The following is a 72,089-nucleotide window of genomic DNA, read 5'->3' on the forward strand; positions in this document are numbered from 1 at the left end:
GAAGCAAGCGCGCCATCTAGCGTTCACGATGAACACGACCAACGATTTTGAAGAAAAAAAAAACCATACACACACACAACAACAACAACAACGACAACGACAACAACAACAAAACCTTCAGGAAACCGAACCTTTACATTTTATCATCTGTTCTTTGTGTCATCATCAACTTTTTTTTAAAGAGTCATCCAAATCCGTTACTAACTTTATTATCATTATTATCATAATCATGATGATGATGATGATGATGATGATTATCATTATTATTATTAATATTATTATTGTTATTATTATTTCATTATCATTACATTTCTTATAGTTATGATGGAAACAGACGGACAAATAAACAAACCAACGCCTGCAAAAACACGGGATTTCATGCAACCACGGACTGCATTGACTGAACAATGAATTTCTTTGAACAATATTAGTTCAAACAGATAAAAATAGTAATGCCTTTAAAGAGTGTGTACAGTTCTAGGTGAGGATTTAGCTTTTAACGTTTTGCGAGATATTCAGAAACCACTCTATGAGATGTCAAAGAGCATACAATTCTAAGGGGTATCAAAAGTTTATTTGATGAAAATCGGTTTTGAAATGGCTGAGATATCCCAAAACAAGGTGACACAAAGAGATCCTAATAAAAGGCGTGGCCTGTCACCTTTTGTTATTATCACTTTTTGGGATATCTCGGCCATTTAAAAACCAATTTTCATCAAATCAACGCTGAATCCTTCTTAAAATTACATGCTCTTTCATATTTCGTAAGAGGTTTCTCATTATCTCACCTAGGAATGTTCAAAACATGAATCCCCACCTCAACCAGTACTGTACAGTCCCTTTAAGCCAGGTAAAGGCCCCTCTGGTGTGCATATAACATTTTCTTTTTCACTGAAAGAAATCTTCAAGACGCGTTTTTGTTGTGAATAAATATAATGAATTACGTTGTTCGGGATTATTCGGGATCTGTTTACTGTGCCGGTGAGTTCCTCGCGGTGTAATGTACAAAAGTCAGTCAATGAGTGGAACGCTCCTTGATCAACAGCGCCCCCTTGTGTTTCCAATACACCAGGCACAGTGAGTCTGACACTGACTTACAGAGTTTGATCGTGAAACGAGTTACTGTATTTTTTTTTTTAATGTGAGACATTTGCTATCAATGCTGCTAAAAAAAAATTATAATGAAATATCATGGGATATTTTTTACTCATAACGTAAACAATGTTCCTTGCGATATAAAAAGTGAGATGGAATGGAAAAGTTTTTTGTCTATGGATTATGATGATGGATATACTTTGGAATTTGAAATTTGAAAATGAAAATAAATAAATGAAATGTTTAAAAATGGTGCTGAACTCATTTTGCGATCGAACTGTTGTTATTTTTGCTTTTATTTGTTTGTTTTTCCTTTGTTCTTGATTTGTTTTGTTATCATCATTAGCATAATAATGATAATCTTAATATTATCATTACGAATATGGCTACTGTTATTGTCATGACTACTAGTTTTATTACCATTATTTCAATTTTCATCATTATATTCATCATTCAGTTGGTTATTTCTTTTTTCTTTTACTTTTGTTTCTTCATATATTTTTTGTTAAAATTTGAAATTCACTTTCCCTCTTACTTCAAAGGTATCGTATAGTTTTGACTTTGGTTGAGACCTAATTTCAGATGTCTAACATTTTTTGTCGAGATAATGAGAGACCTCTTATGAAATATGAAAGAGCATGTAATTTCATGAGGAATTCAATGTTTATTTGATGAAATATTGGTTTTGAAATGGCTGAGATATCCAAAACAGAGCGATGCTAATAAAGTGTGGGACCCCCACTTTTTTACGATCGCTTTGTTTTACTTTTTTTTTGATGTTTTGTTTCAGCCATTCCAAACCCGATTTTCATCAAATAAACTTTGAATTCCTCTTAGAATGGTATAATTTGTACTATTTCATAAGTGTTTTCTTGGCATCTCGCAAAAAGTCAAAAGCCAAATCTCATCTCCACCAATACTGTACCATCCCTGTAACTTCATTTCAATCTTTTAAGTTTGTATATCTGTCATAATGTTAGGCTCGAATCCGACGACATGACAAGCGTAGTAATTGTGATGTCAGTCAATTAGTGTCTGCAAGGATTCCGAGTGGAATTCCACATTCCAGTCGCAGATGTAGAAAAAAAAAGTAGTTTAATCAATATAATAAGTTGAGCTGCATAATGGTCCTCGATTCAATATGTATCTTCATGTTCCCCCTTCGTTCAATTCAATCTAGTTAGATTCAATTCAGATTTAATGAAATTAGGTACGTATGTATAATGTATGTTTGTTTGAATAAAATACGTATACATAAGATATATAGATACAGTCATATTACACATACACACACAGACACACACAGACACACACACACACAGACACACACATATATACATATATATAATTATATATATATATGTTATGTGATACAATTCGAACGGAGAGACCCACTTTTGTGAAACTTCACTGATGTGCTATTCTCATATTTCTGCAAAGTGGAACAAACATCATATAAAATATGCACGTGTTTTGTTTGTTTTTTCAGGTAAATTCCACTTCAGTTGTGGACTTTTATAGCATTGTATACTGAACCACGTGACATCTGTCTGTGCAGTGTCTCTCTCTCTCTCTCTCTCTCTCTCTCTCCCTTTTTGTCTTTCTCTCTCTTTCTCCCCCTTTGGTTAATGAAACTTACACTTTATATAGAACAAAATGAAGATGAAAGGCAATAGGGATAATTCATGTGCATATTATGGTGTTTATTTACACACTTTATTAGACGTGACTGCAAATGAACCATCATTACACAAATTTAATTGTTCTGCTGTTGATTATTCAGGCAGCAAGCAAAGCAACAGCGGAACATTTACATCGAGATCAGAGTAAACAATGACTGTTTATAGTCAAGGTTTATTCCGGGTCTTTTTCTCTAAAACAGAAGACAGACCAGTCAGTCCGCAGCACGTATGCTAATAAGCCGATCCGGCAAGATTTATTCAGCACTCTCGTTGACGATCTTTACGTTCCGAAGGTGTCTCTTGAGTGCGAGATTTTGCGAGAGTTTGACAGGGCTTTGGTTTTCACAGTGCAGCGACTTTTACATGCATTCATTATGGTTACAAGTCACGATAAGTTGTTCCCCAGACTTTGATTTTTATTTTGATACCAAATTTGCGTATAATATCGGTTCTTGTCATGACGTTATAATCAGTTGAATTTACGTAAATTTCACTTGCTTTTCACGGAAGATTTTTTTATCTAAAGTTCGTTTTTGGTTCCTGACCGGATTAAGAAACCGTTACGCTATGATATTTTTCATTTACAATAATTTGAGTAACATGTGACGATAGCTTACATATTTTCCTTGGATTTGATACCAAATTTGTGAATATAAGGTGTATTTTTGTTGCCAAAAGCCCAAGTACAAAATCCCCTTCCGCAGCTCATTACGTATGCAAGCCTAGAGCGGGCTTGCATACGAGTTGAATAAATACGAGCCAATTATCGGGTGCTGCGGTCTGACTGAGACGACGAATGACATACATTTACCACACGACACAATCAAGCTTTCAAATGAAATGACGCAACATGCAAGGATGGCGGGATTACGAACAAGAGATATTCAAACATCACATTATTTGTTTATAATTATTTTTTCCAAGACAATGACAAGCCTCAAATTGATATGAAGTGATACCGTGTGTACAAGGTATGAGGTAACTCTCGCTTCATTACTTTTAATTCACCTGAAATCAGAGAAAGCTCATGAGGAATGTAACCACAGTTATTAAAACGGATTGTCATTGAGTTGACAATCGTGCGACTATAGAGGGCGCCATTACTATCTCATCTCCGTGGTTGTTCTAGGCATTAAAAGATAGAAAGCACCAAAACCTGAGGGGTTGGGACTAGGTGGCGCCCGTTGCATCCTCTTCGGAAGTTTCGATTCCCTGCTGACATTTAGTACATGACATTGACCAATCCATGCAACCTACGGAAACTGTTTGCTTCGATCTTTATCTGTGTAAGCCGGGCATAAATAGATAATCGTATTCATTGGAAGTGCTTCACCCTGTGTGACATCCATTTACGTTTTAGAAAGAGGCAGCGCATTGCAAGTCCACTGAAAGGATGTGGCCAAAGTTTTTTTGTGGAAGGCGATCATTTCAAAAAAAGAAGAATCCACTTTCGAGAGGCAATAAAATACAAGTTCAAGGCGTTAAGCTGTGGCAGCTGCAGTCCGTTTGGACTTTTGTGCAACACTTGTGCCGCTTTGAGCATTTTTTTTTAAAATCTTAATAATACTGCTTCTTCATGGATCATCACCACGCAACGCTAACATTACCTATACAGTACTGCAATCGAGAGAGGTCTAACGATGCTCTTACCAATTGCTTACAGCGTATAAACAGGCCAGTTGTTCGATGAGCACTGGAATACGATATACATTTTTCCCATAAAAAAAAACAAACAAACTGCCGTGGTCTGGCCTAAGACATCACTACAATAACACACACGCACAATTAAAAAGACACGATAAGCTGCATATCAAAAGCTCATGCGATTGTCACTATCAAAATGATGTTGCCGTGGTTAACACTCTGCTCATAGAAATAATTTCTGCAGCATCGTGACTTACTTACTAAGTAATCTTCGCATTCATGTTACTTATTAAACTGACAAGTCACATTTCTAATTCACTCCATGTATCTAGTCATTCATTAATTCATTCATATCTCTGTTTATCTACTTACGTATTTATTTGTTCATTTATTCATTCATTTTTGAGACTCGAGTGTTGTAGCTAGTGCCACCAAATCATGCTCAAGCGGCTTGTAAGCGCAAGTCTGGGCTGATGAGACCCAATACAATGTCACGTTGAAGGCATGGGATGCTTTGTGACACTTTGTGCAAAAAACTATCACAATAAAGTTTTGCCGTCCCCATTGTCAGTGGGTCACGTGACTCGGTTCAACGCTCGTTAATCTGGAAGCCCTCGTACAATCAGCAAAGAACACCATAAGACACGTAAATTCGTGGCCGGGTATAATGGAAGTACTGCGTGGGCGCGTTTCCCGTTCCACCCAACATCGGATGTCAACAGTGAATATTATCGGGGGTATACTGTAGTTCAATATTCTACCGGAGTATTTGCATCACACAATTTGAACGCTTGATTACTGAATACAATATAAGTTGTTGTGGTTGTTGTTGTTTGTTCTGTCTATCACTGTAAATCGCATCTGCACTGACATAGGCCCTACCATTATAGTTCAGTCAATAACAGCATGATTTCAAAACAAAGTAACACACAATTTACAATCACTTTCATTTTGCAGCGACGAATGACAAATATCCTACGCACAAAAAAGAATTTACTTCACATCAACTTACGTCACCTTAAGTATCGTTGTGCATGTCACTTTTTCAAATTTTGCATCACTTCTACGAATATTAAAAGAAAGGAATAAAAAGACAACAGTAATGCGAATATCAAAAAATTGTACAACGCTTTATACAGACACGCGGGAGAACGAGACACGAATGCTTTGGTCCTCAAATGGAAAATAAATATAATTACTGTACCAATGCTCACGAACAAAACAGAGTTGAGAAAACCACGAACTCACTCCCATACACACCACACATGCTCACGGCGAGATTTACATGACCGTTGGAAAAGACATACGGCGAATTTAGACGTTTATACGCATGGAAATTTTGGAGATTTTCCTCATGAGGAGACAAGCAAACATTGGCCTGTTTGAACGCTTAACAAAGTTCACTTTTTGATGCACGTGTATCAATTTAGGCAGGTGTATTACGTGGGCTTGAATCAATTCAATTCACATCAACTCAATTCTAATATCACTATCATTTAACTACGAGATAAACTCAATCAACTAGCGTTTCTATGGCATGTCATATCGTATGGGACTATAAAACTCGGAAGTAGAACTATGTCAGTATGTTGTGTTAATCATTAACTAATCATAACCGTCATACTTATCAGAATGCAGTTGTCATGACGAAGTTCTATCTACCACAGATCATGGAAGATACGCCAAGGAAAGAACAACAGGTAATCAATTTCGCAGTGATGACGACTGGAAGACATTTAAAAACAAAACTTATCAAGGTATAACATTAATGACATATACTATTTCAACAATTTCGATGGCTTTACAACGAGGTAGGATGGGATCATTATTCGTAAGGAAGAATATTAGTCCCCTGATCGGGAGGAGCTCAGTGTCAATTCTTTAATGGCATTTCTAAACGAGACTTGATGACAGGTGTTCTGTGTTTGAAAAATCGAATTTGTGCATACGATGGGATTATTCGCAAAGTTGAGGTGGCAAAGTCGAAGCCGGGATAAACTAAGATGTCAAATTCTAATACATTGTTTTCTTTCTTTTTAAACAAGAATGTATCATTGCACGATTATTTTACGGTATTCTCAAAAGTAGGACCCTTCCTGATCCTTTTTAGGGATATAAACTTTAAAAACCACCAAAGGGGCTCTTCACAACGTATTGCATTCGGGACCAGGGTATACCATGCATCACATTGGTGTGGAATCAATACATGTTGGAAACACCCGGGCTTTTTTTATGTGAAATGGATGGGAGAATAGAATTGAACTGTAAAACCTTGACTTCGAAATAGGTGTCAGCTGTCAAAATTGAAACACGTTCGGTAAACATCCGCTCCAGTCTAGATCGACATTACCTCACCCCCCCCCCCCATACATACGAGTATACTAAAAGAGTGAGGCGTTCGTCGCATCACACAGTCACACACACGTACACATACCATCGTACCCAACTCACGCGGGCACACACATTTATACATTACAAAATCCAGACCTCAAGTCGGAATACGAAACAACCAAAAAAGAGATATTTCATTACGATTCTGAAGCATGTATAAATAAAGACAATATTAAAAACACTCGAGTACAAAAAGAGAGGCAAGTTTTGTGGAAGGGAAAGTGAAGATGAATAATGGCGCTCATTTTAAAAAATGACAAAGTTGCAATAAAATCTGGCACTTTTACTATTCAGCCTTTTTACTTTCTCGTCTTAATCTTATACTAGTAGGCCCTATATGAGGAAATATAATTCGTACTCAATTGTCCGTATGTCCGCATTTTCCCGTTATCAAAACATTATTCCGGCTTGTCTGTTGTTGTTCTTGTTGTTGGTGTGGTTTTTCAGAGGTCCCACTGGTCATAAAGAAGACTCGGAGAGTGTTTTCAAAATACACTTGTACTCTGGTGTTTTTTCTGTGAACAACAGCTCACCACTCTGCCCTCACAAGAACGCGTGAATGTGGTGCCAACGATTTCCTGTAGATTCAAGCTCTAGTGGACCTCGGCAACCGTTTCTGCGATTTAAGTACACATTGAAAAACGTAGCGAAATTCACATCAAAGTTCACACGAATGTCTGACTCTTTAGTCCATACATCGATCCATGGGCCAATCTTTCCCTGACTGATCGAAAGGCCGACAAATTAAGAGGGTCTTCTAGGAAAGACATCGAAGTTTTCGTTCTTACGTTCTGTTATAACTTGACATTGAGTGATGGTGTAAGTCACTTTGAACGAATTCATCCGGCTGGTGCCTATTCTGGTTTGGTTTAATTTGGTCGTGTAGCCGTTGTAGTCTCTGCATGGCCGAGTCTCGGGCTAGGTCGAGGACAAACATAGCGTTAAACGCCGACCTTCATTTTGTCGATTGCTTCAATCGATGTCGGATTAGAATGATTATGTCGCTGTTCAGATTATTTCGCGCATTGTTCTCATGTTTTTCGGCTCCTCCGTATTTCACTGCTTCTACAGGAGTTGATTATTCAGTACAGCGACTGCCGACTTTGCAGTGTGCTAGGTGCATATTATTGTGGGCTTACTGCAATGCTGACGTTTTAACACCTGCACATTTTCATTGTACGTTTAATACTCGCATTCCCAGCGTCAATCATTGGTCTTTCTGGCCAGCGTCCTGTCAAAGAATATTGCTTCTTGCGAGGAAGAGTAGAACACTCGATTTTTAGGACGAGATCTGCTGCTCGCAGTAATTTGGATGATTAATTTTACTGTAACTCCATCCTTTAAAAAAAAGAAGAAGATCAACGGATGAAGGTGATCTCACACTGCGTAGGACGTCGATCTGCAGGTGTTGCACGGTTTCACAACCTTCTGAGACGCGCGCTTGACGAACTCTGAGGCCTCCGGAATGTCCGCGCACCGGCACGACAGAATGCAGCGGAAGACGCGCTTGAAGTACGGGTGCTTGGTGGCGTAGATGATGGGGTTGATACAAGAGTTGCAGAAGACGATGGCCGCCGCGTAGGGCACGAAAGGGTCGCTATCGTCGTAGAGCAAGCAGACACTGTACGGTGTGAGACAGAGCAAGAACGCGCAGACGACGTAGAAGAGATTCTTGGTGATCTCCACCTGTCGCCGGAGCTGGCGCCCTTTCAGTGTTGTCGCCCGACTCGAGCCCACACGCTGCGGATTGTTGTTGCTTCCGTTTCCCTTCGTCGACGGGCTTTTACAGGAGTTTCTGGAAGGGGAGAACCGGAAGAAAATAAAGCGATGTTTGATACTCAAGAGAAAAAATAAACGATGCAGGCATTATATGAGTGCATGGACTAAATTGCACTAATAAAATCACTTCGCTGACCTTCCAGCGACCCAACATACACATTCCTAGGCCAATTTTATAGACCGTGTAACAAAGATCACTCAGTGTTCGTGGAGAAATTGATATTCGTTATGCGCTCTTTATGGTATGCGTATCAGTCAACACGGTGATATTAAAAGAATCGGACAAGTCCCTCTGATTTTCAATAAATCTGCGTCGTGCTCAGCAGACGAGTCAGGGTATTTCTATCATTATTATTATCATCATTGGGAAAACTGAGCCACTTTTTCTTTATTAGAAAGAAAAAACGAGATCGCATAATGAAAACCATGAAAGGAACAATTATGTCAGGTCGAATAACTGGACGTGATGTCATCGTGATTCGTCCACTATTTGTGTCCTCGTCAAGTCGTAGCCCCCATCTGGGAGATTTTTCATTGCCTAAACGGCCCCCAAAGCTAAAGAGCATCATGGATCGTTGATTACATACTGCCTTCCGCATTTCATCACCATCAAATATCAATGAACCCCGAGGCAAAATAATGGCGCACGTTGCACAGGGAGGAAGGGGGATGCTGCTATTTTGGTGAGGCACGAAAGAAATGAAGAGTTTGTTCACAAAAACCGATAAGTCCATATTTGCCAAATGGAGGTATTTGCGATTAAAGGTCAAGAAAAATACAGAGAATGATAAGAAAATGTTTGCTTCTTTCGACCATAACTTCAAAAATGTACCTTTATATGTAGTGACCAATATATCATTTAAAAGGTATTATTTTGCACTTTATGACAGAGACCGTACTTCAAAATCTTCAAAAATGGAGTTATGGGTTTTTGCGAACAAATTCTCTTCAAATAGAAATGGGAAAGTATGGAACAAACACAAGCAAACAAGCAACCCAAATCGGCAAGGTGATAAGCACTGAATGACCGGATAGATAACCGAGAGCTTTATTACAGCATTTCGATATTTCTTCTTATATAATGCCTTAGCGATAATGTCCACTACACAGCAGGTAAAAAGGTTGCGAAGTTCAAGAAGGGCATTTGCTGAAATGAATTATCTCGAGGCTGAATGTTGACATATTATTATTGTCGCGCGAGGCTGTCTAATTGAATCAAAGATAAGTGAGCACAGAACGCACGCGACGTATTATGTCATCCTTCACAAAGCATCTAGCGCTAAAGCAGAAGGAATAGCGCAATTATCACTTCGAAGGAACACTTGAGATAAGTTGGAGGCGATAACGCGGCAGTGTGACCTATTTTGGGGGCTGCTTCCGGCAATGTTTGACCCTTGGTGTTTCAGCAAAGCTCTTCAGCTCGGAAGTCATTTTACTTTGGCGTCAAATAGTGATTTGAAAGCTCCTCATCCGCCCCTTCCTTCCCATATGGAAGTTGCAAGAGGATGCCTACAAAATGCAAAGAGAAATTAGTATTAAGTAACCTTGAACCAGCATTTGAGAATATTGTTTGTTTCCCCTCCCCCCCCCCCCCCCCCCCAATTGTCCTCCCGCTCCGTTGCATCAAAACTACGGTTATGGTACATTTACTATTACCACAGAGCTACAACGCGTTATAGCTCCGTGATACTACATTATATCTGTATCTACATAACACAGTTATCTACCGATGCCGGCCATATGCACGGTATATAGATGGCATCTTATATGGCATCTCGGCATCACGCAACCGACGGCTGACTCTCTATCACGCACTATGAATGATTAACTTCAAACGCTCACCACTTGGCACAAGATATTAAAAAAAAATTATGAAAAAAAATGGTTTGATTACATATGTACAAATCCTTAAACAGGTTGCCAAGTTGTCACCTTCAGGAAAACCACAGACTTGTGTACATACCCCTTTCCCTGTCTCTCAAAACAAGAAAAAAAAAATGTGTCTTTCGGTGGCAGCATTACTGAAAAGAACTTCAAACTGGATTTCCCCCTTTCAAGGATAAAATAATTAATACTCACATAATAATAATATGCTAAAATACTGTACATCGAAACTAGGGGCACAGCCAACTCGATTTCCAGAACGCTATTTGAGCTCTACGGGTATGAAAGACATTATTAATTGTCAACAAAATGTTTTGTTACTTGCCAAAAGTACAAGGACGGACACACATTGACGGCAAGATGTGGTACCTGGTCATTTTGGTACAATCACGACAACACGTACGTGATGAATTTCACTCAATGCATTACCAAACGCGGATGTAGACATCTGTGGAATATCACAATATCTTGGAAAAGTAGGGGGAACTCTCGAACCACGTCCCAAGTGAAATCGGGTTACGCCACTATATTATTAACACACCAATATTTCATAATCACAAAAAGAGCGCATTCAATCTTAATACGCCATTTTTTTATATATATAGTGGCATAGGCTTACTGCGAGAAGCCCCAAGGAGGGGAAAAATATCGTCGAGTTTACTATAGAAATGAATCATCTCAAGCAGACAACCATTTACATTGGTAAACGACTGGAGGTAAGGCAATGACTAGCGCACGTCGGGGACAGTGAGATGAGCTCAAGCATTTATCTTGTCACATTGTATCGTCAGTCGCATTGTGACGTTGATAATGCGACAAGTCTCACTCAAAGTCGCTCCTACGGTGTGCCTTCTGGATGTCAAGTTAGTCGTATTAAAAGCTACAGAACCAGAAGGGATCATGAACGAGACAGAGCACAGCCATACACAGACAGGGGAGCAAGACTAGCACCATATTCGCAACAAAGCCGGTGTTGTTCGAGGACTGTTAACACTTAGCCCCTGCGAGGGAAAAGGTTCGAGTTCAGCATAACTTTTTATTCTCCACAACCCCCCCCCCCCAAAAAAAAAAAAACCAACAACAACAAACAAACAACAACAACAACAACACACACACACACACACACACACACACACACACACACACACACGCACGTACGTACATCAGGAGCAATGCACATCATTTCATGTGCACGGTGTTCAATGCTGTTGGCAGACGGTAACTTCGGCATTATACTGGGCGCAATCAGCCATTTACCAATATCCCTGGCAATACACGCCTCCGTAATTTTCGCAATTATTCAGGAGACACACCTTCAAATCACTTAATAAAGGACAAAGAGAGTTTGGAGCTTGAATAATAAAGTAAAAACGACAGAGACACAGCGGAGAGAAACATTAATAAAGATGAAAGTGACAGGGGAACACAAATATGGAAGAGCGACAGATTGCATTTGAAAAAACAAGGTGATGAAACTGGAACTAAAAAGCTAACGGTTGTGGGAGGAGCGTATCCATAATAAATCCTCTTTTCGTTGCTATAGTAACTGAAAAAAACAGACAGCCGGAGGAGAGATGAGAAATAAATGGACATTGTGGATGAAGCGACAGACAGAGCAGGCGAAACACAAAAGTGATCTGTAAATAGAATCATACAAAGGCCACAGAAAGAGAGAGGGAGAGAAAGAGAAGGAGGGGTGAGAGATGTATGAGACACTCAATGGAAACATAGACGGGAAAAAACACATAAGTTGTAAAACTGTACTATTGCAAACAATGCATACTGCACGCGCAATTAAGCGATCACTGTCTTCCAACGTTATTTTTCATTCCCCGCCCCCCCCCCAAAAAAAAAGTGATTTGCAGTGCGTTTCTGACTTTTCCTATGGAATGTAAGTGCAGAGTTGTACAACCAGGGAGGTGGTTTCCACCTCCTTCCTGGGGTTGTCTGTGTACCGCGGGACGGGAATGTAACAAAATGTCCTTCTACCAGCACCATACAAGTATTATGACGTGTCTCATCGGATGTGCAAGTGTTGTATATCGTATTCAGGAAGGATTGACTGATAATCAATCCCACGGTACAGTTTCAGCTATTTTCAGCAGTCAAGATTACGGCAATGTCAAGGGCTCCAATCAGGCATGTGGTCTAAATACATTGTGCAATCGCCTCTGAAACTGAGGTGTTCAGGTTCACATCCATATATGATAAATTACGCACTGAACATAACAATATAACGAAAATATAAAGAAAATTCCACAAAAAAAAAACATTTTTCTAGCATAATGAAAGATCACTGGACTAACCGCTTTCAGAAAGCACGGGGAATAATTGTCACCCTTAACATTTCTGTCAGTATCAAGTTGATGGAATGTGTAATTTTAATGAAAAATGTTTTTTTTTTTGGAATTCCCTTTATATTTTCTTTATACACATACGTCATAATCTCTAGTAGTCTCCTCATCAAGTGGTTTCAACAAAAAAGCTTTAAAATTCATAACTTTGTCCGACTTTCCTCAAACTTTCACATATGTTCTCCTAGTCCTAATGTTACGGCTTTCCCTCAATCCACATTTCTCTTTGGGTTTGGGTTTCCTTTAATACTTCAAATCCGAATTCCCCATCTCAACCACAACCAAATCATCCCTTTCACGTACTTTTACCTCAAGACATGTGCTGTATGTGCATGTTCCAGATGTCGGGTCTCCTATGTCATTCAAGAACAGACTGAGAACATTAACCAGGTGTACTTTTTTTCTGGCAGTTTTCCAACACCTGCGATGACCTTTGGTCATTTTTACCTGGACACGCAAGAAACAGGATCTACCTATTCGCGTGACCTTCAATCTTATAATGATTAATTAAGTTATTCAGAACATGCAATACCGCACGTATATGGTACTTCAGCGAATGATACTTGTTTCGACAACTTGGCACTGATTGACTCTCGAATAGTGAAATAGAATGATTGAGTACTTGGAAAGTGGAAACATTGATGGCTCCAACATGGGTTTGATCCTTGTGGTCATGCAACTGCAGGGGAACGATAATGCTGTCTGTTCTTTGCGTGTTCAGTTTTAGTTTTACGCCATTCGAGATGAAAATCAACACATGATAATAGCGGAACTCGGAAACAAACAATCAGCAACAAGTTACAGGTCATCCAAGCTATCTTTTTCTCAGTTCGCAGACACGTTCAGGCTGGACCTGCAGCAGTAATTGCACTACTGTAAACCAGGGAGGTTCCTGACAGTGCTTTTTCAAACAGGAAGCCATTACCCGTAGAAAAATATAGCAGATATTAATCTCACCATGGAGTGTAATACAGTAATTCTACTTCCATGGTCCTCAAAGAAAGGTGCTACATAAGCGCTTGACCGATTGCACGAGGGAAGTGAAAATCAAGTCGAGCAAGTGTTTTTTGACAATAAGAAAAAAAAATGATTGCCTAAATTGGGCAAGCAAAAGGTTATTTCACCCCCCCCCCCCCCGCCCACAAATGTCAACCATACAAAAGCCAAAACATAACGATTGTTTAGTGATGCAATACACTTTCATTTCATTTTAGCAACTTTCCAACACTTACATGAAGAAGCTCATAATGCAATGCAACACAAACACTTGATCGAAACAGGGCACCTCCCTGAATGAACCAAATTTTTTACTTCGTTCAATGTGTTTAAGCGTGGGAATGAGCGTGTGCTGTTTACAAGTGATTTTCTAAGTAATTTCTTATATTTTTTTACTTTCTTTTCAGGCAAGCGTTAAAAGAAAGAAATTTTTTTATGTAGCACCTTGCAGTATTATAATATAAGCATGGCAAATGACAGAAAATATATCTGATAGTTTGCTGTGTCCCCAGGTCTGTGTTTCCGATTTTCCTCTCTACGCTGAAAGTCAAGGGCATATAATCCATGGGAAAATATACCGATGCGGTTGATAAAATAATATAGGCGATTATTCTCAGACTGTGGTAGGGCAATTGAAGCCTTGGTTCGTTAAAAATAACGCTGTTAATGAGGTGGTTATGCCATGGTTATGGAGAAGTTACAAACTCACAGCAATAAACTTATCTCCATACATACCAACTTATACCTGTACACAGCTGTAGTTGCTTTGGTCGCGTCAATGTCTATAGTCCTTTTTACACTTGTGTTTCTTAACCCACTTACTTTCTCTGACCCAGGACTATCGTTAGTCCCGTACCAATTTTTTCAGCTTTTTACACTCGCCAATAAATCCCGTACTAAGCTCTTGTCCTGGGCTAAGGAGAAAACTGACCATTTCTTAGCCCCGTACTTTCCAAACCACATGAATATTCACGATTACGCTGTGCACTGTACAAGTACACGCACGCAACGAAAGCACTTGATTACCTCGATTCTGATTGGTCAGTGGGGGGTCGGACTTCGTCTCCGTCGCTTAGCCCCGGTTTATTTTTTCGTTCTGTTTACACTCGCTTGCTTGGCACCGCAATTGCGATGCTAACCCTGCTATTTTGCAGGGCCAGATAGTACGGGATTGTCGGTGGGGCTAGCCCACTTTCGCAAAACAAGTGTAAACAGAAAGTGGGCTAAGGAAAGTCCGGTACCAATGGTGGGGCTAAGTATTGCAAGTGTAAAAAGCCCTTATGACTATAACACTATTCCGCCCTCCCCTTCAAATTACTCTATGTGCAGATCATGTGTCATGTTTGTCCTTGCCCAAAGATAATTCCATTTCATAAAAATGTTTCCTTTTAACACAAACAAAAAGTTCCAATTGACAGCCAAGGTTTACATTTCGCACGTAAGAATATGCAAATGTTATATTTATCTTATTGTATTTCATACTTTTGTTTGAAATGAAATAAGATGAAATGAAATGAGAAGGTTCGAGCCTCGGCTAGCATCGTTTACTATACGTCAAAACCTACCTATGAGCCCTGTGGTAATCAGAAAATTACTCATCTAATTATGTTATTTTAACTCATAAAACAGTTCTGAGAAGATAACAAGTACTAGGCAACAAGATTACTACCCCCCCCCCCATGATTTAGAAAAATAGTCACACGCTTACACCATTTTAAATCGATAACATATGGGTAATAAGACACAAATTATTATATATTCACAACACACAAAAAGTCGTGGTTGATGTAGCCGGTCTCTTTAATTTCAATTAGTAATATTTGATACGGCCGCTCTATTTTAATATGGAGGAAAATCTGAAATAGAGAGAGAGAAAAAAATGAGGAAATTTCTTATTTTATGTACAGTTCGCCTCCGACAGACTAAAAATCGTAAATCAACATGTCTTGAACAAATAGAACATGAATGGAAAAAGAAAAATATCCCAAATGGCTGCCATTTTTTCCTTCTTAAAGAATACGCTTTTTATACAAAGCATCGGGAAGGAGTCTTTCACAACAAAAATGAAAGGAAGAAAAGAACGGAACTGTGCCGCAATCAGGATAATATGGACGCAACATATTAATTGCCATTGATCAATATTTGATCATAATATTTTTATCATTGCTCGCGGTGTGACGTACAAGCCGCACTACAGACCCGTTCATGGAACAGTGCGTTTACTCTGAGAGAAATTGGAAATTTTAGCGCCCACTGCCCGACTGATCGTGGGAATTTTGACGACAACTGAGTCGTAAATTTGTGCTGAAAAGGACGGCATAAATTACTAACATTTCTGCAAACATAACACAGACAATAAGTGCCAAAAGCAAGACTAAACACACACACACACATACACACACCTACCGACAAAAAATTGGGAAGATGGAGAAGACAGCATATCATTGAAGGGGTTATTTTGAGTAATTCATTCTTCTTCTTTTTTGCGGTGATTTAAAAAAAAAACAAAAACATGTATCGTCGGTTCAGAGAAAATTTAATAATCATCATTATCCAATTTTGAGATATTTCTCGAAAGTTCACTTGGGTCAGTGGGTCTTGGGTTACTGGGTCAGCCTCTCTAGTCATTAGTCTTCCCATAGACAGGGAAACGCTAATCCATATTCAATTAAATAAACAGAATGACAGCGGTTTAATCTTAAGTCGGACATAAGATCTAGAAGTTATGGCAGTTTCCCACGTCATCACGCAACAGCGAAACTGGTTACAACCATTTACAACCGCGTGTGCAATTTAAGACGCCGTAATGACGATATCAACGTTGACAGGGGAAAAAGAAAATGTGTTTCGTCCTAAGATTCTGCAACCATTTCCTTCCCTCTCATTATTTCACCATAATCACTCCGTCGACCTTTAAAGCGATTGCTACAAATCAATTCTTTACCGTTCAAATTGTTTCATGAACAAGAATACAATCCTAAAGACCTTACAATTAGCATTTTATAGATACGAATGTATAGTTTTGACTGATAACCTATAAGTTCAAGTAAATAACATGCGAAAAACGTTGATAATCTGTAAATATTTTACTCCATCCATCGTGTTAGATTTCACTGATCCGTTGGTTTCATTTTTACACTTTTGATGAAAGCCAATTTAACGTGTAGTGAAGTAACAGATTTCGCTGGAATATCATGTTTGGTATACATCTTGGTCCCGTTGCATAAAACTTTTTTAGCAACCTTAAAAAATTCAGGTTGGGATTTGCCCAACCTGAATTTTTTAAGGTTGCTAACCTAAGAATGTAAAATCCGTTGCATAAAAACTCTGGTTGAGAGCCTCCAACCGGAATTTTGTGATTTCAACCGGAAAAAAGTCCGGTTGGAGTTTTATGCAACAGGCCCCTGGAGGTGAAAGACCCCGTTCTGTGCCAATGGGTCAAAATGTCCATAGATTTTACTAAAATACCTATACATGAACAAGAAATCGATGTGGCACGCTACGGAGAATTGCTAACGTTTGACAGATCTCGAAGTGAAAGGTTGCGGCAGGTCACTGTTACAATTTGGTCAGACTCTCTACATATCCTGAGGTTTTGCGGAGTCTAAAGGACTTGCAAGGAGATGCAATGCAGCTTCTTACCTCACGTAATTGTTTTTTGTGTGTTTTTTACTTCTCGAAAGGGGGCTTAGTCTTGGCTCTTGTTGATGAACCTCGTCACGGTGCTTTGTTTTTTCGTCATTATGAACTTCAAGGCCCCTTGGCTCATCTCGAGGTGTTACCTTCTTGCAGCACGTACCTGTGTCTGAGGGTTGGTCCGGTCCGCCCACAACGCGGCATCGCCTTCAATAATTCGCATCGGCGAATCCGGATTCGGTCTGCTTTCGTAGCGTGTGAAAACCGCGAAAAGCAAATACGAAACCTCCCTGTTTGCTCCCCGACACGCGGGGATGAGCATGCTCCCGTCATTAATTATCATCTGGGTTTAGCATGGCTAACCTTGCACGTTCACACTTACACCATTCCTCCCCCCCCCCCCCCCCCGCCATTCCAATAAAATCCATTTATCTTTATCTCTAACTGTGTCTCTCTGTTCTTCTTTTCTTTTCATCCACTACGCACTTTTATGAATCTATGAATCCACCTGTCTAATCTACCCTTCGATCTATCTTTCTGTCTATCCATCAATCCATCTTTCCATCTATAGCAGTCATCTCCGTCTTTCACCTTTTCTATCCCGTCGTCTCTTTTTTCTTCCATGTTGGTGTATAATAATGATATGTACGGAGTCGATGTATCCAATATATGTCTATCTGCCTACTCTTCAGTTCAACCTATTTATCGAATATTCCCAATGACAGGTAATTTCATAGACTAATACGAAGTACATGATTTTGTATTTAATCTGGCTTCATCAAAAACAATTACTGTCAATTTAAAGCTCTCATTAAAAAGGCAACAACAACAACGACAACAACAATTAAATGCTGGTTTCTGATTAGCTGTTAATTACGAAAGTTACATTTGAAATATAATGCGCTAATTCTATTTTCAATTTGCTCGACGTACACTATCGACACACGTTTATATCAGTCCGACATAACCAGTTTTATTTTTTTGTTTGGCTGGTGTTTTTTTTTTTTTTTCGAATTGTGCAAGTCCGGCTTATAGGAGAGTTTGAATGTAGTAGAGAAGAAAGAATAAATCGCATAATTCACATCAGAGTTTTGTCAAGATTTAGGAAAGGTCTGCATTGGTGACATTTCTTTTTTTTCATGAGGAAGGGACTTAAATTTGACAAACAGTCAACCAAAATCACGGCTTTCAAACTATTTCAGACAAAGGGATTACATCATATCGCTCCATTTGATGTGCATGTGTGATCGCGACTGATACCATTTTTGTAACTATGTATTGTGCAACCTATTTAGTATTCTCCAAACATTCTATCCGTTTGGCGGAATTTACCTTTTTAGTCTAATTTCATTTCACGTCGCTTTATAAACATCAACAGAGAAGTTTTTCGAGTTAAGCATTTACCGAAGGAAATCTTTTTTTGGTTGTTTGTTGTCCGTTATAGATTGTCACCTATTTGTTGTTGCTGTTGACTTTTTGCATGCAGATATCAGATTTAATCAAATTTTCCAACGCAATCTGGGATTGAGATTCTATTTCTTTCTCGCTCCTCTTTTTGATGACGAGAGTTGTTTTAAGTTGAGTCGAGAAGGACAACGATTTGTGTCTAGATTAAACTCAAAGACATTGTACGAGCAGAACTGGACTCATTTGTTGCTCCAATTTCACTTATTTAATTTGTTCTCTGAATTTCAAGACTGCATTGACCCTCCATCACAATTCAAACAAGAATGTCATGCAAAAAAAAAAGAAAGATTGCCATAATAACCTCTTATTACATCATGAATCCGATACGTTTCATAAACGCTGCCGATTACGGCGAATCTTAGTTATACGTCACTGCTAAAATAGCTCTTCATTTCCTGCAAATTGGTGGCCAAAGGTTAAAAAAATAACAAGATTGTTATTGTGACGCATTGGCTTAGAATAACAGAAACCTGGACTTTATTTTAACGTTTTCTTCCTTATTTGACGCGTTTACTGCATTATGGTATATATATTTGGACAATTAGAGACTATTTGGGTAGCAGTTCATTGTTACGTGTGGTTTTGCTGTGTTCCAATTCACAATGCAGTTGATATGTCAGTGGGTAACTAAAGTATCTCTATGAAAATTCGAGACTCAGTTTACAACAAGCTCAACAAGCGAACTTATACAAGCTCATATTTCTTTCTTCTTCTTTTTTTCATAATTGCCGGTCTTCCACGTAAGTTTATGATTATACACATTGATTTGTGGAAAACTATTGTTTTCACCTGTACCCTGTTTACTTCTGTATCAAACTTTTCTCCTGTCGCATTTTATAGCCCACAAGCATGGCGAAATCAAAATGGGCAATGTACTCCTTCGTTCCAGTCTATGAAATCAAACGACCGCGCGCGCGGGCGCGCGCACACACACACACACACACGCACACACACATTAAACACGCTCATGTACATATAAATATTCATCGCATGATCCCTAGCACATGCCTACCCAGTACTCAAAATGGCAGCATACTCAAATAATGGAAGAACTTTGATTCATTTCACAAAACTCGTGAGCGAGATTCAACTAAAGAGCAGGTCTTCGGCTGGTTTTAATTCTCGACAAACATTAAAACCTCGTTACTTGTACCAAATCCTTTGTCCACAATCACTGTCCAGTCTGACCCAGGTTGTTACACATTCACTTTCATTTATCAAGTGAGGTCTTGGAATTCCCGGGGTAATGATATTTACAGAGCTCTGTGGTTTAGTATTATAGTAGCAAGCAAAAGGCTACCCTGGGCAAAGACGGTAATTGCTGGTTCACGGAACTGTATAGAGTTTTCAGAGTTATTTACTTTGATCTTAATATCGAGCGTTGCTTTACGACGCAATATTTACCCTCATTGACGCCTCGTCAACTACAACGATTTGTTCACAATTAGGACTTTAGTCAGATGACAATAGCATATGATAAGAAAATAACAATGATAATGATGATGATAATGATAATAATGTGATCATGATAATGACAACTTTGAACCCTTAGGGGGCATTTCTTTTCAAGAGCTTTGCGCCATCTGAACGACCATTGCCCATCTGGGTCGAGAAGGACATAAATTAGAGCTAGCAACTTCTCTAATGGTGTTTTTGTTTTTGTTTTGTTTTGTTTTTGTTATTGTTTTTTGGTTTGTACAACTTGCCTGAGACTCGACTCCACGGTCTCCTTCCTAAGAGCCCCAATAAACCTACTTCACTCTACCACTTATCATCATTATTTACATTATCACTCATTGCATTAATGATCCAGACGGAATAACAAGATGATCAATATGAAATGTACAGCAGTCAAATCGATTCGCAAGAGTGAATGTAACAAAAACAATTCTCATGAGAGAAAAAAAATAAAATCAGCGAAGAAAGAAGTATTTCAAAAATTCCTGCTATTTACAACAATACGATATATGTAAACAGAACTGAAGCGTGGACTTGTCAATCATTCCGACAATACACGATGTGGGTGTGTGGTGAGATCAATAACCTTCAAAATTGGCACCGAATCATTTTCGACACTTGCCTTAGTTTATTGGCAACAAGACGCACGAACAATAATGAAATGTTAGTCTTGACTATTCAAGATAAAGTACTGCAATATGCCAGCCTTCCAGTACTTAGTAGTTTCGCGTCCAGTCCAGAGTATAAAGGCATATAGAGGAACAAAACGAAAAGTAAAACTGTCAACAATTTCTTCTCATTGATTTGGTTAATAATCGAGAGTAGTGAAATGCATTGAACACATTGAAGAACAATGCACCATTCAACTTTCTCCAGGTATCAATTGTAGTCGTAGGTCGATGTCCTTCATTTATTACTATCATTTTTTTAATATCTTTTTTTTTCAAGATTTCACGACGACATTTAATAGGCATTGCAAACCCTTGTGAATTTGAGCTTTGAATCTTAAGCTGAACGAAATCTTAAGCTGAAATGAACGTACTCGTAATATACATAGACATACAAGTAGATGAAAGAAAACAACGTATTATTATACGTGTAATCATGTACATAATTATTTCGAGGTAGGCCTGTAAAGTAGAGGAGACCACGGAGACCGTCATCGATATAAAAGCAGTGCGCTTGACTGGGATCACGGCCTCGCAGTATATCCAGAGTGTATATAAGGAAATTCGAAATTCTAATCGCATCTGAAGCAGCAACGGCAGGGGAAAAAATCTATTCAGCTTTTACTTATTAACCTCAAGGTTAATGGAAGATCATAATGAGACATGAAATAACACTGCACAGTCTGTAAGTTTCGACAGCAAGTACTCTCACTAATAACTCTATAAAATTAAAAAAAGAAAAGGATGAAGCAATGGCTGTATACTTTTTGTCCCACTAACAACAACAAATGAAATCAAATCTAAACCACATCAAAACTTAGCATGATAAATCACAAAAACAAATTAATCAAACAAACAAAGAAACCAAAACCTGGTCGCTACTATAGGATGCACCTGGACTGCACTTCAGAAAAAGTTGTCAATATAGCAATTCTGGCTGCAATGACCATTTGTCATTGTAATGACAAGAATCCAGCTTCCTGACTGGCTGTTGCTACAAAAGAATAGAGAAAAAATCTTCACATCTTTTATGAAATGGGACCCAGAAGTACCACTATTGATCGTTTTAAGTTTCGCAAGGGTTCTCAAACAGTTGCTATCATGTTCGCAAACAGTTGCAATCAAGTTCGCAAGCAGTTTTCATTGTCGCAAACAGTTTTTCTTGTCACAACTTTTCACACTTTTCTTGTCGCAACTTGTCGCTATTTATTATAGGCCACACATTTTTGAAGATGTTCAAGAATGTTCAATGAAATCCATAGGCGAATATATGATTGCAGCTGTTTACAAATTTAATGGCAACTGTTCGTGAACCCTGACGAGACCAAAAATTCGGTAAAAAAATTGCTAGGTTTGCAAACATTCGCAGCTCAGAGGAATATACGCCCTTAAAGGAGACCTCCGGATGATTTTCAGATTTTTACATTTGAACAACTATAAATCAGTAATACTGAGGACAGAGTTTCAGAATTTGTGATAATTGGGATGAAGAATAAGAATATTTTCAAAATTTAGAACAAATTGCAATGAACAAGGATGATGACATGGCAGAGTCACCATAAGAATGCATGAGTTGAGGATCAAGGAAGCAGAACAAAAGAAGAAGGCATGCATAGATTATTCACAGGTGAACTCGCAAGCGAGCGGTATTGTAAAGGAATTACACTGCTACATTTCTGAAATATGTGAACCTCCTATGTCATCATCCTTGTTCAGTGTAATTTGTTTAAGGTTTTTCAAAGTATTGTTTCTTTGCTCAAGAACCACAATAAATTTAACAAATATATACATAGAGTAGTCGATTTATGTACTACAAGATGTGAAATTATGAAAATTGTCTGTAATGTCCTTTTAAGTGTATAATCCAGACGCAGTTTGACGTGTAGTCGTCGTAAGCAATCGTACACTGATGAGACGATGTCACTATAGTGCGATTACTCCAACAGTTTAGACTCCCCTCCCATTGATCGGTATGATCGATAATGATCGCTAACCGACAATCGCGCTCGTCATTATCGTCAGAACAGGTGATGTGAGAGAGTCGTATAATAAGGAAGAGCGCGCGCCGAAGAGGTCGAGCAGCTGGAGAAGAAAAGGAAAAGGGTAACAACAACCAACAAACAGAAATAACGGTGTTGGACAACTGTGACGAGAAGTAATTAAGAGCGGGGATCGTTAGGAGGAAGAGGGTCCGAAGACATTTTGGTTCGTCAAAATGTCCATGCAATGTAGTAGATTGAGAAGGAACATCCCGCAATGCATTTCGTCCTGTTTATGTTGGCAGTTACTGTAGTTGGTGTCATTTCAATTGCTAAGGGAAAGTCGACGAAGTCTCCTGAAATGTCTTCAGTTAGTTGCCAGGCAGCACAGCGATGGTGCTGTGAGTCTGATAATGTGAGCACAAGGCATTGCTAAAGGATAATATATGGAATCCTTCCTTCCGTCCCCCTGTTCTCACCCCTTCTTCTCCTCCGGACGCAAACTCATATCCTGCCAGGGTGGTTTTTTTTTTTTCGTACCCTTTCGCAGATGACAGAGAAATGTCTACCAAATGACGCAGTTGCTGGTAATTTGGAGAACTTTTCATAGTCATTTATACTAAGGACAGCACTCTCAGAAGAAAGAAAAAGATTTCACACGACTGGGAAGAAATAATACAAAGGAAGTGTAGAAGTGTTAATCTGAATTCGTAAAGCACCGTTAATATGAGCCCCTTCCTGTTCAACAGATCCATGCATTCCCACAAAATTTCAGCCAAACGAAAAACAAAACTTTCGCGATTTTTTTTTTCTTATTTTCCCCTGGCATTCCATTACTGTATTACTAACTATTGTCACATACCAGAAGAACGGTCGACAAAGGGCAATGTGTTTCCGCCGTTTAATTGAGTGACGTAATTCAATTAAACTAATCTGGACGTTGATGTGTCTTTTTGAGTGGCAGGCAGAGATAGTTGAGCATCTTCCGGTATCACCAGAATAATTATTAGAACGCGCGGAGAGAGGCAGTGCGCACTCAATTCAGAAGAGATTTTGGCGCGAATGGAAGCAGATGCCTGTAGTTTGGAATTATGGTGTATAGAAACTATGATGAAACAAACCCCCCCCCCCCAAAAAAAAAAAAAAAAGAAAAAAAAATAAAACAAGTAAATAAATAAATAAATAAATAAACAAACAAACAAACAAACAAACGCGCTACCACGCTTTCCTCATGCATTGTCAATGTACAATGTATTTCATTCTTGCAGTTTTTCTTTGTTGTCATAATTTCCTTCGGTATTTAAAACACATAATTCATGTCTCTTCATAAAGTTGCGTTTTCATCCTTCGTGTAATCATCATACAGAGTATAGTGTGTGTTGTTGTGTGTATAATGTGTATAATGTGTATAGTTTGCGTTTGAGTATTAGCTGATTATGAGTATTTGTGTGACTATGTACGTGTACAAAAAAAATCCACAATGGCATCTTCTTTCAATCCCTCTTCAGTGCAATTTACCCAATAATACCTAGCAAAATGATAACTATAACCGCATAACGTTTGACAAACTCCCTAGTTCTTATTAGTTTACTGCCGCCGACATATTCATTATGGCGACGTCTCATGTAGGAGGTACTTCTTTCTGCGCTCGAAAATCTCATTTTTAAATGAAAGCAAGAGATTATTCAACAGAGGGGTGAAGATATGAGTACGAAAGGCAGACAAATTGAAGAAAACTCATACCTCAATTTCATTTTTTTTTCTTTTACGTGAAATGTTATTGTTACTGAGGATATATGCATAAAGCGGGGGGGGGGGGGTTAGAAATAAAAGATAAACAGGAAGTAGACAGATATGCCAATTTCAGAAAGTGCACAAGTTAAAAAGTACAAAATAATAATAATGATAACAAAATAAGGAGATTCGACGACGGAAGTGACAGTTTGAGGGAAGGATAACATTGACAGTGGTGGCATCTTGGATTGATTACACGGAAATCAAAGATCATGGTCATCTACGATTCCACAGACTGGACCGGATTTAATTCATTCACATGTATTCGCTGTTGTGTCCTTATTAATATCACAGTCTCAATGAAATGGGACGAACAGAGAAGAATAGGGGTACCAGCCTTTTTTTGTGAGCAGAGAGTCCGCTGAAGCGACATGAACTTGTGAACATTTTTTTATAGTTCCTCAGCGTGTGTTTGGACAGTGGCGATGTAGGGGGTAACGAATATACCATGATCACGAGGACGCGCATTCCATAATGTGTGGGAAGGTATAGTACACGTTAAAAAGGTCATTTATATCCACAGCAAAGTATTGGTCTATTTGATTGAGCGCCTTTCAATATTTGTTGGCAAAAACCTCACAGAAGTGAGCTCACTCATGCTAGCAGGCAAGAAATCGTTGTGGCTATAGGCGAAATATTTATGGACATATAGAAACCCAATCAACGTCCGTTATTTCTCATAGCGAAACCCAGTATTCAGTTTCATCGATGGTTTCCCACGTGTTCGCCAATGTCTATTGCTCTATCGCAATGTCATAGGGTTTGCAGCACATGTGGAAAACAAGGTTGTCATTTAATAAATTCTGTATACGAGTACAGCGTGCGGCTGATGGTCAGAGCAGGCCCACCTCCCTGTGATGGTCAGAGCAAGAAGGTACCAGGGGAACCCACCTCCCTGAAGGTACTATATACGAGAACACGCCTACAGAGTACCTCCTAATTGGTCAGAGCAAGAAAGGATTGACGGGGAAAGACCTCATCTCCATGGATACAGAGAGATTGCAGAGGGGACAACATCCACCACCACACTTGGGCAGGGTATGTGACATGCGATATGAATAATTCATGAACTTCCGTCACACAAAAAGGTTCACATTTCAAGGTAACCTTTTTCAAAGTGCTACCGGATGAACGAACAACAAACACTGCCGTATACCCTCGTTTTATCATCGCATCCGTATACGTATATACACAAACGGGTATCAATGTTAGATCCTTCCTTCAACAAGTAGGCCTATAATACAGCAAATCGTAATTATGTGAACAAAAATAAAACGACAATGGTAGAGTGCACCGGAAGAATTACAACGTAATTTTGCTGAGTTTCCGGGGTAACTCTGATGCAGAACGAGGGAGGTGTGAACCGACTCTCAAATCCGCGGGAGGAGATATCCTCGGTGGTACCAAGGAGTAACTCCCTGTGGCAAGGGCCTACACACTTCTTCTTCGGAACAAGTACATGCGTGGGACTTGGCAGACCGTATTGGCAGACCATGTACATATACTATCTTGACTTTGTGATTGTGTTCTACATGAGAAGATGCCGTACTCTTTAGGTGTAACTCCATTATATCGCCAGATTGTGGTTAACATCCCCCCCCCCCACGTCGGAAAACATCAATGGTTTTGCACACTTATAATATGCACATTGCAGAAAGATAGGTAATTGATTTGTATACTTCATCGAATACGTATCCTAAATATATAAATAAATTTACATATACCCCAAAAATAATATATAGGCTATATCATAGATGCCAACACTGACTGCGAAAACGAGTTTTAGACCCTATATTACAAAACTATTATCAGAAAAGATATGTGGGCAAGCCAACGAGATAGACATGTCATCGTCCCCACGTCTTTTATTTGCTGAAGTGGTTGTCGGCTGTGATTATTCAAGTATAACACTGTTTAGCGAAAACTTGCAAATAATAATCTTCTTCTTCTTCTTCTTCTTCTTCTTCTTCTTCTTCTTCTTCTTCTTCTTCTTCTTCGGGGGTGAGGGGGAAAGGGGTTATACTGCAAAACCGTTTTAAAGGAAACCCAAACCCAAATGTAAATGTGGGTTGAGTGAAAGCAGCAATATTAGTGGAAATCATCAGTGAAAGTTTGAAGAAAAATGGACGTTCCGTTCAAGAATTGTGAATTTTTAAAGTTTCTGTGCCGTCATCGCTGGACAAGAAGACAGCTACAGTTCATGACGTCATTATGGACAACAATATATAGAAAATATGAAGAAAATGTAACATATTTCAACTTTTCCAGCATTATGAAAGAATACTTTGCTTACCTCTTTCAGAAAGTAGAGGGAAAATATTACCCTTAACGTGTGTCAGTGGCATGTCAATGATATGCGTACTTTCCATGAAAAATGAAATTTTGTGGAATACTCCATTATATTTTCTATATATATTTTTTTCTACTATGAGTGTAAATTTATATTTTGATTTTGGTTTCCTTTAAATGAAACTGTCACAGTCACATTCGTTGCTGTCATTCTGTCTATCAAATTCACCTTGAACACAGACCTTCTCACATAGTCATTCCCTCGATGGAGATCATTATGTGTCGAGCGCTAGCAAGCATGCCCCGCTGTGACCTCACAATTCGATTAACCCCCGTCACCTGAACAACATGATCACTATAAATCCGCGGATTCACGGGCGCATCTTCTTCTTTTTTTTTTTTCGGGTACGATTAGGGTAACAGATTTATGACCGAATTGATTCACATTGTACGGGAATTTGAGACTATCCTGCATTGTATAATACAGAACATGGTCGCTTCTGACTTCGGAGACAGGTGTAGCGCGTAAACTTGACACAAACCGTTTTGATTTTCCATCTTGTTTCCAAGGAGATTCTATAAATCTGAAGGATGGATTGGCATGCGAATCATTTATGACAATCGGGGGGGGGGGGTGATGCGAGGAAAGCTTCTGTCATCTGGAATAGGTATTTGGCAACATTTTGAAACGGATTTCCAGTAATTGCCCGAGGAAATTGAGACAAACACAGCAGAACGTGAGAAGTGACAATGTGGATGCAACCGTCCAAACGATAAGAGACAAATCATCACTGTGTATTGCGGGTAAGCACATACCCCGCTCTCGAACGTAACTGCTAAATTTGCTGTACACATACAGAACAACGTTAGCAATTTAAGGCTATGAACTTCTCACAAAATGCACAGAAGAAAAAAAAAACTTGCCACATCATGAAAAACACAGAAAGATGTTTCATCTCATTAGCGTTCTGCTTATATTCATTCCTATAAATATACTATCGTTCTTACTACTTTAACCATGCTTCTCATTTTTATAGAATCATCACTTTTAGAAGTAATGACACTTATAATACATTGATATTCTAAGCAAAGTCGATGAAACTTCAGTAACTGTGATGATTCATGTCCAAGACAAATCAAGAATCCCTCAGACGCAACGACATGAAGTTCTTAAAAGTATTTTTTCTTCATTTCCTGTATCGTTATGGATGTTCGGCAGTTTGTGACGACGAACTTGGGGCGTTACCTTCATTTTCGGCAGAGGCGATTATTTCATGCTCACCCACCCATGACCTGCCTGTGCAAACTTTCCTCCATAGCTGGCAAAACCAGCTGGATTTCCTTCGCTTGAAATGTAAAGCATGCAACTACAGATTGTATCCCTTTTGAGGTAACCTGTTAAACCATGGAGGTGCAAAAATTCTTTGTACCTCCATGGTTAAACGCAGGCGCTTGCTCTTGAGTGCAACTGTCTCTGCATCCAAGAGCGGCCACTTGGTCTCAGAAAGGAAGAAAGAACTAACGACAGAGAGAGGGAAAAGTGGCTAGAATACAATATAATGGCCATTATTCGGCCAGATGAGTTTCACATTGCTTTCTTCCTACCAATAAACACGAGCAAAAATTTGTCGCAGCTCTGGAGGAGAGTGGATCGCAAGTTCTCACGGCTCTCTGGCCCAAAGTTCTATGGGGAGTGAAATTTGAAACGAAGAATTGTGTTCACATGTCTGGGTCGAAAGGGTGCACGCAAACACGCCAGAGGCCTGTTTACCCAAAAAACATAAGGGGAGAAAGCGTTGCTTTTTTTCGCCGTTTACAGCGCCGCTGAATCATGCGCGCCCAACTTCTTCGCTCAGCAACGGCAGAAATAGTTATACGATGGTGGAAAAAAAAGAGTTGTACCCCCTGCAACAAAATACAGTATCAAAAGAGGCATTACAAAGTATACGGAAAAGATTTACAAAACACACACACACACATCTACACATGCATACACACGAGCAAGTCTGCGTGACGTGAAATTTACAGCATTCACGTATTTCATACAACAACTTTGTCAAAAGAAAATTCGTTCTACAAAAATCACCTGTTTTTTTTTTTCTTACGCGTGCGTTGATTAGGGTCTATCACTAACTAATATAGATCAAGTTGTGACGTTGATTGTTTACAGACACAAGTACACACCAAAATGGATGACGGAAATATCAACCTTTTTAATTTATCCGATGTGTTGAGAGACTTTTTTCTTGGTCCCCACTCGTCATAATAGGAGGAGGTGGGGTATCTTGTCCATTTTCTATTAGCTCCCAGGAGGGATGCAAGGCTGGGGATCAAGTGTTACTGCAAAGTAAGACATTTTCGCGGCATGAAATTTTGCAAATTGCTCCTGGCATTCAATGCTTATATAGTGTTAAAAGAACTTTAGCGTGTATCTTAATTTCGCGAATCTAATTGGCTCTCGCGAAATTCGTGAAATCAAAATACACGCGAACATTTTGGGTCTGAAGATTAACGATACACAGCCCTGTCGCTGTATCGCACGGTCGGGCTAGCCTGATGAGAAAGAGTGAAATTGTACAAGCAAAGCAAAGAAAATTTGATCAAAATCGGATAAAAATTAGGACATTTACGAAATTGTGAAGTTTCGTCTTTTTGCACGAGAACAGTTCCCGAACAGTAAATGCTTATGGTAAGTTTGTGATGTCATCGTCTCACAACTTGCCATAATATAGTTTACACATAAAGTCTTGAAATTTTTAGGTTTATTGTTTTGTCTGTTGTTGTTGTTCAAACGCGATTAGGTCACAGTCTCAAATCCTAATGTATGTCTGACTGATCATTATTTTAAAGTTTGATTTTTAGCCAGGAATAACGTAACATTTTACACTTGCATGGCAGAAAAATTTTAGTCACTTTTTTTGTCCACTGTCAATGGAAAATTGTGAGGTGATGACTTCACACGCTCGCTTATTTGCATAATTATTCATATTAACTATTCGAGAACTGTTTTGTAAAAAAACAAGCAAATATTTGAAATTTCGTAACTCCTTACTGTTACTCCGATTTTGATTTAATTTTCACGGTTGTGCTTGCAACATTTTACTCTTTCTTCTCAGACTATTACTTGTAAGTGGCCATGAATTCCCCTCCAATGCATGGAGCTACAGCGCCATGGCTGATGCGAAGCAGTGATGCTCGCGTACGTCCGATCACGACCCACTTCTGGCTTAATCATTAACAGCCATCAACGAAATTACGACATTTCATGTACGCGTGCTTCTTTTACCTCCATGCTTCTTATCTATCCAATTCTCACGTTGTCTTGAAAGCCGAGGTCCCGCTCACTCCCACATTGATGTTTTAATTACAGGAATATATAGAGAGTGGAGTCTTTTATCGCTCCGTTATCGCATCCAAGACGCTCTGCGTCTACTTTGCAAATTAGCTAATGGAATAACTTGTCCGGCTATATCTGCACGCTCGACCACTCGTCAAGAAGGTAAGATGTCTTCTTTTCTTTTTTGATTGCATGCATTTTGCGACCGTCTGCCAGACGCGTGGACCAGCTAGAATAGACAAGAGCTGAGAAGGTTGTCAGATGGTGCAATCATGGAGCTAATACTATAGTAGCAGGCCTATATAGCTCCATGGTACAATTTCGGGGACGCCACTTTTATATACCTGACACGTCATGACCGAACTGGAACGTGACCATTTCAAACGAGTTGTACAAAGCCAAGAACTTGTCTCTTTTTTGTTATTTTTAAACCAGCACCAGTTCCTCTAGTAGTAGAGTGTGCTCGTTACGTTAATTGCAAATGTTTCTTCCAGACGTGCATGCGGGCAATTATTATGCTGCTCTTTAATTACGTTCAATGGCCCATCCCTTGCTGGCGCTTGACTGGAGGTTGGGGGTATTTCATTTTTGTTTCACCCCAGACCAAAACGCATCATAAAAATCATGATAATGGTGATACGAAAGCCATGCTAAGACGAATGAGACATGTGAAAGTCATCAGCCATGATCTTGTGCTAATCTGACGACAAGATAGATGGCTTTAACACGTAACTGTATTTTCTTTGAGAACGAAAAATGTACACGCAGGGAGGTGGTCTACCTCCCTGGTACACGTGCACGTCTCCGCAGCGATGGAAAAAATCTCTTGCTTGTCTCAGTCTTCCACCTCGGAGTATACAATGTATAGTTCATTGTGTTTAGGAGTTGCGTAGCTCCTAGTCTTTTGACAAAGGCCCTCTCAGTTTGTCTGGGCTCTCTTCACCCATGCAGCGAGAGGGCCTTGGCAAAAGGCTATACATAGCTCTCCATGTTGGTACCTGCGTCTATAGGCAAAACTAAACTAAAAAATGTTAAAGCGATGATAAAATTATTTGAAGTAACATATACTAACCGGAAAAAAGTTATGAGCGGTCAGGTTTCTCCGGAAGATCGCGGGTATACGTGCATTTACGCAAGTACAGCAATAAATCATGAAATGGTATCACCCTCACAGTTCTTGAAAACCATATCTGAAGCAAATATTTTCAAAGGGTTTTTTTCCTTCTACTTCTCAAAACCCAAAGAGAAATGTGGCTTGAATAAATTAAAGCAACAACATTAGTAGAACACATCAGTGAAAGTTTGAGGAAAATCGTGCAATCGATGCAAAAGTTATGATTTTTTTACAGTTTTGTTGTTAGGACCACTGTATGAGGAGACTACTAGAGTTCATGACGTCACGTGTGGACAACAATATGAAGAAAATGATAATAAAGGGAATTTCACAAAAATTCATTTTTCATGAAAATTACACATTCCATGAACTTGATACTGACACATGTTAAGGGTAGTAATTATTCCCCCTGCTTTCTGAAAGCGGTTAGTGAAGTGCTCTTTTTATTATGCTAGAAAAGTGAAATCATGTTGAATTTTCTTTATATTTTCATTATAATTGTTGTCCACAATTATCTCAGCTGTCTCCTATTTCAGCGGTTCCAACACCAAAACTTTTGCATCAATTGTCCGATTTTCCTCAAATTTTCTCTGATATGTCCTACTAATGTTGCTGCTTTCACTCATCCACATTTCTCTTTGGGTTTTGGTTTCCTTTAAATCTTTTAGAGCTATACTCATTGGCCAGGGAGGTGAGGTTTACTCTGTAGATATCAATAGAAATATGCTCAGCCCATGATCTCTTTAAAAGAATGAAATCAGATTGCAAACGAATCATGTAATTCTGTACTACGTACCGGCCAACCTGAAGCATCTTGGGACAATGGTTACAAGATTTATAACACAGGTACATTTTTGTGAAAGGAAGGAGCATTAAATTTAATATTTCTGGCGTTAGAAATTTGATACCTTGCCGAGAAACTGCGGGTCAAAAATTGTGAAATATCTGAGTCTCTGTTCATCAAAATGTAAAGTTCATGCATCTGTAGCCTTCTCAATTTATTATGTTTATAATTATCATATTTCGATGTAGGCCTATGTGGAATATGTATATTGCTCCATTTGTTATGTTATATTTTGTTTACTGATATTCTTCGTGAAAATGAAAATGAATGAAAGAGGAAAATGAAATGAACTTGAAGTTATATATGAAGAGCTGGCTTCCAAAAGGCGCTATAAATCCATCATTTTTTTTCAATGAATTTAGCCTTTTTGAAGCCAGCTCTTCATATATAGGAAAACAAAATGCAAATGCACTTGTAACGATTGATTCAACTATTCGAATATTCGACTATTGTTTGCACTGTACGACTTTGCCAGCATGATACAAAACTATACAGCGTATTGCTAAATGAAAGAAAATGCTTCGGACAATCTCAGAGATATATGAATTCTTACATGGAACATTTATTTCCCATGCGGCAAGATAGTATTATCTCACAAAGGTGGAGAATGACCACTTAGTATTGCAAAAGGACCTAAAAAGACATCAAGGAAATGGAACTGGAAATACAGTAAAGTATAGACAACATAAAGAAGAAAAAATGAACTAACAGTACGTACATGAAATGGAAAGAAATTAAGACATGAATGAAATGAGATACAAAGAAAACAAATAAAATCAAGTCAAAATGAAATACAACAATATCAGCTATGGAAGGCCGAGAAATATCGCTGTATGGATGTGTTAATTGTTTATATGGGAATGAATGTGTGTAGGTGTGTACTAGTATTTGCGTGTGTTCATTTTATTCACTGCTTAGATTTGAAAATGCTTGAAACGTGTACCTGGTATCAATGAATTCATACAGTAATTCTTTTCATTACAATATGATCAAAAAGTTATGTAAATTTGGCTGGGGAAGTCGTATTTTTATTCAAAAGAAATATCATTCTCATTGCTGCACACACTGTATTCTTTGACAAGGGGTTATATGTTTTGTATATTGTTTTGTAAATTCAAACATTAAATGAAATTTGAAATGGGAATGAATAGAAATATCGAAAAAAAAAGTTTGTAGACTATAGGGTTGTATGGCGGCTTGTTTTTCCCTTTCTTCACATGTGAATTTCATTCTTCTCTGTCGCTTTCGATTTTACACAATTATTTCCTGCCATTCTTTCCGCTTCCTTTCTAGAGGTACTCGTTTATCATCTTCCAGTATCATAAATTCGAGTTCTCCCCCCTCTTCCCCTTCTCGTCCAGTGCCCTTAATACAATCACAACTACTCCTTCTATTCATCATCAGCCCATCCCCTTTCCCCTTCGTGTCTTCTACTGCTTCTTCATCATCTTCTTTTTCAATTTCTTCTTATCTTCCTCCCTCCGATTTCGAAACTCCTCATCATTAGTAGTCTTCAACATTCCACTACAATATTCGATTTTGTTTACATGAAATTTAATAAGGGAATAAAATGGAAAGCGTCCACTTCCAACATCCCTCGTCTGGCGTCGGTAAGTGGGAGTATCATCGTATCCCCTTAATTTGCGGTTATATTTAAATGTCTGCACTAACTCTTTTACAACGTTTCATAATTGAGATTGGTACGTAGATGCGGGTATGCTATTTGTCGAGCAACTGAGAGTAAGTACCGCTAAAGTTTGTCTCTCTCTTACACGTCTTGAAAAAAGATACCCTCGGCATAACGCGTTATGGATCTTTTATTATTGCTTTCGGTATTGTCGGGGTTATTTTTCGGATCATATGCAATCGACGCCGAAACAAACCGCTCCGCCGTGGGGCGTGGGAACCTCTCCAGCATGCATTCTGTTATGCCCACATTACATTCACATTTGTATTTTTAGGTAAGTAATTGTTGTCATGTACGGCAAGCCTCCGGCAAGCATTTGTTAAAAAGGCGGGCACTAAAATGTGGATGACTATGTCAGTAAATTGTTAATTCAATAAGGTCGGGCGGGTTGTGGGTCACGGAATTTTACGGTTTTATGTCAAGAAAGTAATAACGAAATGGTTTATAAGTTTGAGTCCATATACCATCACATTTCAGAATCAGACGACGCACCATTCAAGGAGAAAGATACAGAGATAAAAGGTTTCACAAGCACAGGTATCAGGTGGAAGGTGAGGTGAATCAGTCGATGACTCTACTGCCTCTCCATCGAATGTCTCGGGGTAGGGTGCGGGTTCGAATCCCTTGTGCAGTGAGCCTTCATTGTGTGTTATCATGGCACTGTACTCCCTTCCAGTAGAGGCAAAATACTCTGTCCCTCGAATAGGACATAAAATGGAGGTCCCGTGTATAGAGAGAATCACAATCCACAAACAACGGTCCTGCTTCATTCATCGCAAAGAGCAGGGTGCACAACCCGGTGAATTGGTCCGCAACAAGAACACAGAAATGGATCCCATGGAAAACCCCTGTATAGGTGCAGCTGAATATGAGCTATGCAGTCATCAGATGAAAAAAAAAAATGAAAATAATAACAACAAAAAAAGCTTTGTTTCGTACGTGTCAACTGTCCAATTCGACTCTGTTCTTCCTTGCTGGAGACTTGGCTGTTTTATTAGGCGGAGGAGCAGCACGAATATGAGAGATAGTGTGGAGAGAGATTTGCTGGAATTCACGGGATTTTGAAAGCACGAGCACGATTACATTAATACGGTGCTAAATAAATTGCCAAAGTTTGTCAAATTTACTTTATGGACGTCGAGTGCGTGAAAAGACGATGAAAACCCAGAAATTGTCAACATCAAGGCGGCCATGTCCTACTCATCAATCACTTAATCTCTGAATATATAACGTGGAGGGCTTACGCCATCACTCGTCATTCCACCCCTACATGCATGCGCGTCTCGCCAGCCGCCCAGCAAACAATAAGAAATCAACACCCCGCTGCTGCTGCTAAGTGCGCTCCCTATGCTCGCTATCTATTCGTAGTTCCAGGGTTCTCGAAGCTGTTTGATTACTGGTACGCTAGGACTCTTCAAAGCCTTCGATGCTCAAAGGCAAAAAAAAAAAAAAAATGTCAATCGTTTGTGGCGTACAGGCGCGAAATCCGCTTGTGATGGCGACGGGGAAAAGTAAAGATGAGAAGTTATGCCCGCTTGGACACCTAGGGTTAATCGTAGCAATTCAATGAACAGCGTGACTTTGGCGAGAAAGGTGGTGCTACCAGCGCGAGCAGCGCGGCGGTGGGAATCCGCGCGTCACGACCACCAACCCGCCTCAACCCTTTGTTCGCGCCTTCGCCGATTTCAGTTGGAAGCATTGAACGAGAGCTCATTAATTTAATACGGATGACTCATAGACCGTTGATAGCTCGCCTGCTCAGATGACGGAGGGTGAAAAATTGTTAGTTTTTAAATGAATATTGATTTTATCGGGTGAGGGAATACCTCGCTCGAGCAGTAATTGGATTCAGGCCCGTCTTAAGTCTGGATGTCCTCCGTCCGCGATGACATATCCCAGATCGGCAGGATGTCCATCAATTTCATTGCCATTTCGCGAAGTGCCACGGGAATCCCATTTTCCACTAGACTGGCAAGGGCATGCCGTGTTATTGTGATTGCGTTAAAAACCCAATGAGGCATAAGTGTCTTCCAATGGATGATGTGGTTACTTTGGAAAGCGCTATTAATAGAAGAAATGACTATGATGAACCAAGGAGTATGCCAATATCGGCGTAAGCTACCAAAATACCCGGTTTAACTGATAGTGTGTGCATGACTGTGTTTGTTTGGGGGGGGGGGGGGGTTGTATAGGGATTAATTTTCAGGATCATCTGCGACGAAATAATTTCAGCCGAAGAACAAAGGAGGTCAGTTTGATCACGTGATCTTTACCTTTCTGTCTCCAGAACGAAGGCATCTTCAACTCTTGTTCTCTCAATAATGCGCAACGTACCTAGCTTGAAATAACGCCTCAATGAAGTTTGAAATGACGCATTATTACACTGAATAACGCATTTTTATACATGGTGCGTTCAAGTGTTGTCTTTGCCGAAAATGGGTCGTAACGTTGTTTCCTATCATCATTTATTTTGAATACGTTATACACAATCATATTAGCTCATAATATGTAGAAAGCAGTGGCTGCAAAAAATCAGTCAAAGTGTCAAAGTACATAGCTGGTAGCAGGTAGAGAAAAAATAATATCCGGTCTGACAAAAGTTAGTTTCACAAAACGCTTCATCACAACTTCGCATTACCTGAAGAATTCATCGCAATTGCGCCAATATCTATATCGATAAATGGTTCATGATAATTAGGAGGCCCTCGAATCAGGAGGGCGCGATGTGGTACTGACAGTGGTAACATCATAAAAAAAGTAATATATATATATATATATATATATATATATATATATATATATATATAATTGTGTTATGATAGATGATGTTGACTTAGTACCATACGCTTTAATAATCATCTTGAGAGCGTAATACAAACGTGACGAATGATGACAAGGAATGTCGACCACAGGATGTCTTCAACTTTTTGCCTGTACACAGACCTTTAAAAATTTATCACAACATTTCTTTTGTATTTACTTATCTATACATATATACATACATATACAAATGTATATCATATGCATTATATGGTGGTACAACGTTTTATCAGTGGGTAGCTTGAACACAAATCTCTAAGCCTTCACTGTACTTTTTTTAAAAATCATTATCTAATTTCTTTTTATGATTCTTGCACTTACTCACTTGACCTTCCAGAGGGCGACTGGAAAGAGCAACCCTCAACCATCCCCCATCCCCTCAAAAAAAAAAAGAATAAAAGGATGACTAAAATGAAAAAAAAAAACAAAGAGCAGGGAGAAATTTGAAATGCAATGTTACGTAAGCACTGACAATTCGCGCTCGCTGTTGACCAGCGCATGACAAAGCAAAGTTCCACAATCCTTGTGAATCCGTCCATTTCCTGTTACTTAATAATCGTTAATCGCCGAGTCATTTGCATGCGGTTCGAATATTTGTCCATCATGGCGAAAATCGACCTTTCTATCATGACAGAGAAAGGGGCCTTGCGTGAGTAATTTTCATTTCCAATCTTTATTGAAACAAGATGCGTCTCTATGTGACATTTTGTAACATGAAATATACAATTATTTTGACGCTTGTAATATTCATGTATATGCTTTGAAAATGAAAATAAAAATGAATGAATGAATGAATGAATGAATGAATGAATGAATGAATGAATGAATGAATGAATGAATGAATGAATGAATGAATGAATGAATGAATGAATGAGTGAGTGAATGAATACCTCAAGGTTTTGGTGAGGACCCTTTACAGTTTTTGGTATGTTTTTCGTCTTCAATCAATTTACAGAGCCTAGGTATTATACTTCTATTTGCTCAATGTAACAGACAAACGGTACTTTGCTTTAAAATCATAGGAACAGTATTACTCATCCCTGCCATTATCCAAAAGTTCTGTAAGTTCACTTTACGCGAATTATATCATGTTTCTCTGTGGCTTTAATTTCGAAAACAATAAATTGAAACTAAATTGACTCCCTGTTCAGAGAGGCAGTTTGTATCATGATATCTTGACACCTGCTTATTGGAATGGGAATGTGTGCTACGAGTGTCTTCATTGGCAGATGTCTGCTCGTCATGAATGTGTCTCCATGATTGCTGTTGATTTATTCGACCAACATTTGACTCTTACGCAAATTACTTCCCTGAAAGAGTACGGGTTACCTTCCTCACACACGCAACCGACGAATCTTCGTCACTTAAAAACACATTTGTCAAGTTTGCATAGTATAGGAGGAAGCGGTGTTCACCCATTGAGCCCTAGAGATTCTATAACAGAGAAGTCATTTACTAATACTATTCCCCCCGAAGGAAGCGGCTGTAACCTTACCTTTAGTGGCGTCTTCCGTCGCAGTATTCTCTGCTTGACTGATATTGATTGATTGTTCGACTTTATTAATTATTCCTTTACTTTCAAGATTTTCGGGTCTTTGGGGATTTTTTCTCCTTCTGCGCGTCGGAAGGAAGTGCACCTTCGTTAGTGAGGCAGCAGTAACTACTACCATCGGTTTTCTCGCTATCTCATCAAAAATTCTGCACTCATTAAGTACAGTCATGTGCATGAAGTGTAAGGTCCCTCATACACAAACTACTGTATGTATAGAAATGTGAATGGCCGCCCCAGTGTAGTTTTTACGTATCAAGTATACTTTCGAGATTATTGTAAATTTTCGGGTTTTTTTTTTCTGATATCAAACAATGATGTTATTTGCTAAAAGGAAAATGAAATGAAATAGTTCATTCCAGAAATGTAACATTCAGGCTAGTGTATAACACTCTTATTTAATTGTTGTTGTAGTAAAATAAACCAGTGCGTCATGCGTCATGAGGCACTGCAAGGACGTTTAAGGAGGGAAGTGAGGAGTGGGGAGAAAACACACTTTGGAGTTTTACACTAACATATATCATAATAAGATATATGTTAGTGTAAGACCCAAAAATGTAAGACCCCCAAAATAGGAAGTAAACCAATCAAAACTGATTGATCCAATATGATTTCATCATATCATATTAAGCAGATTTGATTGGTTTTCACTTCCTATTCAGTCTGAATCTATATTTTACCATCCAATTCAAATTTAGTGGTCCCCAAACGTTGCCAAAGTAAAAATCACTGAGTCACAGTAAGATTTCGTTACGAAGAAACTCGTCGAAATGATGCTTTTTAATACTCTTATGTTCCATAGATTCAGTGAAATAGATCAGTCATTTAAAGGTCGGGCGTATTATGTAGGAGCGCCTATATTGTATATTTGGTTCCACAAACAGCGTCTAGTTTCGGTCAGTCACAACAACATAATTATAACGTTATAGCTTGATAAAATGGTGTTATCAATGCCTTTTCTTCTCTTAGTTTGGTTTTGGTCGATGGCCTTGATTGTAAGCGGCAACTCCCTGTCCTCACCAGATCATAGTTCATTTACTTGCAGTACATAATTACAAATTTGATGCAATAGATTATAATTCATGTGAACACTTATTGTTACATCGTAAATGTAGGCAAGAGTGTAACACTGCTGGGGTAATAACATCGCAAAACCACCAAAAAGTCTTCAAACATGGATTTCTTGTTCAAGGCATATTCTGAAGGAACAAACATTATAAGCTCTGAAATGACATATAATAATTCAAAACAAATGGACTTCCCCAACCCATAGAAAGTACACATTCTGTAAAAGTGTTTATACTGATAAAAGAGACTATGAATTTTAGAGTCTATTCAAGCGCTTAAAGCCACCAGCAGTGCTCTGTGCAGTGAATAGAACAAAGAACGGAATATAAAACTCCCTAGCAACCACTATGGAGGAATTATCAGACTAAACTGACAGTTTACAAAGTCATGACATACATCTATTTAGGACTGATACTAGCTGTTAGTGCAATGGCTAATCCTTTCAAAAATGTATTGGAGTAGAAAGTAAAGGGTTTCTCGCTCTCCGAATCAGTTTAACTTGAGGAAGCTTACGTCAGGCCGGAAAAAAAGAAGAGAAAACATATAAACATGTTCTGGAAAATCGGCAAAAAAGGGACACTTTCTCATTCGTTTTATGATCCCAAGCTTGTGTTAAAAAATGATATAAAAACTAAAAAGAGGTATTGACTATGTATAGGTTGACCCATTTCACCTGTTTTGAGTTCTCAAAATCAGAAAATCAAATCGTACGACTGTCTGTTGTTTTTGTGATGCACGGTCATATATCTAGGTTATAATTATAATCAAACCCGGTCATATTACTATTCTGTGGAAACCTGTGAAATTTTTAGAGTTTGATTTGGTAACTTAATAGTCTCGGGAATCAGATACTTGGTACTATTTTGGTAGCACGGAATCTTGCAGACTCAAAGCTTTCCAGTGATGCATAAATAGTCCTCCTACATTTCTAAAGTCCTCCTACATTTCTAAGGTCCATTATCGCAACAAAAAATAAATAAATAAATAAACAAACAACAATAACTAACCAACCAACCAATAATCATAATAAAAAAAAGGGTTAGTATCTCAACTGGCTCCCGACCAAACCATCAGAATGAAAAATGGGTTTTACTATTGAGATGCAGTCAAACGTGAATGAGGTCTCGACATTAAAAAAAAAATAAACACCAACAACAAAGTATCATATCATTCAAGGCATCATACAGCTATTTGAATATTTTCTCCAAATCCGTGGAATGCGGAAAGGAGGCAATGAAGATTTGTGAACAAAGATCGAATTTATAGATCTTAGCCCATACTTCACTTTGCATACTGTGCCCCCCCCCCCCGTGGCTTGTGATAACCTTGTACTCACACACAAACTAAAAGAATGTACATGTATAAAGTTTTATTGTTTTCATTTACCTCTTGTCTGTTTTGTTTTGTTTTGTTTTGTTTTATGGTGTTGCATTGTGTGAACTTATTTGCAATATTTCAATATTCTTAACGAAGTGTATTAAGTGTACTTTCTGCTCGTTACCGTATCACTTTGCTTCTTGCTCACTGTTTTGTACATTTTAGTTACGTGATTTATTCGGCCTTGCATTTGATTATTTCTTACTGCTGTTATCTTTTATTCTCCTATTTTACATGAATTGCACTGGCTACCAATAAAGGTCCGTGTGCAATACAAAAAAAAATACTGTCGCTGACTTTCCTATGCTTACAGGGTCTGGGTCCCACATATCTCCAAGACCTCATCCAAAGGTATCATCCGACTAGAAATCTTCGCTCAAAATCCAAGTCTCTCTTAGTTTGTCTCCAGACTGTCACCAAATTTTATGGAGCACGAACATTTGCTGTAGCGTCAGCAGAATTATGGAATAGTCTACCTGATAAAATCAAAGATGCTGAAACAATTGATTCATTTAGAAGAATGTTGAAAACATATTTATTTCTGCAATGATAAGGCTCATGGCCATCAGTGTTTCTCAGTGTCAGCTTAATCTTAATTTTCTATTGTTTACTTACCTGTCCCATTTTCACCTTACTTCCTTTACTTGTATTGTTTCATTCTTAAAGGGGAAGGCTAGTAACTGATCAGTGGGAATCAGTGGAAATGCTGGGAGATGATTGTTCCAATCCGTATGGGATTAATTCAAGAGTTCATTGTATATCTATTGTTGTGTGAAAATGATTTGCTTCAGAACGGTCTCATATTCAAGTAATGTGCAGATTAATGCTCCGTCACTGACCAGGGACGCTAACCTGGAAGCATTAAACTGCACATTACTTGAATATGAGACCATTTTGAAGCAAATCATTTTCATACAACAATAGATATACAATGAACTCTTGAATGAATCCCATACGGATTGGAACAATCATCTCCCAGCATTTCCACTGATTCCCACTGATCAGTTACTAGCCTTCCCCTTTAAAGTGCATAGAGACTTCTCCCTGAATGTGATATGCGCTATACAAGCACAGTTTATTATTATTATTATTTCTTATTTTATTTTTGTATCACTTTTTACTGATGGATAGATATCACATCTTGTTCGTTTCTACATGTTCATTTACTTGTTCTTTTGTTGCTGTTGTATTAGTGCTATTTGTAACAAGGCTCACTTGAAAAGCAGGTCCTTGGGCCCCGAACGTGACTATAAACCCTGTTCCCTTTTTCAATAAAACTGAATAAATAAATAAATAAATAAATAAATAAATAAATAAACAAATAAATAAGTAAATAAATAAATAAATAAATAAAATAAGCATCTGAAAGTTTTCTTCAACTTTCCCAAGCTCAAGGTATATCTGCCTCAAGGCGAATGGTTGGTTTGGACAGCTGCGGAGATGATTGTGTTGCATATTGTAAACTAGCATCAAGTGGGTTTACATTATTCTTCTCGTTTCCATGGCATCACATCACGATGATAAATAATGTAACTTGAAACAATGATATGAGGTATGTATTACATCGACAACGATTAACTGAAACTGGCTCATTATATCAGCTTCTTTTGTCCATCACCTGTGTCTACGTGCTGTTGCCATTGGAAAAAAAAAAAACACTTTACGAGTACCTGCGAGTGTTGCGTGTAAAAACAAAAACTGGCACGCCGGTATAATGAAGCACGAAACAAGAACACTTAAGAAACATCATTATTCGAAGGTAAACCGCATAGAATCGAAGTATCGAACTTGTTGTTGTTGTGTTTTTTTTTTCGTGGAAAGCAAGAGAAACCATGACTTCTTGAATCTTCTTCATTTTCATCAAGGCCTGAGAAGTGGAAACACTTATCCATCCTCGTATAATTTTTTTCATTGTTAAAATGTAGAGCAAGGTTAAACAAACAAAACGGAGAAAGTTTCACTGAAATCAGACCCAAAAATGAGGAAGCTTGGAACTCCGGACTTTCGCACCTTGTCACGTATTAGCGTGATCAATCGCTCACTGTCACACGCACAGGTCGCACAACTCGAACACCTGGTCAAAACTGGCGTTGATCAATAGAACTTAATTTAACAAACTAGACAACTACATGGCAGAAAATGAGAGCGAGAGATAGAGGGGGGGGGGGGGGGGGGGGGGGGGGGTCACATGAAATCTTAAAATCGAAACAGGGATGTTAGTATCCCCCACACTTACAGATAAGATGTGGTGATGACGTCATAAACCTCTGGCTCTTGTCTCCTCTACTGACCTTAAAAACGAGTCTTCACTGAATTTCATCTTTGCTTTTGATGTACAAAAGAAGATTTTGCAATCCTGGCACCCTGGCACAACTTACAGCAGGCATCGGTACATTTGCAAAAAATAATATACGAAGAACAGACGTTACATTACAAGAAAAACGAACAATGATAACACTTTGTGGGTACATCGCGTGTCATTGTGATGAGCGAAAATTAGAAGCATCTTCATGGCATCATTTACTTCCCACGCAATTTTTTGTTTGTTTTAGGGGGTTTGATTTTCTTCCAGGTATAAGGGAGAGATCGAGATCCAAAGTTAATATTGACACGACTTCTTGCTCACTTTAAAGATGTCATCCCTAACTGAATAAGAGTCATCCTTCATGTATCAAGTACTCCGTTGGTTCACCTGTAGTATCCGCATCAGGTTGCGTTGTTATCTGTAAGAAGTTTGATGTCGAGCGCAATTTGCTCGTTGCTTCATTAGACATGGTTACTCGCGAAAAGAAAATGGTTGATAGAAATTCCATTGTCATGTCAATTTTATACTTGAGGAATTCTGCTAGTGGTAGCATACCTTCCAGGCTTCCACCCTCTTCCTTTCACAAAATGTTATTTAAAAATAACTTGTGGCATTAGATTGACCTGATTTGAAAATCTAGTTCTCATGGACAAAGAAGTGAGAAAGATTCCCCGCTCAAACCATCTCAAAGCTTCGCGCAGAGGGGAATGAAAAAGGTAAGCTCCTTCTGATTATTATTTGTTCTTTCTTTAACTTCTTATGAAGTTTTTCTACATCTTATATTCAAGTCTTCTCGAGTAACATAATCTTTTTCCGTATTTATAATGCTCTGATTCTCTATCTTTTTGCCATTTTATCTCTTTCCGTCATTGTTTATCCTATATAATTTAAATTTCTAGTTGATATTATTCCCTTTAATTCGCACCGGCAAATGTGTCGCAATGACTGTTTCGTGAACACACGAGACATTTCGAAATTCCGAAACATTTTTTTTTTTCGGTCCTGTCATGAATTGTGTCCAATAATGAAACGTTCACTACACTGTCTGAATTTACTCCGTATAATACCCCAATCAATCAAATCGTTGAGTTTCTTCCACAGGATGGGGAAGTTTGTGAGCTTGTACCTTGTAAAAACAAACAGGCAACGAAGCAATGTAGCATAAAAGGATAAATAGGAAGGCAATTTATTTCTGGGGTTATTAACATGAGGATATGGGGCTTACGTGCCTATACGACTGTTTTAAATACACTCCTCCAATAACAGTTGTTTGGCTCAATACTCGTTCATGACCGTGGGAAATAATTCTCGTAGACCTAAACCTATAGGTCTATCTGTCTGTCTTTTTACTTTCTATCTTTACCGCTCCACTCTCCTCTCTCTCTCTCTCTCTCTCTCTCTCTCTTCTTGTTTGTATCAGTTTGCATCCATCATTAGTCTTTCACCCTGCAACTCCGAGGTTTTAGAAGTACAACAACCTATACTCTTATTTTAGATCGACGCACATTCTGCTTTGTTTTATATTCAATATTATTTTGTCATATAGTTTACGATTTATTTTTGCGTTACGTATTTTCTTTTTTTTTTCAAACTGGTCAAATAATGTGATAGTGTAATACCTACTTTGTATTTTGTTGTACCTTTTGGTGGATGTCGGATGGAAAATAAATGAAAGTGAACTGACCTGAACATTATCATTGTGAAAGATTTCAACACCGCGGAGAAAAGAGCTAAAGCTTGTACCCTAATGTCAGAGGACGGAACGTTCTCGATAGATCTGCGCAGAGTCAAATTGTGATAGATGATGAATTTGTGCCTCAACGAATTCAACGCAGAACAAATCGTCATTGTTAACAGCTATGTTTAATAACCACAAGTAGTTTCTAGCATGGACCTACAACGTAGATCCATGAACACACGTACACGTATAGGGCCTACACGCAACAATCGTCAAAGGACTGAAAGAAAGGATTTGCATAATAGGTCTTATCATCATTTTCAGCTTACGAGGAAAAATCACAAAATTCAAGCCGTTCACATGAAATTGATCTCATCATGTCAAACATTACAGACCATTGTCATAGGTATGAAATGCGTTTGATGCATTTTTGCTATATTTTATGTATTTTCCATTTAGAAATACACAAATAAAACTTAAAAGAAATGAAAAGGAATGAAATGAATTGAACTGCTAGAATTATTTCTCAAGAACTTTCCGAACAATCTCTGATTAACAAAATCACTGGAGTGACTAGAATTACTTAATGAGGGCAATTTTATGATGACGACTTAATATCATTCAAACGGAGCTGGTTTTTACTGTAATGGTAAAATGTTGTTATTTTACTCGGTACGTAACTCACGTTTTTCTTCTAAAAAAAAATCGGCACTTTTTTTGTTTTATTTCGATTTGTTTCATTATCAAAAGGAAACAGCCAAAAATGCTACTCTAGGCATACGGTCTAGTGTACTGTAATCATTAAATCATGGAGTTAATCATCAAAGCTTTTATCGCTGGGAAAGCAATTAATTTCGATATTACTCATGATATTATCATTAAAATGGCCGGTGATATTATGCTCCCCAATATATCTCTGCACCTGCCACGAGAACATAAAAAGATGATAGTCTCGCATCAAGACAGCTATGGCATGTATTTCATTTAGCTGAAGTGATTCGACTTATCATCCGTGCTGGGGTCTTCGAGCTGCGTAATGAGCTGTGCGACTAGAGCCTATTTCCACTTGTGCTTTCTAGAGCCTTTTTGCATCATCATTTCATCATTTTTGTCCATCAACTAATACTAGACAGCGCAAAACAGATGGCAAGGACCAGATTTAGTTTGCTTTGTTCTGGCGGGTTTTGGTGCTTTTGAATTGTTGCTGTTGTTTTTTTGTGTGTGTTGGCTTGCTTTTAACATCATACATATTACAGCGAATAGAAACTCGTGCCTTATTTTCTCTTACTGTAAAGCCTGTCGGCCGTTTCATAGGGTTTGGAAATGGAAGAAGGCTAGCGCAGAAATTGACTCACTGTTTAATAGTTGGTATCAAGAGCTTCATGAGGATGATGATTCATTCATACGCACAACATTCGATTAATTAAACTTGAAAATGAGCTGTTCGCACGACATCATTGGATGCAGTCATGTAGGGGGAAGCAAATAATTCAGATCACAGAAGTAATCAGTTACGGATGAGAAGTGCAACAGTGTTTTGCAGTGATCGTTCGCGTGCCCATTTTCTATTTTGTAACCTTTATATACAGCGAAGTGACGGAAATACACCAACCGCTTCACCCGTCGGCTCTACCTCGCGCATCGTTGCAGCTTCCAGCTTTGTATACCCGATCCAGAATGAGACGAAATATACAAAAGGAGTATAATTCCAGTCTGTAGTGACTCACCGCGTCCAAACCAATTGTACAATGCACGATGATTATCACAATCACACACGGAATGTCTAATAGGGGGAACAACAAGCCGCCCCACTTCACATCAGACTTTCGAATACACTCGCGGAACGGCTACATATAAGCAACCTGTCTCCCAAGCCAGGCGAAGGAAGGGGATTGATATAAAAGGAAACACACGACGTGAACGTGTCTAGTATCGAATTCATAATCATTTTCATCGCTGATGAGAGAATACACATATAGGCTACGTGTATTAAACAACTATACCCCCCCCCCCCCTTGGCTGTTTTATTGGTTAAGCTAATTAGAAACCAAAATTAGTTGGTTTAAAAGATGGCATCATATTATTTCAAGGAAAAAAAAATCGAAAACAAAAGAGTAGTTCGGAACTAGGGATGATCGATTGCACAAAACTTTTCAAATATAATCACACATATCGGTCCTTATATATTAGAAAAAGTACGGAAAATTATACCAAAATGAAAAACTTAGGCCTACTTGCTAAACAAGACGGATAATGTATGTAACAGACAGACTGATAGAACAGTCTAATGAGAACTAAGTCTGCCGGTAATTTCGTCCGGGGGAGGGGGGGGGGGGTGAACAGGGTAGATATTTTCTAATTATGAGCTGGACCGTTATATTTTTCGTAACATTAATTCTCACTTACAGTAGCCACATTATGAGGAAAATTACCAGATACAGTACTAACTAACATCTCTAGCTCTCTCTCACTCTCTCTCTCTATCTCCCTCTCTCTCTCTCTCCCTCTTTCTCTCTGATGATTTAACTATATAAGACGTGAAAGCCTTACAGTCTCATTGTTGTCGCAGTTTTGCTAGGTTTTATTCACCATTTATCTGTGGAGAAATAGGAAGGAGATCTTAAAAAAAACCACGCCAAAAATCGGCAAAATAGTGCTTGCATTTGTTCCCCTCCCGTCGAGCACTTGAATAAATGAATAGGTTTGTGGCCACGGGGGCCGATTTTACGCTTCCCTTATATTCCATCCAGTCCATTTAGCAGCCCACAGTACATGAACTGCGCAACAAAGGGCTGTCTAAAAAGAGAGAAACGGGAGGACGTGAATGTGAGGGGAAGAAAATGTTGAAAAGGCGCGCTTTTGTTAAAATTCCTCGCAGGATTTTCTTTTTTCCCCCATCGAAAAGTGAGCGAGGATTCAAAGCGAGAAGCGATCAATGTAAAAACTTGCGCATTGGCATTAAAGTGTAGCTATTTTCTCTTTCCATTTATTTCTTCTATTAGTGTTTGTCAATGGCAAAATTATGATGTCAACGTCCGATAATTTCACGCGGAACCACTGCGTTCGCTTGGTTTCGTTGTCCGCTTGATACGATTATGTCGCCGGCTATTAATACGCCAGCAACAATTCAATGATGTTAAGTCTCGATTCTCGATTACATTTGAACTGCTGAATCCGTATCGCATTGTCTGTAATTGCGTCTGTCTGAACAACGAAGGAGGTATCACACCTCCTTGGTCTGACAACATGCTGCTTCCACGATAAAGAGGGCTGACTATGGCATGGTAACATTTTTTTTCGGTAAATGACGTCTTCGGATGCTGTGCTTACTGCCAACGGGAATGTGCTTGTTGTATAAAGCCCCCGACGACTTTAGCAGTCTTGAGTTGATTAATAAACAGTGAGTAAAACACTTTCGGGGTTTCGTTCTCATCTTTGTTTTCTACTATTTTTAATGACAATTGCCCAAAATAGAAAACACTATATAGGCCCATCATTTTCCTACTATTGTACACTATAGCAAGCTAAAAGTTGGGAGAAGCGAACGAACGGACAGTAAACCGCACAGGCCGTACACCATTCCATCTAGATCCAAAAGTGACTGTCCAACCTCTCCCCACGCCCCCCCCCCCCCCTTGGAAAAATAAATAGATAAATATATATATATATATATAATCTTATCACCTTACCATATTGCGTACAGACTAGAGTATCTAATCAGGGAGGTGAATCTGCTTTGTGACGAGAGGTGCAGTCGAGATGCACTCTTCGTGGTCTGGAGGCCGTATGAATTACAACAAGCACCCCAGCTGTTCATACTGTGAGGGTCCACTTCCGATTTCTTACACACCGGCGGAACCACATCGATGGATTTTAAGCTAGAGGAGCGGGTAGTCGTTGAACTCGAACTCGAGGGTCATCGATATTTCCGAATCCTTTTCATCTTCGCAACCCGATATCCTAGTTGACCTTGCTCGAATCCTATTGAAACCAGTTGTCTACGGGGTACTGGTAATAATCGAAGCTTCGATACATGACACACACAGTTAACGTGAGCAATGGATTAAAATAATACAGAGATAGGCCTACCTGCTCACAAATAAAGTACATCTCAGATCAGCTGTAGAGGAGAGTGCAAGGTACCATAAGATAGCTAGGTTTAAATAAAGGAACTCTCACTTCACGGCCAAGATTGTGTTGAATATCACGGGTGACAACTTAATAGCACAATATTGACAAAAGAGTCGGACAAAATCTAAAGGTAGTGGAGAAAATCAGGACATTTATGATGTAAAGCTGAGTCCAAAGTCGACGGTGTCCCATGATTGTTTCGGTTATGTGCCCGTTACGTCGCTCTTAATCATTTTGGAAAAGAAAATCAAAATAATATAATGAAACGAAATAAAAAGAAAAGAGAGGAAATGAACATCTTCTGATGTGCACGTTCATGGAATGACAAAACATCTGTGATGTTTCTTAATCAAAGATGACAACAACGTATATGCCGAGGTGCTGCTAACTTTGTGAAGAACAATAAGACATAATATATTACAAACAAAAACATGCATGGTCAGGGGAATATATCAAGGGGATAAGCTTCTTCAAAAAATGATGCGAAGAAACACGAGATTCTATAATCCGCTTCACTAGCCCTCGGCCTTTCCCTGGCGATCGTTTCGGCACAAATGTCAGGACAATGGTAGAGAATGTGACATTCCTCCTTTTTTTTCTGATAATATGTATTATCTCTTTCGAGACTCCGTCGATCTTACCACGCACGCAAGACAGGTACAATTAAGGGAAGATTTCAACTCCAGGAACGTATGTTTAGGAGGTTCTAGAGAAATATGGAAGAAAACTTAAACAAGATTAAAATGAGCTAAATTTGACTTCAAATCTTCGAACACATCTCTCTTTGAAATGGTGTCAGTTTGTCAAACCAGGTCAAAAGGGGGAGGTGGAATTTACTTCCCTGGTAGCACTATACTCGTAATCCTTCGTTCATTGAGTAACCTGTCCCTTCTTTTATGCATTCTTGAAAACAATTAAGCTGTATCGATGGTTGGGTTAATGATGTCTATCATATTAATTAGAAAACATTCTTACATTTTGGTCATACTTTTTCAGTGGAGGGGAAATCAATTTTTCTGCACAAGTGCATTACATTTTGGCGGTGGGGGATGTCGTTTTTTTTTAAATATATAATTGATTGGTTTGTCCGCTACAAATGAGGGTTCGCAAAAGATCTTACGGGGAGGGTTAGCGAGTACTTCTTGATCCTATTAGTATTAACATGGAAGTGGCAAAGATAGTAACGATGTAACATCAGATCAAGAATACGTACGGTCGATAACTACTTCCGATGTTGCCAGCTTTTGATACTTAGTATCAGTGTATAACATAGCTAAATATATGCATGTTATATCCCTGTTTAAAAAAAGATAATAAAAAATGAAAAATAAAAATAGACAAGTGACGTTCATAATACACGTCGTCAACTTCAAGGCCACCCTCGAATGTTTAAATGACGTTGCTGGCTTGACACACTGCTACGTCCTACCTATGATAGTTTTGCTATTCAAAATCATGACGATTACTAAAAACGATAACACAGTAGACCCTACATTGTATAATCATGGGGCTGCAGTAGCTGCATGGCATAATATCGGTCTAAATAATCTTGTAGAGAGGGGGAGAGAGGCAGGCGGGGAGGTAGCTCGGTCAGACTGATAACGAACGGACGAGATGTGCCCGACAAAAATCACAAACAATCACTGCTGACTTTTATAGTGCCCATATTTAGTCCTGCTAACGAGAATAATGACCAGTCAATTGTCTACATATGTACATTGTAAATGGCAAAGTGACTGACCATCGGGTGGTCTAGTCATGAGTGTCACCAGGTGCGGTTTCTTCTGGCTAGGAAAAACCTCATTCGATGATGACGTTTGTCTCGAGCAAGAGAAAGTAGGGGACCTATAGGCCTACAATGCAAATACCCTGATCGTCACTTATGTGGCCAAATGCACGGATAAGTGGAATGCAAGGAACAATCTTTAAAAGCAAAGTCTGAAGATAGGAAGATGGCCCTATTTATAGGTAACTAAATAGGAAATACAAGAGTGAAGATATGATGCTCACATTTGTGTGCAATTATAAACCTACTGCATCCAATCTACTGTCTAGAACAACATTGATCTTTGTCTAGAATATCAGCAAATAAAGGTTTACTGCAAATCGTTAAAAGAAAAACAAGAAAAAAAAACACACTTGTAAGAAAACAAGCAAGAAAACCCAAGGATATCTTACATAGGCAAAATGCTTACACATTGGACCTTGAAGGTCATATTTAAAGTCGTAAAGATATATGTTTGGGGTGGTCATTAATGGAACAATATTGGTTCTATTTTTGTCGCAGACCACCCTCGATTCCCCTTGAAATGGAAGGTTGCTGTGGTAGTGAGTGCCAGCTTCACTATTAAAGGATAACGCCATTGCGTCATTTGTAATCATATGGATAAGATAGTAACAAACATGGGGATAAGGCCTATCTGAGTTTATGTTAGATAACGACATTCTCTCGCCGATATGTTCCTACTCACAGGAACGCGACGATTGAGAGCCAGCGGGGAAAAGTACATGAATCGTCTGCCCATTTTGAAGAAAAAGGAGTGGGGGTGGACAAACCTAAAAATTTCGTCTGCTAACCTAAGCAGTCAAGACACAGCCCACCCACATTCTCCCTTCCGCACCCCTAGCTCTGCACCCCTACACATAATATGTCTGTAACTGTGTCCTATGGCATTGATATTGTCATCATTCCCTTTTGTACGTACATCACAATTGACCTTCTTATTTCTTCAAATCAGGTATGCAATCAGTGATACGGCAGTATTGTACTATTCAATGCGGTGAGTTAGTCATCATTTCAGTATGCTATGAGACATAAATCACTTTAGTGATTTAAAGATTACATGATGTAAATTTCGTGCCCAATTTCAGTCCCCATGTCTCCCTCCCTCACTCTCTATCTATCTTTCTATCTAATAATCTATCTTAATCTATCTATCTACCTATACCTATCTAATCAACTACCTATCTAATTAACTATCTATCTATCTATCTATCTATCTACCTATCTAATTATCTATCTAATTATCCAACTATCTATCTATATATCTATCTATCTAATTATCTATCTAGCCATTTATCTATCTATATGTCTGTCTGTCTATCTATCTCTGTTCCTCCACCTTTATGTTCATTTGCTATTATAGCAGAAGAAATTTTTTGAGGCAGACGACATGAATTATCATCGTCGGTTTTCCCGTCTCCATTTTAGTTTCGAAATGTTCATCCCATGGCGACTTGGAATTTGTACACAGAACCTACTTCGAATAAATCAAAAAACAATGGCTCCAGACAGTGCAGGAGTTATCAGAATCGCCGCATCACACGCCGAGAGAGCGGGTATTTAAAGCAGCTGGGCGCATTTAACAGCAGATTTCATTGCCCCGTATATCAAGTGAAAGATATAATAAAAACGAAAAGACCGGAAAAGGAAGGGGATTCCGTGAGGATCAATAGCGTTTTCGAGTTACGTAACATGAATAGGTTATTTTGTCCCTACATAATCGTTATGACGAGTGTGACCCGAGATTATTATACACATCCAGGGAGGTTTCGAGGGCAAGTATAAAGGTAAAGTATTCGAGACCAGGGAGGCCTAGCTAGTACATGTGCCTCTACGTTCACTGTCCACTTCGGCCAGGGAGGTGAGACCAGAGGTGGGAGAGGTACAGTGTAGTAAGAAACCTTTCGGTATTAGTTTTGGTTGAGATGGGGCTTCAGGTCTCCAACTTTTTTTGTGAGGTAACGAGAAACCTCATATGAAATATGAAAGAGCATACATTTCCAAGAGGAATTCACAGTCTGTGTGATGAAAATTGATTTTGAAATGGCTGAGAAATCCATAAACAAAGAGATGCTAATAAAAGGTGAGACCCACCTTTTATTAGGCCCACTTTATTTTACTCGGTTTTTGGATATGTCAACTATTTCAAAACTAATTTTCATCAAAGAAACTTTTAGTTACTCTTAGAATTGTACGTTCTTTAATATTTCATAGGCTGTATCTGATTGTCTCGTATATTAAAGCTTCAAATCTGAATTCCCCAACTCGACCAAAACTTTTTACCATCCCTACAGTGAAATGCATTGTGTTTTAGGTGTTGCTCACAAATCTATTCTGCTTATCAAAGCAGTATTTCCGAGGTTTAGACGTGACTTCATGTGCTAAACATCTGTCATGTCACAGACACACAAAAAAGAGAGGAAAAAATCGGAACTTGTTACTCAGCTGGAACTAACATTATGTAGGACCTATGTCAAGTTTAAACGCTATATGAAGTCAATGTCATACGACACCCCTACCCTAGCCCCACCCGACAACAAGAAAAAAAGGCAACTCAATTTGCACTTGCCACTTCTTTGTGGGAGAGGGAAACGCGATAACGAACGAGTGGGGATGCCCTATGTAACTTGGTATGGACGCCTGGAAATTCTACCTACAATGACAGAAAATGTTATCAAAAGATGCGATTCCAGGACTTTTTTTTCGCTTTAGACTACGGAATTGAGATCGCATGTCATCGTCTCATCGCGTAACAAAGGGGGTCCTCTTTTCCAGCAGAGCGGTTCGCCTAAAATGGGAATAATGGTCCCAAACGGGCAACCTTGACACTATTGGATAATGACTATAGGGTTACGTTTGTGTGACGGGTATATAAACTTTCTCCCGTTTTACCCATCTGGTTCTGTCAGACAAAGAGATGCCAGGATTAAAAAAAAATAGACAGTTATATGTAATGACTGACAGAAGAGACATCAGCTGTCCATGGTCGAATGAAGAAAAGGGGGGGGGGGGTCCAGCAAAGGAATCAAATAGGCCCTACATTGGATTAACCCGATCAGGGGCCAGCAGCAAATCCGGAACGTGGGCAACAGCAGTGGTAACTTGAGACAACAGCATGAACGGGTTAAATGACTCTGTCTGACATTTTCAACGAGTAAGAAAAACAAACAAACATGTAAAATCATAAAGCATTCAAATGGCCAATTTCATGCGAGGTTCTTTCAATTTTAGCAATCCTACTCCACTTGCCCTAAAGTATAAATGGAATGAGATTACTATACAATTCTCACAGCGCTTATCTCGATTAACGAAAATACCGACACTTCTTTCCGCTGTACTATAAAAAAGTAGGACCTCCATGCAGCGCTGTACATCCAAAGTCGTACCAGGAGAAAACGAAATCACGAAGCAAAATTACTGTCATCTATATTCCACGGAGTTACAGAAGAAGAAAAAATAATTATGTAAATCAATCAATTGTACTGTTACACCGTGGACCTACAAGGGTCCATACACCTTCAACAGTCTCGGTAAAATGATGATAATCTTTTACAGGACAACTGATTCGTATGGCTTTTCATAATGGTAATGCAGACATGCACAATCACCTAACGGCTTGGACTGGAAATTCATCGACTCTAAGATGTTGGTTTGCCATACTCATTTATGAAATGATTTAAATATGCATGTAAAAAAAAATGATGTCTCGGTGCAACACAGGCACATTTTGTTTTAGTCATTGTGACTGCGGTAAAAGACGAATGCAAATGTGATTCGTAAGACAAGGATTACACAAATGACCCCCACCCATCTCCCTCCCTCCATCCCCCCCCCCCCCCCCGGGGGGGGGGGGGGGAGATGGACCTCGAAACCCCTTCTCGCTATCTCGAAGCCACTCCTTTGCGTTCAGCTGTTGCGCAACGAAAGTTTGATAGCTGGCTTCAGAAAGAAAAAGCAGGTGTTGCTCATCAGCATACACATGCAAGGTACATGTACATAACATTGTGTGTCTGTCTGTCTGTCCGTATGTGTGTGTGTATGTGTGTGTGTGTGTGTGCGTGCTGTGTGTGTTTGTGTGTGTGTGTGTTTGGGTGTGGATGTGGGTGTGTGCGTGTGTATGTGCGTGGGCTGTGTGTGTTCAATCTGCTACGAGTAAAGCTGGACGTTTTCGAAAATTACTACATGTAGTTCTTGTTAAATCTATGTGCTGCCCTCTACAGTTCCGAGCGCTACATTTTTTGAGATGTCACAATTGTGCCGTTTAATAAAAACGATATATTTTTTTTCTTCAATAGGTAACAGAAAGAACATTAGATCAGACTCTTTCTCAGAACCTAGGGAGAATAGCATTTGCCTGGATGTATTTCAGCAACAAGTCAAAGGAATGATTACCTTTTATATACAGAATTTATGTCATTTTCTTCTAACATTTTACTCATACTGTGCAATTCAGAGATTTCCTACCTGTAAAGAGGACAGAACAGTGAATCAACCCAAGTTTAATAAAAACGATATATTTTTTTTCTTCAATAGGTAACAGAAAGAACATTAGATCAGACTCTTTCTCAGAACCTAGGGAGAATAGCATTTGCCTGGATGTATTTCAGCAACAAGTCAAAGGAATGATTACCTTTTATATACAGAATTTATGTCATTTTCTTCTAACATTTTACTCATACTGTGCAATTCAGAGATTTCCTACCTGTAAAGAGGACAGAACAGTGAATCAACCCAAGTGGGAAGATTTCCTGATCTGCGTTTGAAACACAGTATTATCTGTTCATTTTCCTCTTAATTCCCGAGTGTACATTTTTCACTCATCCCCCTCTCACAAATCGAGTATTCCCTTTGAAATAGGACTACTTGATATTTGCAGTTGCAGTTGTGTTGGTGGTATGATGGTGATGACTGATGATGATGAGGTATATAATCAGTAGTATATACGGCACACTTTGGTACTCACTTTTGGAAGTTGGGGACTGAGGTATCGATGACCGATGACGACAGCTCACCGTCCATGCTGCTGGGGCTCGATACCGACGATGATAACATAGACTTGAGATGGTGCCTGAGGTGGAGGAAGATCTTGATGTAGCAGACGATGATGATGACCAGGGGAATTGGGTAGCAACCGAGCGCCTGCAGGATGTCGTAGTAGTTCGACAGCGGGTGGTTGGACTTCTGACTGCAGGTGCTGTACTTGGCGTTGTAACCGAGTTCGCCGAGGCCGGCGAGGGCGGGGATGACGCAGAGCGAGAAGGGGATCAACCAGCTGAGCGCGATCCAGATCGCCATATTCTGCACGGTGAATATCGCCTGGTAGCTCTGCAACCGCTTGGTGATGAGGATCCAGCGGTTGAGAGCGATTGAGGCCAGGGTGTACATGCTGCACCCCACACAGGTGAAGAGGATCCCAGCGGCCGCACTGCACACCCACTCGGGCAGCGGCCAGCCGTCCTTCGCGAGGAGAGCCACGGCGTTCCACGCGAGCACGAGGGATGTTAGGAGATCGGCCACGGCGAGGTTCACCACAAACACGTTCGTGATCGTCCGCAGTTTCCGCGAGAACATGACAGCCATAATTACCAGGGAGTTACCCACCGTCCCCAAGATACAGGCGAGGATAAACATCGAAGCCACGATCGCCCGCTGTGTGTAATCCGTGAAACGGAACGTGTCTTCATCGTTCTCTTCGCCCGATGGCGAGGCGAATATTGTCGGTCCCTCCGACATCGATGCACTTAATGGGACTGCTGTAGCACTAAAATTTTCCATAATTTTCCCCTTCACAAACACGAAAATTTTGACTTAAAAAAATAACAAGTTGATTGACGTATACAACGTGTAACGTTTATGAATCCTTCATATCATCCATAAAAGAGGTTAGTACACATCCATAGGACGACACACGACTCGTTACGATGAAATGCGGTCAACACACCAAATCTGTTGTGAGGATATTAAGCGAGTGAAGCTGTCAGATGAGCCAGCGCCCGCCCCTTGTCAATTTAGAACTCGTTAGGTCAAAACAGCACGAGACAGACTTTGGTGACAAAATTAATGACAAACGAGTGACAAACTCGGATGTTTCACCTTTGACCTTGACCCCGCCGATTTCAGGAAGAGAGCGCCTCGTCTGACAGACACCTCTCTTCAGACTCCTCCTCCTCCTCTTCCTCCTCCCAAAAGAAGTACGACGATACAAGAAGATGACAGGGCCAGGTGAAAAAAAAATGAAGTCACACGAGCGTTCAATATTCCAACAGTCCAATTTCAATCCGAATTCCGACGGGAATATTCCTCTACTGCCGAGTGAAGTTATTTCCCCTTCTTGTTGATGCGAGTTTCAAACTTCCGTCCATTCCAAAGAGTCGAGTCATACAATAAATAAGTCAACCTTCATGGGCATCGATTCTCGACGTACTTTCACTTTTCCCTGTTTGTATTTATTCCTTGCTTCTCGAATGCGAGAGCGAATACGAGGAAAACCAATTGCCGGTCGTCGGGGTTGAAGAAGTTTGACAAAACAATCGTGCTATGTCTTGAGTTACGACTCCCACCTGGTCTTTTTGGGGGATCAGTTTACGCATATTATGATAACAATGATGCCACGTTGAAACTATTCCAAACGATTTCCTTTGGCGACGATTCTCTCCCAGGGTACTTTCGCATCATCTCTCCCCCAATTGACTGCCAAGTGTTTATTCCAGTGATATCCAAGTCTTTACGCACTTGAAGAGAGCAATTATAGCACGGAGTCTCTCATTCGCTGAGACTGTACCATTACCATTGGTAGTGCGGGCGGAGCTCTGTTTTCACGTGTGCGGAGCTTTCGCGTCCGATTTCACTGTGCGCGTTTGATGAAGTGAGAAGTGTGAGCAAATAATTGTCCGCGTGTGTTCTTGGCGTACACTCACATCTGTGCTTCCAGTACTGTCTCACGGCACGTGAGCGCACGTACGTACGGTGTCAGACAAAGGGTGGTGCTCTCGAGTGCTGCCATCAACGTGCATTCACAAACACGGTGACGGTGAAACCATATATCTACTTCTTTAAAAAAAAAATCACCTCAGCTCTTGCACTGTCTTGGGAGCAGCAATACCAGGAAACGTGTCAAGAGAATCTTAAGCTAAAGTTTTTAATATGGTTTCTCCGAACATCGAGCTCGTGATTCATCTCAAAATATTTGAGGACATCGTGTTGCTGGCAAAATGGAGACAATCGAATAAAATACGCGACAGAAGGTGTAGTGCTGCGTTCAAGCACTTCTTTCGCCACAAATATGGGAGCATATGTGGCAGAAATTGGATTTTTCTGTCTCGAGAGATGTCATCTGCCGTGTGTTGAATAATAATCAATCCCTTGTTCCAATGTTGTCTGCATTCGAATAGTTCGTGTTAAGGGGCCATGGGAGGAGTTTCGTCGTCAAGCACCTGTTAGAATGGATAATGAATATGGTGACCTACAACATATTATTTCCTTGACAATGGCCCCACAATTTTTCAAAGGGTGTATTCTATCGTAGAGGTCACACTTGTCGCTTTGTGATTGTGAAAATAGACTGCTTTGCTAGAATGGCTACGTCTAAGTCTAAAGGGTCTTTCCTCCTTCTATATCCATTTTTATTCTATTGTTTCACGCGGGAGGAGGGACAATTGCGCAAATAATGACATGAATTAAGCGCATGATATTATTTTGCCGTTGGCGGACTTTCATGATTTGTTTTGTTTTGTTTTGTTTTGTTTCTAATGATGGCAACTCCCATCTAGAATAGTCGAGATCACTTTCACCGATTAATCTACAAATTCTCTTTCCCTCCCGCGATAACCAGTGGATAATGTAATCATTGTTTTGACGCTGCTGCTGTGGTTATTGATTTTATTTTTAACAGTTATACATTACTATCATGATGATTATCATCATTACCTTATAAAACATGACCTTGATTATAACATATCACTAATATCATAATCATTCGGCATTTCCAAAATAAATAGCTTATACAACAAAATTATGTGAAAGCAAATTACTTGCCCAGCATTTCCAACTTTAATACTATAAGATGCTGATTTAAAGGTATTGTCTACATTGGGAGCAGTGATTTTAAATGTGTTCAAGATATCACATTTGATGGATATGTGTAGGTCAAACATCCTACAATATAAAAATTGCGCAATAAAGCTTAAAATAATAAAAAGGGGTATCACTATTTTTCTCAATAAACCATACATGTCGACGGTTCATTCTAGAAACAATTCTATCATAACTATTGTTCATATTTTGTATATTCATCAATACTTAACATTGACTATGCTCATTAACATTTTGACATTGGTTGTGTCTATCCCTAACTGACATTTTAGAATTATTTTGGAAGCTCTTAAAGCTGGGATTACGTTTCATCTGCAAATGGTGAATAATACAATTTATCATCCTGAACTTGCTGAATATGATGATGCTGGAATTTTTGTTAATCACATTCTTCCCTCATTCTTTGCTGACGTCAACACCAATGAATAGTCAAAGAGGAACTATATATGAGGGAGGCAAAAAGTTTCGGGTAACAATTAACAGCATAATGTTAAGTACATTTAGTCTTGTTGACCCATGTTGTTATTAAATCAGAGTGCATCGTACAAGGTTTATGGGGCAAGGGGAGTTTGAGGACAATACCAGAGCAAGTGAGTGGATAATAAAAAGTAACGAGGCTGCTTTTCAAGTTAAAGAGAAAAGGAAGTTATGTGGCGAGAAGTGCCCACAAGGGATTCTTCGTTGAGGAGAATTGAAACGAAAAATCTTTCGTTTGTGGGAAGTCGAATCAGCCTCCTTTTTAGCAGGCTGAATATCTACAATCCTTACAATCGAGGGGTATTTGTTGGAATGGAGAACTCCATAAGTTGAACAAACAAAGAATTTTTGGAGGAAAAAAAAAATCATCGAACAAATAAACGCCTTGTGAGAAAAACCAACAGTGTGTCACGCTCCAGCAAACCTATCGTAGCCATAAAGCATTATTCTTTTTTTTTGCTGCGTGGTTCCTGCGAACTCTCTTTTAGGCCCTCTCTCACGTTGCGTTGTAATTGTGGAAACTATGCTATTAGTTTTGACTTTGGAACCATTGCACAATTGAAGAAAGGAGGAAGCAAATTACTGCGTCAGTCGAAGCAAGATTTATGGAGTTTGGGTCAGGGTTGGCTAGCAAGAAAAAGAAAGCAACAGCATTGCCAGGAGAAAGAAAGGAAAACATTTTTCATCCTTCCTGAAGAATATTTTAGGTACATACTCTTTGGTTCTTCATTGTTTCCTTTGAGTTAAGGGAGGATTTACTCAAAAAACATACGTGGCTACAGTCAATGCATAAATATTTGTATAACATATCCAGTGAGGTTTGAGGAAAATCGGGCTATCCATTCAAAAGTAATGAAACTTATAAGTTTCCGTCGATTCATTGCTTTAAGAGAAGGCTGCAATGGTTTTACTTGTGAAGAGACAGTCTCTCGGAACAATATCAAGAAAAGTGAATTCCTCGTGAGAGCTCCTTTCTCTATAGTAGTAAAAAGCATTAAAGGAAACCAAAACCCAAAGAGCAATGTGGATTGAGTGAAAGCAGCAATATTATTAGAACACATCAGTGAGAGTTTGAGGAAAATCGAACAATCGATGCAAAAGTTATGAATTTTTAAAGTTTTGGTGTTGTAATGACTGGATAAGGAGACTACTGGAGTTCATGGCGTCATGTGTGGACAGAAATATATAGAAAACGTAAAGAAAATTCCACCAAAAAAAAAAATCATGAAAATTACACATTCCATCAACTTGATACTGACATATGTTAAGGGTAGTATTTATTCCCCTTGCTTTCTAAAAGCGGTTAGTCAAGTGCTCTTTCATTCCGCTATAGAAAAGTGAAAGCATGTTGAATTTTCTTTATCATTTTCTTTATATTGTTGTCCACGCATGATGTCATAAACTCAAATAGTCTCCTTATTCGGTGGTTCCAACACGCAAACTTGTAAAATTCATAACTTTTGCATCGATTGTCCAATTTTCCTCAAACTTTCACTGATGTGCTGTACTAATGTTGCTGCTTTCACTCAATCCACATTTCTCTTTTAATTTTGGTTTCCTTTAATTTGATTTAGCTCCTCCAGAATGAAGGGATACTATTTGAATGCCTAACATCAAACGTTAGCACTGAGACAGTGTGTACTTTCATGAATTAAATTCGTGGGGAATTTTCTGTCTGTTTCCTTTAAATCTTCTCACTGCTGTGACATCATGAATTATTTCCGTCTTCTTATCAAACGATAACAGCGCATGGATTTTACCAAAACATTCATAATTCATATATTTTGAACAGATTACCCTATTTTCTTGAAATATTACTGACGTGTTCTACTGATATTTTTTTCATTCATTGAATCGACGTATGTTCGGGGTAAATTCCTCTTTCAGGAAAAAAAAACAATGTCCTTTTCTGGATTGCTTGTATATTTGCTTATTTGACAGCATTATAACTGTATAGTCCATCTCTAGCGCTGTCTCTTTATCTCACTGTCTCCCTGCACATACTTGCACAAATATAACACAAACAAACATACACACACCCACACACGCCCTCACACACATACACATTCACTACTGAGAGAAAGAGAAAGAGATAGGGAGATTCACGCTTTGAAATATAACGTCATGTTTCCTTTCCTCTTCCATTTAGCACCCACATAGCAGATGTAGATGAATCAGTATCATATTTGGATGCTGTAATTGTGACCAAAAGTGTCCTGACGTCCAATATTGCGTCTGGAAAATGGCATTTAAAAAAAAAAACCCCAAAAAACCCTTCATTTGACTGTAAAATGATCGTGACAGGAATTTTGTAAAGCATTCTATTCGGTAAACGAACAACACGAAAAGAAGAAAAGAAGAAGGAGAAGGAGGAGGCGGAGGAGAAGAAGAGGAAGAAGGAAAGACGAAGAAAAAACAAAAAGCAATGAAAATCTACCACGATGAATAAATTAGGAGCTCATTATATACAACAGCCCACAAGCCCTCAACTAGTCTTTGCCAAGGCTGTACGATGATGTAAGGGTAACAAATGAGTCACGAGCAATTTCTCTCGACGCCTGCCTGACTGTCCCGCGAGAAAGTTGCCGAATTGTATTTCGCTTCACTCCAACCACGAAATTGAAGTGACCTTTTCGACAAATATTTGTGCTTTCCATTCCATTCCATTCTCTTTTGTTGTTCATATTGTGGATTTACTATTGCTGCTTTCCAAAAGATCTGCGGTAAGCCGAGTCCTCAGCCATGACCATGGCCAATTACGACTGGTTTTGTTTGCTCGGTTACTAGTAACCGTTGCAGGTGGATTTAAAAAAAAGGGAGAGAGACTCGACAAATCGGCTAAAATTTTAGCATGAAGCAAAAGACCATGATTCAGTCTTTCGTAGTGATCATTTAAATGTAACTTTTGGTGGACTATACTTTCTTTTTGCATTTTTTCCCGCTGCAATATTTCTGTTGAATTCAATTCAAATTTATTTTTATGCTTTCTTTTCGATAAAAAAAAGAGCATTTATACTTCACTTTCCTTTGTTACAGGGAATAATTTACACAAGACAACGTAAAATGAAGAGAGTATACAACAAATATGAAACATCAAAGTATGCTGTAGTGAGATATATATTGTATTGAATAATCAAAGCGAGGTGAACAATATGTGATGTACGAAACATGGCATGCGTCAAATAGCTGCAGAGTATTTCAACATGAAAATTCTCCATTTGTTACAGATGTACAGGTAAAGAGCAGTAAATTTGCACATTAAAGGCATCAGCTAATAGTCTAAAGTCGTTTGCTTAGCTGATTCTATTCTATCTATTGTTAGTGTTAAACAGTAGCCAAGAGTAGCATGAAAGGTGGCGTATATAGTAAACGATTATTCAATTAGGATATAATGCAAACAAGCGATCGGGGGACGGGGTGCCTACTTCCTGTAAGCCTAAGCGCCTGTCAAAATTGAGCGGTAAACTATTTTCTTTTCCAACCAACAATCCGTGAATCTTTATTTGGCATTTATAACGAGGGGCTCATAAGCGCCTTAATTTACGCGGAAACTTTCCACATTCGACACTTTCTCGCCGATCGCACGCCTGGCAGTGCCGGAGCATGGAAGAGGCCTGTCGTCTGCTCATCAACACGGGAACCGATACGGAATTGACCAATCAAGGAGTCGATTGAGATGCACCTCCTTGGCGATGAGATCACCCATAATAAACATTTTTTTTTCTTTCTTTTTTGATTGAGGAAAGAAGTTAAAGTGGGCGGCCGAAACAAACTCAAAATAGCAGGGTGATTTACAACGGTTACCTGTCTTTAGCAAATTACGCTTGATGCCACTTTGTCATTGTATCCTATAAACGTTTAATGTGCTTGTGTTTCGTCTGTATATTGATGATATCATTTTCATCGTTTATCTTTATCTTTTCTAATGTGTTTCGCTTGTTTCATTTCAGTGCCGTAACTCTTAACCTTCGTTTCGAAGCCCAGCCTTGTAGTTGTAGTTCGGAACAACTGCTGTGTAGTGTGTTGTTGTTGCGTGCAGGTACGTGCACGAACCAATACAACAAGGGAAATTCGCCCAAGGGGAAAAATACTGTTTTCAAAAGCTTCGATAAGATCATGCAAAAATTAATTGGTCATATTCGTACAATTATTAATCTAATGGCAATCCTGCACGGGTTCAAATTTGAATACCGCTCATTTAAAGCACCCGCCGTTGCGCATGAGCGTATATATATATATATATATATATATATATATATATATATATAGTGGGTACATATAAACAAATCAAACATAATCAATGTCCTAACAGCTAATAAAATCACTGATGTTTACATACAGGAGAAAGAAAAAGGAGGAATATTAGGCAGACAGCAATATACCTTTGGAGTCCCTTGGACTTAAAACCTATTTAAAACGTGATGTTAGACCAGTTTAAGGACAAATAAACAATAATACCGTATCATATCCAAGCTGGCTTTGATACAATAGAGTAAAGTCTACGTGTAGTAAAAATGGGCCTGAAATAGAAAGGAGTTGACTGCTATACTTGTTTTCACAAATCAGTGATGTCAGTATAATACAGCAACGACATATATGTGCACATTGCATCCAGTGATAATTGATAAGCCACCAAATATCACTATTCAGAGAAACATAATGCGAACTCCAAATGCCACTGGCTCTTTTATTTTACGTTTAATTTTGTTGGGCCGATTTTGTCGAAAGTTCTACAATCCTATATGTGATTATATACTATTTTGTTGATTAGCAAATTTTACTCTGTGCAATGAAGTCAACTTGAATAATTCTATGGTGTAGATTATTGCATTGCAAATGATTGTAATGAATTGAACTTTGACCATCCATCCACCGCAGTTTATCAAATCCACAAATAAAATCTCCATTCCTCCTGTCACAAGTTCCCAAGGTATAGTCTTGTGACGTGTAAGAGAGACAATGATAAAACACAGAGAACCTACAACTGATTTGTTGCTATGGTATGCACTTCCAATATTTTCGTATTCAGGTAAGGAACGATTTCGAAGTTCTGTCACTATATAGTCACGGTAAAGGGACACTTTAAGATGCAAACTTCAAACTGAGTCTCGCAGCAGGGGTTTTGGGGATATTTTGTCAATTTTCTATTTAGTGAGCCTCTCACCGACTGTCTGTTCAATACTTGGTTCCGTGGCCATTGTCCGAATATCCCCGAGAAGTATGTGAATTTGGATTAGGATTCCTGCAGGCACTGAGTAAATAGATCAAGGTTTACGATTTCTGTGATTCTTCGCATTGCATTCAACACTAAAACTTTTTTCTCTCCATATATGAACTAGATTTTCTTTTTCTTGTTCTTCTTTCTCGTCTTCTTGTTCTTATTCTTGTTCTTGTTGTTGTTTTTCTTCTTGTTGTTGTTGTTCTTCTTCTTCTTGTTCTTCTTGTTCTTCTACATGTACTTCTACATTTCCTTCTTGCTCCTTCTCCTTAGCGATTTTCATTTTCTTCTTTTGTTTCTTCTTCATCTAGTACATTTTTTCTTCCTCATTCATAATGATTTTCTTTTCTTCTTCTTCTTCTTCTTCTTCATCTTTTCTTCCTTTTCTTTTTCATCTTCTCATTGCTCTTTTCGTTCTTCTTCTTTCCCTTTTTTATCCTTAGTTGTATTGTGAAAAAAACCTCCTTGTCAAAGTTTATTGACCCCTTCGCTTTTGTGTCTTCCACTTTCATAAAGTTTCAAGAAGTTCGCCTTCAGACTAAAAAATATCTTATGCTTTGCTAGTGACATAAATATAATTATCATGAAACGCCTCTTTTGACTCCGGATAGAAACACTTGAGAAATTGCACGAAGATGTAGTCGTCACACTAAACCTGTAAATGAATACCCGAGTTCTTTTCTGCTCAAGCCCTGTTCACTTATTCTCTTTTACGTAATGATGGTATAATTTTGTAAAACATCATACAAGTGATGAGCGTTCGTGTGTAAAACCACACTAAATGTTACGTATATATATAACGGGATTGAAATGCTATTGGCGGCGGTAAACCCCGTACGCTCGATGCTCACGTTGCATTGAATAATATTATGGATATTTATGAGTAGGGTCTAGATCAAAATAGTTTTTTGTTTATTATTTTGCACCGTTTTTCATTTGCGTATCAGTAGACAGGCTACTTGGTCACTAATAGAACTGCGTTGTGTAGTTTCCATACGCGGGAATACGACGGAAATTGGACAGTAACACCTTGAACTACACATAGGTCGTCTGTATGCCACTAAACTATTCAATATACAGTGCTCATCCGATAACCGAAAACAGCTTTTAGCGGGAACCCCGCCTCCAAATCTACAAATGCGCAACAAATCTTTTTTTTCGTTCTATTTTCAAGAGAACTGGATGGATAATAACTGTACTCGTATAGTCGATTCATTCTCTCTTGTTAATTGAAGAGTGCTTAGAAACATTTTCGTCTTTAAGCTACATAAATTTTCCATATTATCATTGTTATCAAGAGATTACAATCTGCCTAAATTGAATCGTAATTTTCTTAATTACCACTGTTCCTCGTTTTCACTGATCACTGATATTTTGTGTTCCTCAATGTATCAGTTATTTCCTAACCTTTCCCGGTTAGATTATTTGACTGCCGATTGCACAATCTCAATACAATGTATCTACTATTCATATAACTGTCTCATGCGTGCATGTGAAAGCTCGTCTTCTTACCTGTTGCCGTGGTTGTCGTGTGTGTCGTTATTACTTATTATTGCTATAAACGTATACACTATAGTTTCTTAATGGTTTGCACCGGTCAATAGTGCGGGCATTATTTCACCGCAAAAATGCTCGTCTCTCAACTGCTCCCGATTAAGCGGAGATCACTGTACATGTTAATCGCACAGTCAGTGTGAAGCTTCTCTTGATACGTAGATACGGGTATGTCAGTTTGCATGCCTCCGCCACGAAGGATATCGGATGTCGAGGCATCATCATCATGTTTTTGAGTTGTCCGTCCGACCATTCGTCCTACATCCCGTTCTTGAGATATATCAAAAACCTTCCTAAGAGATTTTCTTTCCGAATTTCTTAATGTATGCTACATGAGGAATGCTGTGTCAATTAGACTATTGTCAAATTCCCCCAAGGTCAAAAGTCAAAGGTCATTTAGGTTGATAACACACCGTCCGTTGCACAGACACACTAACACACAAATGCACAGTCGCACAAATGTCATACAGCGGTATCTGTCTCCAGTTGAGAACGTGGTGACGTGTACACTTAGCGGAGAGGGTAGAAATAAATTGATAGTTATTTTCATTAGCATGGTAGTGACGATTGGTCAAGATTAAAGGTTATTGTAAGGTGGCTGAAACTATGCTGTTTTCTGTTAAAACTTCATTTTCAAAAGTCTGATTCTAATGTCACCCGGTGATAAGGATAGTTCCATGAACAAATAGTTGAAGAAATGAAAGGTCAAATATCAAGGTCAAGTATCTAGGTCTAAGGTCACCAAATTAAGCTTTGTTGTCATTTTCCTGCCACAAAATTACTCTCTGTAATCCCAACAGTTATGATACTAGTACTTGGCATTGGAAAGCATGAATGTCTTTGTGCAAAGAGTAACAACGCTTTTTACACACAGACTTGTGATTTCATGTATAGGCCTATGTATTTCATGCAGGAATTTTCTTAGCTGTAGGACACAATGGAAAAGGGAAAAAAGATCGTATCGATGCTATAATGGACAAAGATGGAAAAAAAAAGATGAATATTCTTTGCCAAAAATAACGAAATTAATCTGTGCAATATAGGGAGCGCACAATCGAGGAAAGGAACTCTCCAAGGCACGTGATAATAATGTTCTAGCACTTCAAGAGATATCGGCTTCGCTTCCGCGTATCTAATAGATACGATAACAGAAAGAATACCCACCGAAGGCTTGGGGTGAAAGAGAAACAGTGTAATTGTAGAAAACGTTTACTTTTTCAAAATGGATAGGCAAGAGGAAGCTGGCTCTAGTGTTCGTAATGTCCTTGCATGCTATGTTCAGTGGTCCAATTCATACACAATTCAAAGAGAATAGTGGAGGATTTCAGCACAACATAATTGGGGTGTTTTGGATCAGCCACGCTGAAATTAAAGGGGTTAATTGAGCATGGAGGGTATTGGAGCTACAACATTCACGATTTGAGTAAGTGACGACACGGTTAGGAGCAAGGATATGAGGGCCTGTCGGATTTTCGCCTCCTTTTCTCCTACAGCGGAGCAAGGGTAAATACACCCCTATCTGCCTATCAAGTCGTGTTCCCTGTTTTGTTGGGCACGATGAAGTGGTAGAAGGAATGTGAACAAAATAGATGGAATCTTTTCTCGCCGTGTCCTGACATATGTCTGACCTTTTGTAGCAGCCATGAAAAGGAGTAGAGAAAGAGAATATAAAGAGATGAAGAGGAGAGAAACATCGAGGCAAAGAGAGAGAGAGGGGGGGGGGGGGGAGTAAGAACAGAAATGAAATCCTGCAAAAACAAAGTCCTGAAGTTCAAAGCATATGTAGTACACTCTTCCCACCGACTTTTCCCACCAAGAATACAACTGCGATATACACATCGATAACAGATCCCCGCGGTCACCAACCGGTGGGAGATGAAGATTCCGACGTCTCCATGGCAACGTGTACCAAGTGGAACCATCACCTGGTGTTTTCGTGTGACTGCAGCCAACGATGGAACTTACACAGGTAGTCCTTCTTCCAGGCTTTTTGCTGCTTCACGCAGAAATAGTGCCACCATCGACACTTGTCTACGTTTAAGAGATAGTTCACTAAATTATTATGCTATACGCACAAGGACAATATAAGACATGACAGTGTTATTCGTTCGTTCCCGTTAAAAAAAAAGTAACTCCTCTTTGAAAATAAAAGGAACACTCATCATAGTTCAGTTCAGGCCAGCATAATCTGTTTGTCAGCTTTTTTCCTTTTGCATTGTATCCCAATGACGAGATCGAGTGCATAGATTTTGGCGCCTGAACAAAGTCTGCATATTTCCCCGAGTAAGCCATGGAACAATAGTTGATCCCTTTTCAGGGAACAGTTTTGTTCTCTAATCGCTCCTCAAGCCTTCAAAGCAACCTGAAGAGCACTTAAACGGTACTTGTGATTAAATCACGGGGTATTTTGAAATCGGATTAAACCCATACATGTGTATGTGTGGCTGTGTGACTATCTGGGTGGATCACGCCTCAGTCGGGAGAAAGTGAAACTACAACGATTTCTTTTTGTCATTGATATCTGTTCAAACTTTTCTCGGCTTATTCTTTTTTTTTTCTGGCATTTTTGGAAGAAGAACGAATGACGATGGTATTTCCTCAAAGTGAAAAGCCACTCCTTGTCCAAGTTGATTCAAACAGAGTGAAATTCAACCTTATAGTAAGACCTTATATCTACTGAAAATAGGACTAAGAAAATTATGCATTGTGACGTCATTGTTCAAATTCAAAGATGCAAATCAGATGAGGTTATGTGGAGTCTTAGTTTCTTATTGACATATAGGTTTAAAGCCTACACAGAAGTGATCACTATAGGTTTACATTTGCGAAAGGAAACAAAAACCAAATCAGAACACAGGGGCGTCACCAGCTTTTTTTCAAGGGGGGTGCGTTTTGACACTAAATGTTTACGAGATTTTTTTGACAGACATTTGGAATATAGGAAGCTCTCAATCCCCAGACTTTTACTGTTTTTTTAGGGAAACCAAGCGGGGAAAGGGCACCGGCGTAGCTAATATTTCATCTTGGGGGGGGGGGGGGGTTAGTATGCGAAGGAGCGAGCAAGGGTGGGGGGAGGGTGTGGAAGTGCCGGAGGGGGTTGTATACCCCTATAAATGGATTATGGAATGACGGTGTGAAACGACAAATTACTGGCAGCGATATCAGGAGAATGGCATAACGACTACATGCGAGCGAGGGGAGCGAGCGAGCTTGAAAATTTTGACATTTTACAGTCCAAAAACTGCCGTTTGTAGCCATATTCTTTTGCTTTGTAAATTAAGGGGGGCGCACCGGGCGCAACTGCTGGCAGTTACTGGCAGCAACATCAGGTGAACTGCATAGTAATTAAATGCGAGCGAGCAAAGAGAGCGAGTTCGGAAATTTTGACATTTTACAATTCCAAAACTGCCATTTGGAGCCATATTTTTTCGCTTTGGAAATAAAGGAGGCGTAGGGGGCGCAACGGGCGCAACTGCCGATAATTACTGGTAGCAACATCAGGAGAATTGCATAACAATTAAATGCGATCGAGCGAGCGAGCGAGCTTGAAAATTTTGACATTTTACAGTCCAAAAACTGCCGTTTGTAGCCATATCTATTTGCTTTGGAAATTAAGGGGGGCGCACCTGGCGCAACTGCTGGCAATTACTGGCAGCAACATCAGGTGAATGGCATAGCAATTAAATGCGAGCGAGCGAAGAGAGCGAGCTTGAATATTTTTGACATTATTTTTACAGTCCAAAAACTGCCATTTGGAGCCATATTTCTTCGCTTTGGAAATAAAGGAGGGGTGGGGCGTAACGGGGCGCAACTGTCGGTAATTACTGGCAGCAACATCAGGAGAATTGCATAACAATTAAATGCGAGCGAGCGAGCGAGCGAGCTTGAAAATTTTGACATTTTACAGTCCAAAAACTGCCATTTGTAGCCACATTTTTCTTTTTTGCTTTGGAAATTAAGGGGGGGGGGGGTGCACCGGGCGCAACTGCTGGCAATTTTACTGGCAGCAACATCAGGTGAATGGCATAACAATTAAATGCGAGCGAGCGAAGAGAGCGAGCTTGAAAATTTTGACATTTTACAGTCCAAAAACTGCCGTTTGGAGCCATATTTTTTCGGGGGGGGGGGGGTGGCGCACCGGGCGCAACTGCCGGCAATTACTGGCAGCAACATCAGGAGAATTGCGTAACAATTAAAAAAATGCGAGCGAGCGAGCGAGCTTGAAAATGTTGACATTTTACAGTAAAAAACAAACAAACTGCCGTTTGTAGCTATATTTCTTCGCTTTAGAATTTAAGGGGGCGCATCGGGCGCAATTGCTTGCGATGGCAAATACTGGCAGCAATATCAAGAGAGCATAATGATTACATTCGAGCGAGCGGAATGAGCGAGCTTGAAAATTTTGCATTTTACAGTCCAAAAACTGCCGTTCTTAGCCATATTTTTCGCTTTGGAAATTAAGGGGGGAGGTGCAACGGGCGCAACTGCTGGCAATTACTGGCAGCAACATCAGAAGAATGGCATAAAGATTAAATGCGAGCGAGCGAAGAGAGCGAGCTTGAACATTTTACATTTTACAGTCCAAAAACTGCCGTTCTTAGCCATTTTTCGCTTTGGAAATTAAGGGGGGGGGCGCACCGGGCGCAACTGCCGGCAATTACTGGCAGCAACATCAGAAGAATGACATAAAGATTAAATGCGAGCGAACGGAGCGAGCGAGCTTGAAAATTTTGACATTATATTTACAGTCCCCAAACTGCCGTTTGTAGCTATATTTTTTCGCTTTGGAAATTAAGGGGGGGGGGGCGCACCAGGCGCAACTGCCGGCAATTACTGGCAGCAACATCAGAAGAATGGCATAAAGATTAAATGCGAGTGAGTGAAGAGAGCGAGCTTGAAAATTTTACATTTTACAGTCCAAAAACTGCCGTTCTTATCCATATTTTTTCGCTTTGGAAATTAAAGGGGGGCGCACCGGGCGCAACTACAGGCAATTACTGGCAGCAACATCAGAAGAATGGCATAAAGATTAAATGCGAGCGAACAGAGCGAGCGAGCTTGAAAATTTTGACATTTTACAGTCCCCAAACTGCCGTTTGTAGCTACAAGTATATTTTTTCGCTTTGGGTACACTGCGCACATCCTGCTTATATGCAGAATGTCAACCAGGAATCACAATCTTTTGTCGGGTCCGGGCTTTTTGAACAATGTTTCACACTATATACGTATTTAATTATGGTTAAAAGAAATCATAGAAAGATATCTTATTTCTGGATCACCCTTTCATTCAAAAGCAGTTTACTAACACTTGAACTACTATTTCGGGAAATCCTTCTTTTTTTTAACCAGCGGATTGGGAGGGGGCGCACCCCCCCCCCCCCCCTCTCCGTAGTTACGCCATTGTTTTGGGTGAAATGATTGGACAGATTTCTTGAATTCTAACAAAAAAGCAAGAAAATCTTTTCATCGCGGGAATTATGATTATGTGGGGTGGGGCAAATGGTGCGCTTGCCTTCCAATATTTTCATGGGGGCAACATTTTTGTTTTCTTTCAAAAGCAAGAAAATCTTCTCATTTCGGGAATTATTAATTACGGGGGGGGGCAATTAATATGCTTGCCCCTCCATTTTTTTTCTTTTTCTTTTTAATGAGGCTAAGGCTCGCTCTTGGGCTGGCAATATGGATTGGTCAGAAGTAACGTACATAGACCCTACATACTAACTTGTAAGTAGCACACGTACATGCAAACGTGAATAAGTGCTCCGTATCGTATGGATGTACAGTACGGTCGATAAATAGTAAACACTGTAGAATACCAATAGATATGTATAAAATCAGTGCTGCCAGAACCAGGGGAGCGAATTGTTTTTGCCAACGAGTGTGTGTGTGTGTGTGTGTGTGTGTGTGTGTGTGTGTGTGTGTGTGTGTGTGTGTGTGTGT

General features: G+C 39.2%; 1 protein-coding gene across 1 annotated transcript; it reads right to left on the reverse strand.

The window, feature by feature from the left end:
• Positions 1–7,598: 7,598 nt before the first annotated feature.
• On the reverse strand, positions 7,599–57,651 carry LOC139730063 (alpha-1D adrenergic receptor-like). Its single transcript, XM_071640974.1, has 2 exons — positions 55,773–57,651; positions 7,599–8,607 (listed from the first exon to the last, which is right to left on the reverse strand). Exons 1-2 carry the CDS (start codon positions 56,582–56,584, stop codon positions 8,190–8,192), a joined length of 1,230 nt encoding a protein of 409 aa, XP_071497075.1. The 5' UTR covers positions 56,585–57,651; the 3' UTR covers positions 7,599–8,189.
• Between the last annotated feature and the right edge of the window lie 14,438 nt (positions 57,652–72,089).

The sequence above is a fragment of the Diadema antillarum genome, unplaced genomic scaffold (assembly GCF_040938485.1).
Source record: "Diadema antillarum isolate AM-2024a unplaced genomic scaffold, OU_Dant_1.0 seq00000288_RagTag, whole genome shotgun sequence".
Classification (NCBI taxonomy): domain Eukaryota; kingdom Metazoa; phylum Echinodermata; class Echinoidea; order Diadematoida; family Diadematidae; genus Diadema; species Diadema antillarum.

Coding starts and splice junctions, on each gene's coding strand:
- LOC139730063 (XM_071640974.1), bottom strand. CDS start 56,584: ATGGAAAATTTTAGTGCTACAGCAGTCCCATTAAGTGCATCGATGTCG. Junction 8,608..55,772: donor TCAGTCCCCAACTTCCAAAA/GTGAGTACCAAA, acceptor CTCCCCTTCCAG/AAACTCCTGTAAAAGCCCGT.